This window comes from Engystomops pustulosus, chromosome 4 (genome assembly GCF_040894005.1).
Source record: "Engystomops pustulosus chromosome 4, aEngPut4.maternal, whole genome shotgun sequence".
Classification (NCBI taxonomy): Eukaryota; Metazoa; Chordata; class Amphibia; order Anura; family Leptodactylidae; genus Engystomops; species Engystomops pustulosus.
The window spans coordinates 224,145,791-224,217,879 of record NC_092414.1 but is presented as its reverse complement, the minus strand read 5'-3'; the positions used below and the strand labels follow the sequence as shown (position 1 = coordinate 224,217,879).

General features: G+C 47.3%; 4 protein-coding genes across 4 annotated transcripts; 3 read left to right on the top strand and 1 right to left on the bottom strand.

Moving 5' to 3' along the window:
* The first annotated feature begins 6,862 nt into the window (after positions 1 to 6,862).
* On the top strand, positions 6,863 to 7,792 carry LOC140128815 (olfactory receptor 5B12-like). Its single transcript, XM_072150516.1, has one exon. It carries the CDS (start codon positions 6,863 to 6,865, stop codon positions 7,790 to 7,792), a length of 930 nt encoding a protein of 309 aa, XP_072006617.1.
* Positions 7,793 to 34,966: 27,174 nt separating this feature from the next.
* LOC140128814 (olfactory receptor 5AR1-like) lies at positions 34,967 to 44,338 on the top strand. Its single transcript, XM_072150515.1, has 4 exons — positions 34,967 to 35,970; positions 36,702 to 36,822; positions 43,063 to 43,109; positions 44,212 to 44,338. The coding sequence occupies exons 1-4, from the start codon at positions 34,967 to 34,969 to the stop codon at positions 44,336 to 44,338; spliced, it is 1,299 nt and encodes a 432-aa protein (XP_072006616.1).
* Positions 44,339 to 46,236: 1,898 nt separating this feature from the next.
* On the top strand, positions 46,237 to 47,196 carry LOC140128813 (olfactory receptor 5B21-like). Its single transcript, XM_072150514.1, has one exon. The coding sequence runs from the start codon at positions 46,237 to 46,239 to the stop codon at positions 47,194 to 47,196; it is 960 nt and encodes a 319-aa protein (XP_072006615.1).
* A 9,966-nt stretch (positions 47,197 to 57,162) lies between these two features.
* On the bottom strand, positions 57,163 to 58,563 carry LOC140128810 (olfactory receptor 5B21-like). The gene is made up of 2 exons (XM_072150513.1): positions 58,536 to 58,563; positions 57,163 to 58,118 (listed from the first exon to the last, which is right to left on the bottom strand). Exons 1-2 carry the CDS (start codon positions 58,561 to 58,563, stop codon positions 57,163 to 57,165), a joined length of 984 nt encoding a protein of 327 aa, XP_072006614.1.
* Between the last annotated feature and the right edge of the window lie 13,526 nt (positions 58,564 to 72,089).

Here is a 72,089-nt window from a genome sequence, read left to right as displayed (position 1 = left end):
GGTCAGTAAGTGGCACAATGACAGAGTGTGGAGGTGGGTGACAATTCCAGTCCCTGGTAAAGATGGTAGGAGGCAGATGGAGCAACTGGCAGCAGATGTGTGGCATCAGGCAGGTGGCAGCATCAGAATAGTAGCTGAGGCAGGTAGTTAGAACCCAGACTCATTTCTCAACGTTTGGAGAAGCGTCATGGCTGATCTAATCTGATGCATTAGGCATTGGTGTGTTGAAATCCTGGCCGATTGTTCAGTAATGATGGTCCCCACCGCACTGAACACCCGCTCTGATTCCACTCTACTGGCTGGGCAGGGCAGGGCAGCTTCTCTACTACAAATTCCACAAGTTGCGGCCACACATCAAGTTTGGCTGCCCAGTAGTCCAGGGGGACCCTCTACCTGGGCTGGTAGAGTGCTGTCCAAGTAGGCCACCACCTGCTGGTGCAGGGCCTGCTCCATGTCCTGCTGCTAGTGGTGGCGGCTACCCTCCTCACTAGGCGGGTGAAGAAAGCTGCTCATTAAGGACTCCAGACTTAAGCTGCTGCTGATGGAGCTGCTACTGCTCCTACCCCCCCAGGCTCCGCACTGCAGCCGTGGCAGAAGTATGTGAGCGATGACTGCCAGGAATCCCCTGGTCAGACCTGACAAAGGATGGACAATGGCACACATAGGCAGCAGCCAACTTCTCCAGTGCCCTGACCAGACAGATTTTGCAGCATCTGTTCCAGGACATGAAGCAGTGGAATAACGTTATTCATTCCTTAGTCCTGGCGACTGACAAATATTGTGGCATCTTCAAAGGGCCTGAGCAAATGTCAGTGTGTCACGGATGAGCTGCCAGCGGCTGACATCAAAGTTACACAAGCGAGTACTACGGTCTACCAAACATTGCATATCAGACTATGTTGGGGTAGGCCGTTCTGCCGCTGCAACCCGAGAAGGGTGTTCTTGGCTTTGTAAGGATGGCTGAAGTGCGTGCACAGTTTACCCCACGGCCATTTGGCTCCCTTCCTCGCACTGCTGCCATCCTGCTGACTCACGGCCACAGTAGCGACTTGCTGCCTGCTTCGCTGCCTGATGCGCAAGCTAACACTCTATTCTCCCAATGATCGATTTGTGTTTCCCTGTCACTGCTATTCTCCTCAACGGTCTTGGTATGCACAGTCCGACTACTTGCAAGTGCAGCATAACCTACCGTGCCACTTTCCACATCTCTACTTTCCCACTTACTGCACAAAGCAGCAGATGTCTGCCCCACCTCTTCACTGCCAAGCAGCTGCTGACTGTCCTCAAAGATTTTGTCCTTGCTGTATAGTGTAGATCTCTGGCTGAGGGAAAGTAACAGGACAGAGCCTGGTTCAGGACAGGTGAGGGCCGCTGACTTGCTCCTGGGCCATGCCAACTAATTGTTGTATCTGAGGAACCCACGTACTCTTGGCTGGGGTTATGAGATGTCATTTGGGAGGAAGTGGATGACCTAGTCAACCAATCAAGAACCTTTGGTTTATTGATTAACAGACTGCCACTAGATGACACCGGCAGTTCTGGCCTCACAGAGTCACCCCTGCTGCGATGTCCCCTTACTGTGCTGCCACCTCTGCCTGCTCCACCTGCCATCTCTCTGTCTGACACATTTTGCTAATAAAGGGGGAAAAAAACTTTGATCTTACGAATCACCGTAAACTTCTGGTTCATGCCGAATCCAAGTTTTCCTGAAATTCGGAACAAATTCCACTTTGTTCGAACTGAATCTCTAATCTCAGGCCGTTCTCAACTAGTTACAAGCTGAAGCGCGTTTCCTGTTACTTTGATGTGGCTGTTTTGATGCGCAAATAAATCTACATACTTGAGAAGACAACGAGTGTCAGGACTTCTATATTTTGACTTGTATATCTTCTTGGTCCGGACCTGGAGCACCGTTGGAAGAGCGGAGTGCTGTTCACCTATACTAAGTTAAGGACATCCAAAGGCCAGGCCTTATTATGGGACAACATTCTACAATGTACTGAAGTTCCTCAACAGAATCTTGTGACACAATGAGGACACATCTATAAGAGGAACTTTGCTACACCAGGCAGTAGACCTGAATGAAAAACCGGAGCCCACATCTTCTATCCATATGGTAACGTTTGGATTCACCTCCTTATTTTATTCCTAGGATATTTTTGCCTTTCTTTAGTATCAGATAATTGCACCCCAGTCATTACGAGCTCCTCGTGTGGGTCTCCTCAGGGCCCGGTGCCAGATGAGATGTTCTCAGAGGAGTCTAGGATTTCTGATAAAAATATCAGGATCAGAGGAGAAACCACGTGAGGTTCTGATGGTCCAGCGTCACGGCATGAGGAGCCAGACATCTCCAGGTATCACCGAAATATCTCCCCACCGATCCACAGATATCAGGTAAGGGAGAGCTAGAAGTGTATCGGGCATGAAAATAACATTGTATGAGAAATATCAAACACACCACGGGACATGATTTTTTTTATTTTTACCTTTATTATTGACTTTTTTCCACATCAGGGGATACAGATACATTATATCACATCATAATATATCATATACATACATAATATACAATCACACATCAATACCAGATTAGATACATATACTGAACATATATTAATCTGCATCCCTACTCCATATAATCCCCTTCGATACTTATCACCTTATTCCACCGACCCAACCCACCCCTTCCCCAACTAACCCTACCAACAACCAAATAATAAAAACAAAACAAACAAAGATAGATGGATGTCCAAAATTGCCCTCTCCATACAGATTCGGAAAAAAGGCCTCTCTACCAACATAAACATTTTTTGAGGTATATACAATGGGGAGGCGGAGAGACTGTATAAAATTTTTTTGCGCTAATAGCATCTTTATCAAGGCTGTTCTTCACATCATATTTCGGGGAAGCTTTTTCCATATTCTGAGTTTTTTCCTCAGACCGTTAATTACGGGGGTCATATTTAGGTCGTCATATCTGACGAGATATTTATCCCTAAATATTTTACCCTCTCTCCTTCTTCCAATATCTTCATTTTATCTAAGGGAAGGCAAACTGATTTATGACCAATTTATACTTAATCCTGAAAACTGACCATACTGCCCAAATATTTCCAAAACCCGATGAATAGAAGTGTAAGACCCTGTATATATAATAACATGTCGTCCGCGTACATAGAGATTATTTCATGTTCGCTTCCTTGCCTAAATCCTATGACCTGTCCATCCTGCCTGATTCTGCAAATAATACAGGGGATAAAGGACGACCCTGACGAGAGCCTCTGCCCAGGGGTTCGGATGTCATGTCGTTTACCAGAACCCTTTCATATTTTATCCAGGAGATATATCACGGGCCAAAGCCCATCTTTTCTTATGTCCCCACTAAAAATTCCATTCTAATGTGTCAAAAGCCCTGGATCCTCTGGACCACTGCAGACGAGGACACAAGCCACTACCTGGGACCGGAGTCTAAGTGGTACCCTGTATTCAGCAGAGCCGCCGCAAAGCGGGTTAGACAAAGCTGCGGCGTGGTACCACCAGGTCGTTCCTCATGCTGCACTGTGCCCCTCTATACATTACATAGGACTGCTGCACTGTACCCATCTATACATTACATAGGACTGCTGCACTGCGCTGTACCCCTCTATACATTACATAGGACTGCTGCACTGCACTGTGCCCCTCTATACATTACATAGGACTGCTGCACTGCACTGTGCCCCTCTATACATTACATAGGACTGCTGCACTGCGCTGTACCCCTCTATACATTACATAGGACTGCTGCTCTGCACTGTGCCCCTCTATACATTACATAGGACTGCTGCACTGCACTGTGCCCCTCTATACATTACATAGGACTACTGCACTGTACCCCTCTATACATTACATAGGACTGCTGCACTGCACTGTGCCCCTCTATACATTACATAGGACAGCTGCACTGCACTGTGCCCCTCTATACATTACATAGGACTGCTGCACTGCGCTGTACCCCTCTATACATTACATAGGACTGCTGCACTGCACTGTGCCCCTCTATACATTACATAGGACTGCTGCACTGCACTGTGCCCCTCTATACATTACATAGGACTACTGCACTGTACCCCTCTATACATTACATAGGACTGCTGCACTGTACCCCTCTATACATTACATAGGACTGCTGCACTGTACCCCTCTATACATTAGATAGGACTACTGCACTGTGCCCCTCTATACATTACATAGGACTGCTACACTGCACCCCTCTATACATTACATAGGACTGCTGCACTGCACCCCTCTATACAATACATAGGACTACTGCACTGTGCCCCTCTATACATTACATAGGACTGCTGCACTGCACTGTGCCCCTCTATACATTACATAGGACTGCTGCACTGCGCTGTACCCCTCTATACATTACATAGGACTGCTGCACTGCACCCCTCTATACATTACATAGGACTGCTGCACTGTGCCCCTCTATACATTACATAGGACTGCTGCACTGCGCTGTACCCCTCTATACATTACATAGGACTGCTGCACTGCACCCCTCTATACATTACATAGGACTACTGCACTGTGCCCCTCTATACATTACATAGGACTGCTGCACTGCACTGTACCCCTCTATACATTACATAGGACTGCTGCACTGCGCTGTACCCCTCTATACATTACATAGGACTGCTGCACTGTGCCCCTTTATACATTACATAGGACTGCTGCATTTCCCCCCGCTATACATTACATGGGACTGCTACACTGCACCCCTCTATACATTACATAGGACTGCTGCACTGCACCCCTCTATACATTACATAGGACTGCTGCACTGCACCCCTCTATACATTACATAGGACTGCTACACTGCACCCTTCTATACATTACATAGGACTGCTGCATTTCCCCCCGCTATACATTACATAGGACTGCTGCACTGCACCCCTCTATACATTACATAGGACTGCTACACTGCACCCCTCTATACATTACATAGGACTGCTGCATTTCCCCCCGCTATACATTACATAGGACTGCTGCACCCCACTATACATTACATAGGACTGCTGCATTGCACCCATTTATATAAAACATATGACATTATATTAGTCCTAGTGTACACAATTTTTTTCCCTGGACCTGACCCTGGATCTTCTACGATATTCTAGGGTCGGCAGCCATCTTGTTCTCCTGTCTGATGCTGCACTGAGCTGCTCTCTGCCTGCAGCCCCTCCCCCTGCATTTCAGGATGAGCTCACATACATATACATATACACATACATGTACATATACATATATATATATATACACATATACACACAGACTTCCGGCCGGCAGCTTGTGAGGAGAGTAAAGCTACAGACTGATAAGATCTTCATCCAGGGGAGGGGGAGGCACAGCAGATCTGACAGTACATTCTATAGGTGAGATATAGCAGTGCTGTGTTTGTTATGGCTGTGATAGTAGAGCTGAGAATGTCATTGTATGTAATATACATCTCATGGATCTGTATATAGATATTTACATGTATACATTATAGAATAGAAAGGTAAAGACATAAGGGTCAGAGGTAGAAACAAATTACATATAAGAGAAAGGATGAAGATACAAATCAGGTAGAAAGAGAAAGAGAGAGGAATAGACTTAATATAAGGGATCTCAGAGAGAGTTACTGACATAAGATACGAAGGAGCAGGAGGAAAACCAAGAGAGGAAAGGGCTAAACTGAGGAGGAGACTCAGGGGCAGCGAGTGTGCGGAGGCCATGAAGACCTGGATGATCAAGGAGATGCTCACATGTATGAAGAGATCATTGTGGATACGATGAGGTGGAGTGTATCCTATTTATACCCAGGGCATGTGTTGCATGTACACGATCCAACGTCCTGCCCACCCACCAGAAAGGACAGCAGAGGAAGTAAGCCGGCGCACCTCCCCGACACAACTAGGCCCGGAAGTTCTAAAGCTGGATTGGATAAAGCTGTAGAATCCTACATGTGCACCACCAAGTATCAATGAGTGTGCATCAGGTTTGTTGGTGACCTGTGATCCCCCACCTTTTGCCTAAGAAATACCACCTGTGGGTGCCCTCATGGCAATGCCTGATGTTTATCTAGATTACATGGGTGAGAGGGGTGCAGCTGCCTTTTATGGTGTTGAGGCCGATTCGTTGATGACCATTGGTCCATCTCTCGAGCCTCAGGAGCCTGGACAGGTATCACCTAGGACCTGAGGAGGAAACTCGAGCCTCTACTGGAGGTAGTTGTGAGGACATCTCCAGAGGCTTTAGGAGGAGTCAGACAATAGACACAGATTTAACTATTGAGAGGGATTATGGGATGTACATAAAATGAAAGATGTCAGAATGAATACATTGATATCAGTTGCACATACAGCAATAAACAAATAAGTGAACCCTTTGGCATGCGTTGACCACTCAGTTGTCTTCTTATAGTCTACGTATTGTCTAAGTCGGCCTCACCTCCTTCTGCATCCTGGAGTGAATCTTCTGATCATTCTTCTTTCCCTGATATCTCTTCTTCCTAATTTCCTAATGTTTTGATGAAACCCCCATCATGTTACCCTTAATGGGGTCCAGGATTGCAGGATAAGTCATTTACTGTATGTGGTCCTATTTCTAGATGTTAAGATTTATGATCCTTATGTCTACAGAATGAAGACAGACAATTAACCATCTGTACATGTTGAGGGCCTGAAGTAGATGCAGCAATGGCTTATTTTTAGGTTTTCTGGTGAAATCCTTTAGATGTTCATATCAATTGTCCAACTCTACTTGTGGCCCTTATAGCCTTACACCCATCACCTTTGCTGGGGCTTGTTACTTTTGGCACTTATCTTGAGACTCCATGGACCTCGGGAATGGGACACCAGTGACCATGTTTGTCTTCTCTGGACTGACGGATAATGAGAAGGTCATTCCTCTTCTTTTTGTCTTCTTCTCGCTTGTCTATGCTATGGCTCTGATCGGTAACATTGGGATCATAGCTCTGATCTATGACACCTCCAGGCTTCATTCACCCATGTATTACTTTTTGGGGATCCTCGCTCTGATAGACGTCTTCTATTCTTCCATCATTACTCCAAAACTGATTTGTGATCTTCTCTCTGTGGAGAAGGTCATCTCGTTCAATGGCTGTGCTCTCCAGTTCTTCTTCTACGCTGCTTTGGCAGGAAGTGAAAATTTCCTCCTGTCTTCCATGTCCTATGACCGCTATGTCGCCATCTGCCACCCGCTCCATTACATGACTATAATGACCACAAAGAAATGCTTCCTTCTGGTTTTTCTGGTTTTCTTTGTTGGCTTCTTACAGTCCTCGGTGCAGACCAGCTGTGCATTCACTCTCCAGTTTTGTGGCTCCAACCTCATAGACCACTTCTTCTGTGATGTCCCACAACTCCTCAAACTGTCCTGCTCTGATAACATCTACTGTAACATGATCACGGTGTATATTGTGGGTGTAGGTACTATCATACCATTCCTGACCATCTTATTCTCATACATACTCATCCTGTCTTCTGTGTTACGCATGACCTCTCCTGAGGCCCACAAGAAGGCCTTCAGCACGTGCTCCTCACATCTCATGTGCGCCTCAGTCTTTTATATAACCCTTTTCTTCAACTACTTAGTTCCTCCATCGAGTACATTTACGAGCAACGACAAGGTGGCTTCAGTCTTCTTTGCAGTGGTGACCCCAATGCTGAATCCACTTGTCTACACTCTGAGGAACCAGGAGATAAAAAGGACCATCGAGCGAATCATGTGTAATCCTACGTGACTGGAGAAGAAACCATCATGACTTAACGACATGGAACATTCAGCCACGACACATCCCTGTAAAGACTGTATGAAGAGCTTCACAGGCTGAGCCCTCCTCATACAAGGGGGTGTTTGCTGCATAATGCAACAAACACCAACCACCAACACCCACGACCCCAGTGCCTGTCATTTCTGCCGATCTGTAACGGTGTCGAGGGCCACAGAAGTCTCAATCTATCAAAACATAAAAATGCTTATTCCAGGCAGTGAACTCCGTAAAGGAAAATGGTTTCCAAATGTCCGAATCCGCGATTTCCCAACACAACAAAAATCTTTAACAAAAGGTGATCAAAAGGTCCCACAGCCCCCAAAATGCTAACAATGAAAAGGTCATCTCCTCCCACAAAAAACAAGACCTTACAGAGCTCCGTACTTCAAAGTATGGAAAAGATATTGGATAATTTATCTCCCTCGTACAAAAGTTATAATTTATTCAATTCTAGTAAAACCTTATAAATTAATATACATGTAGCATCTCCGTGATTGTACCGACCTAAAGAAAAAAAAAGGGAGGAGTTATCCTGAACGCTCAATAAAAAATTGTGTGAATGCGTTTTCTTGTTACTCATTGCATTTGGAATTTTTTTTCCAGCTTCCTTGGTACGTATCACGGAATATGAAATACCATCACTAGGAAGTATAATAAGTATAATAACTATAATAAGTATAATACCTAGAAGCCTCATACAGTGCTTGACACAGAAAAATAAAAAAGTTACAGATTTTTCAAGTTTGGGGGGAGCAAAAAATATGAATGCAAAATGGAAAAAGGGCAAAAGCGGGAAAGGGTTAATAGACCTGAGTGAGATTGCCCCCCCCCCCCCACATTGTTCAACGTTCGTGCTGGTTTGTACAACAGAAATTTTCGTTTGTGCCGCTATCGTTTTTAAGATATTAATGAAAGTTTCAACTCTGCTACGTTTGTGCTGGTTTTGTTTTGAATATATGAACAAAAATGAAAGATCAAAGGTTCAACCAGCCCCCCCCCCCCACATTAACCGAATTAAACAAAACTGGTCTCAAATGTTAGTGCTACGTTTGTGCAGCAAAATTTTTTGTTTGTGTCGCTATTATTTTTAAGGTATGTTCAGGTGTTCACATAGGTTAAGGTGTTTGAGATAAACTGGTAAAAAAGAAACCTTGTGGCACCTTGTGATCACCAGGGGAAGCTAGCATGAATATATTAAAAATTATAGCGGCAAAAACGAAAACTAGCACTAACGTTTGGCACTAGTTTTGTTTGATTCTGTTAATGTGTCATAGTATCATAGTATATATAAAGCTGGAAAAAGACACAAGTCCTTCAAGTCCAACCTTTAAAAATTAAATAAATGTTTTTTCCCCATAATCCGTGATATTTTTTCTCTCCAGAAAGTCATCCAGGCCTCTCCTGCACATGTCCTCCATAACAACCTCCTGTGGCAGAGAGTTCCATAGTCTTACTGCTCTCACAGTAAAGAACCTTTGTCTATGGTGATGGTAGAACCTCCTCTCCTCTAGGTGTAGAGGATGCCCCCTGTCTATGGTGATGGTAGAACCCCCTCTCCTCTAGGTGTAGAGGATGCCCCCTGTCTATGGTGATGATAGATCCTCCTCTCCTCTAGGTGTAGAGGATGCCCCCTTTCTATGGTGATGATAGATCCACCTCTCCTCTAGGTGTAGAGGATGCCCCCTGTCTATGGTGATGATAGAACTTTCTCTCCTCTAGGTGTAGAGGATGCCCCCTGTCTATGGTGATGGTAGAACCTCCTCTCCTGTAGGTGTAGAGGATGCCCCCTGTCTATGGTGATGGTAGAACCACCTCTCCTCTAGGTGTAGAGGATGCCCCCTGTCTATGGTGATGGTAGAACTTTCTCTCCTCTAGGTGTAGAGGATGCCCCCTGTCTATGGTGATGGTAGAACCTCCTCTCCTCTAGGTGTAGAGGATGCCCCCTGTCTATGGTGATGGTAGAACCACCTCTCCTCTAGGTGTAGAGGATGCCCCCTATCTATGGTGATGGTAGAACTTTCTCTCCTCTAGGTGTAGAGAATGCCCCCTGTCTATGGTGATGGTAGAACCTCCTCTCCTGTAGGTATAGAGGATGCCCCCTGTCTATGGTGATGGTAAAATCGCCTCTCCTCTAGGTGTAGAGGATGCCCCCTTTCTATGGTGATGGTAGAACCTCCTCTCCTCTAGGAGTAGAGGATGCCCCCTGTCTATGGTGATGGTAGAACCATCTCTCCTCTAGGTGTAGAGGATGCCCCCTGTCTATGGTGGTGATAGAACCTTCTCTCCTCTAGGTGTAGAGGATGCCCCCTGTCTATGGTGGTGATAGAACCGCCTCTCCTCTAGGTGTAGAGGATGCCCCCTGTCTATGGAGATGGTAGAACCTTCTCTCCTCTAGGTGTAGAGGATGCCCCCTGTCTATGGTGGTGATAGAACCTTCTCTCCTCTAGGTGTAGAGGATGCCCCCTGTCTATGGTGATGGGAGAAGCTCATCTCCTCTAGGTGTAGAGGATGTCCCCTGTCTATGGTGATGGTAGAGGATGCCCCCTGTCTATGGTGATGGTAGAACATCCTCTCCTCTAGGCCTAGAGGATGCCCCCTGTCTATGGTGATGGCAGAACCTCCTCCCCTCTAGGAGTAGAGGATGCCTCCTGTCTATGGTGATGGTAGAACCTCCTCTCCTCTAGGTGTAGAGGATGCCCCCTGTCTATGGTGATGATAGATCCTCCTCTCCTCTAGGTGTAGAGGATGCCCCCTGTCTATGGTGATGGTAGAACCACCTCTCCTCTAGGTGTAGAGGATGCCCCCTGTCTATGGTGATGATAGAACTTTCTCTCCTCTAGGTGTAGAGGATGCCCCCTGTCTATGGTGATGGTAGAACCTCCTCTCCTGTAGGTGTAGAGGATGCCCCCTGTCTATGGTGATGGTAGAACCACCTCTCCTCTAGGTGTAGAGGATGCCCCCTGTCTATGGTGATGGTAGAACTTTCTCTCCTCTAGGTGTAGAGGATGCCCCCTGTCTATGGTGATGGTAGAACCTCCTCTCCTCTAGGTGTAGAGGATGCCCCCTGTCTATGGTGATGGTAGAACCACCTCTCCTCTAGGTGTAGAGGATGCCCCCTGTCTATGGTGATGGTAGAACTTTCTCTCCTCTAGGTGTAGAGAATGCCCCCTGTCTATGGTGATGGTAGAACCTCCTCTCCTGTAGGTATAGAGGATGCCCCCTGTCTATGGTGATGGTAAAATCGCCTCTCCTCTAGGTGTAGAGGATGCCCCCTGTCTATGGTGATGGTAGAACCTCCTTTCCTCTAAGAGTAGAGGATGCCCCCTGTCTATGGTGATGGTAGAACCATCTCTCCTCTAGGTGTAGAGGATGCCCCCTGTCTATGGAGATGGTAGAACCTTCTCTCCTCTAGGTGTAGGGGATGCCCCCTGTCTATGGTGGTGATAGAACCTTCTCTCCTCTAGGTGTAGAGGATGCCCCCTGTCTATGGTGGTGATAGAACCGCCTCTCCTCTAGGTGTAGAGGATGCCCCCTGTCTATGGAGATGGTAGAACCTTCTCTCCTCTAGGTGTAGAGGATGCCCCCTGTCTATGGTGGTGATAGAACCTTCTCTCCTCTAGGTGTAGAGGATGCCCCCTGTCTATGGTGATGGGAGAAGCTCCTCTCCTCTAGGTGTAGAGGATGTCCCCTGTCTATGGTGATGGTAGAGGATGCCCCCTGTCTATGGTGATGGTAGAACATCCTCTCCTCTAGGCCTAGAGGATGCCCCCTGTCTATGGTGATGGCAGAACCTCCTCCCCTCTAGGAGTAGAGGATGCCCCCTGTCTATGGTGATGGTAGAACCTCCTCCCCTCTAGGTGTAGAGGATGCCCCCTGTCTATGGTGATGATAGAACCTCCTCTCCTCTAGGTGTAGAGGATGCCCCCCGTCTATGTTGATGGTAGAACATCCTCTCCTCTAGGCCTAGAGGATGCCCCCTGTCTACGGTGATGGCAGAACCTCCTCCACTCTAGGTGTAGAGGATGCCCCCCGTCTATGGTGATGGTAGAACCTCCTCCCCTCTAGGTGTAGAGGATGCCCCCTTTCTATGGTGATGGTAGAACCTCCTCTCCTCTAGGTGTAGAGGATGTCCCCTGTCTATGGTGATGGTAGAACCTCCTCTCCTCTAGGTGTAGAGGATGCCCCCTGTCTATGGTGATGGTAGAACCTCCTCTCCTCTAGGTGTAGAGGATCCCCCCGCCTATGGTGATGGTAGTACCTCCTCTCCTCTAGGTGTAGAGGATGCCCCCCGTCTATGGTGATGGTAGAAGATCCTCCCCTCTAGGTTTAGAGGATATCCCCTGTCTATGGTGATGGTAGAACCTCCTCTCCTCTAGGTGTAGAGGATGCCCCCTGTCTATGGTGATGGTAGAACCTCCTCTCCTCTAGGTGTAGAGGATCCCCCCGCCTATGGTGATGGTAGTACCTCCTCTCCTCTAGGTGTAGAGGATGCCTCCTGTCTATGGTGATGGTAGAACCTTCTCCCCTCTAGGTGTAGAGGATGCCCCCTTTCGATGGTGATGGTAGAACCTCCTCTCCTCTAGGTGTAGAGGATGCCTCCTGTCTATGGTGATGATAGAACCCCCTCTCCTCTAGGTGTAGAGGATGCCCCCTGTCTATGGTGATGGTAGAACCTCCTCTCCTCTAGGTGTAGTGGATGCCCCCTATCTATGGTGATGGTAGAACCTCCTCTCCTCTAGGCATAGAGGATGTCCCCTGTCTATGGTGAGGGTAGAACCTCCTCTCCTCTAGGTGTAGAGGATGCCTCCTGTCTATGGTGATGGTAGAACCTCCTCTCCTCTAGGCCTAGAGGATGCCCCCTTTCTATGGTGATGGCAGAACCTCCTCCCCTCTAGGTGTAGAGGATGCCCCCTGTCTATGGTGATGGTAGAACCTCCTCCCCTCTAGGTGTAGAGGATGCCCCCTGTCTATGGTGATGATAGAACCTCCTCTCCTCTAGGTGTAAAGGATGCCCCCCGTCTATGGTGTTGGTAGAACATCCTCTCCTCTAGGCCTAGAGGATGCCCCCTGTCTATGGTGATGGTAGAACCTCCTCTCCTCTAGGTGTAGAGGATGTCCCCTGTCTATGGTGATGGCAGAACCTCCTCCCCTCTAGGTGTAGAGGATCCCCCCGCCTATGGTGATGGTAGAACATCCTCTCCTCTAGGTGTAAAGGATGCCCCCTGTCTATGGTGATGGTAGAACCTCCTCTCCTCTAGGTGTAGAGGATGCCCCCTGTCTATGGTGATGGTAGAACCTCCTCTTCTCTAGGTGTAGAGGATGCCCCCTGTCTATGGTGATGGTAGAACATCCTCTCCTCTAGGCCTAGAGGATGCCCCCTGTCTATGGTGATGGCAGAACCTCCTCCCCTCTAGGTGTAGGGGATGCCCCCCGTCTATGGTGATGGTAGAACCTTCTCCCCTCTAGGTGTAGAGGATGTCCCCTGTCTATGGTGATGGTAGAACCTCCTCTCCTCTAGGTGTAGAGGATGCCTCCTGTCTATGGTGATGGTAGAACCTCCTCTCCTCTAGGTGTAGAGGATGCCCCCTGTCTATGGTGATGGTAGAACCTCTTCTCCTCTAGGTGTAGAGGATGCCCCCTTTCTATGGTGCTGGTAGAACCTCCTCTCCTCTAGGTGTAGAGGATGTCCCCTTTCTATGGTGATGGTAGAACCTCCTCTCCTCTAGGTGTAGAGGATGCCTCCTGTCTATGGTGATGGTAGTACCTCCTCTCCTCTAGGTGTAGTGGATGCCCCCTGTCTATGGTGATGGTAGAATCTCCTCTCCTCTAGGCATAGAGGATGTCCCCTGTCTATGGTGATGGCAGAACCTCCTCCCCTCTAGGTGTAGAGGATGCCCCCTGTCAATGGTGATGGTAGAACATCCTCTCCTCTAGGCCTAGAGGATGCCCCCTGTCTATGGTGATGGCAGAACCTCCTCCCCTCTAGGTGTAGAGGATGCCCCCCATCTATGGTGATGGTAGAACCTCCTACCCTCTAGGTGTAGAGGATGCCCCTGTCTATGGTGATGGTAGATCCTCCTCTCCTCTAGGTGTGAAGGATGTCCCCTGTCTATGGTGATGGTAGAACCTCCTCTCCTCTAGGTGTAGAGGATGCCCCCTGACTATGGTGAGGGTAGAATCTCCTCTCCTCTAGGTGTAGAGGATCCTTCCGCCTATGGTGATGGTAGAACATCCTCTCCTCTAGGTGTAAAGGATGCCCCCTGTCTATGGTGATGGTAGAACCTCCTCTCCTCTAGGTGTAGAGGATGCCCCCTGTCTATGGTGATGGTAGAACCTCCTCTACTCTAGGTGTAGAGGATCCCCCCGCCTATAATGATGGTAGAACCTCCTCTCCTCTAGGTGTAGAGGATGCCCCCCGTCTATGGTGATGGTAGAACCTCCTCTCCTCTAGGTGTAGAGGATCCCCCCGCCTATGGTGATGGTAGAACATCCTCTCCTCTAGGTGTAAAGGATGCCCCCTGTCTATGGTGATGGTAGAACCTCCTCTCCTCTAGGTGTAGAGGATGCCCCCTGTCTATGGTGATGGTAGAACCTCCTCTGCTCTAGGTGTAGAGGATCCCCCCGCCTATGGTGATGGTAGAACCTCCTCTCCTCTAGGTGTAGAGGATATCCCCTGTCTATGGTGATGGTAGAACCTCCTCTCCTCTAGGTGTAGAGGATGCCCCCTGTCTATGGTGATGGTAGAACCTCCTCTCCTCTAGGTGTAGAGGATCCCCCCGCCTATGGTGATGGTAGTACCTCCTCTCCTCTAGGTGTAGAGGATGCCCCCCGTCTATGGTGATGGTAGAACCTTCTCCCCTCTAGGTGTAGAGGATGCCCCCTTTCGATGGTGATGGTAGAACCTCCTCTCCTCTAGGTGTAGAGGATGCCTCCTGTCTATGGTGATGATAGAACCCCCTCTCCTCTAGGTGTAGAGGATGCCCCCTGTCTATGGTGATGGTAGAACCTCCTCTCCTCTAGGTGTAGAGGATGCCCCCTGTCTATGGTGATGGTAGAACCTCCTCTCCTCTAGGCATAGAGGATGTCCCCTGTCTATGGTGAGGGTAGAACCTCCTCTCCTCTAGGTGTAGAGGATGCCTCCTGTCTATGGTGATGGTAGAACCTCCTCTCCTCTAGGCCTAGAGGATGCCCCCTTTCTATGGTGATGGCAGAACCTCCTCCCCTCTAGGTGTAGAGGATGCCCCCTGTCTATGGTGATGGTAGAACCTCCTCCCCTCTAGGTGTAGAGGATGCCCCCTGTCTATGGTGATGATAGAACCTCCTCTCCTCTAGGTGTAGAGGATGCCCCCCGTCTATGGTGTTGGTAGAACATCCTCTCCTCTAGGCCTAGAGGATGCCCCCTGTCTATGGTGATGGCAGAACCTCCTCCCATCTAGGTGTAGAGGATGCCCCCTGTCTATGGTGATGGTAGAACATCCTCTCCTCTAGGCCTAGAGGATGCCCCCTGTCTATGGTGATGGCAGAACCTCCTCCCCTCTAGGTGTAGAGGATGCCCCCCATCTATGGTGATGGTAGAACCTCTTCCCCTCTAGGTGTAGAGGATGCCCCTGTCTATGGTGATGGTAGAACCTCCTCTCCTCTAGGTGTAGAGGATGCCCCCTGACTATGGTGATGGTAGAACCTCCTCTTCTCTAGGTGTAGAGGATCCCCCCATCTATGGTGATGGTAGAACCTCTTCCCCTCTAGGTGTAGAGGATGCCCCCTGTCTATGGTGATGGTAGAACCTCCTCTCCTCTAGGTGTAGAGGATCCCCCCGCCTATGGTGATGGTAGTACCTCCTCTCCTCTAGGTGTAGAGGATGCCCCCCGTCTATGGTGATGGTAGAACCTTCTCCCCTCTAGGTGTAGAGGATGCCCCCTTTCGATGGTGATGGTAGAACCTCCTCTCCTCTAGGTGTAGAGGATGCCTCCTGTCTATGGTGATGATAGAACCCCCTCTCCTCTAGGTGTAGAGGATGCCCCCTGTCTATGGTGATGGTAGAACCTCCTCTCCTCTAGGTGTAGAGGATGCCCCCTGTCTATGGTGATGGTAGAACCTCCTCTCCTCTAGGCATAGAGGATGTCCCCTGTCTATGGTGAGGGTAGAACCTCCTCTCCTCTAGGTGTAGAGGATGCCTCCTGTCTATGGTGATGGTAGAACCTCCTCTCCTCTAGGCCTAGAGGATGCCCCCTTTCTATGGTGATGGCAGAACCTCCTCCCCTCTAGGTGTAGAGGATGCCCCCTGTCTATGGTGATGGTAGAACCTCCTCCCCTCTAGGTGTAGAGGATGCCCCCTGTCTATGGTGATGATAGAACCTCCTCTCCTCTAGGTGTAGAGGATGCCCCCCGTCTATGGTGTTGGTAGAACATCCTCTCCTCTAGGCCTAGAGGATGCCCCCTGTCTATGGTGATGGCAGAACCTCCTCCCCTCTAGGTGTAGAGGATGCCCCCTGTCTATGGTGATGGTAGAACATCCTCTCCTCTAGGCCTAGAGGATGCCCCCTGTCTATGGTGATGGCAGAACCTCCTCCCCTCCAGGTGTAGAGGATGCCCCCCATCTATGGTGATGGTAGAACCTCTTCCCCTCTAGGTGTAGAGGATGCCCCTGTCTATGGTGATGGTAGAACCTCCTCTCCTCTAGGTGTAGAGGATGCCCCCTGACTATGGTGATGGTAGAACCTCCTCTTCTCTAGGTGTAGAGGATCCCCCCGCCTATGGTGATGGTAGAACATCCTCTCCTCTAGGTGTAGAGGATGTCCCCTGTCTATGGTGATGGTAGAACCTCCTCTCCTCTAGGTTTAGAGGATGCCCCCTGACTATGGTGATGGTAGAACCTCCTCTTCTCTAGGTGTAGAGGATCCCCCCGCCTATGGTGATGGTAGAACATCCTCTCCTCTAGGTGTAAAGGATGCCCCCTGTCTATGGTGATGGTAGAACCTCCTCTCCTCTAGGTGTAGAGGATGCCCCCTGTCTATGGTGATGGTAGAACCTCCTCTTCTCTAGGTGTAGAGGATGCCCCCTGTCTATGGTGATGGTAGAACATCCTCTCCTCTAGGCCTAGAGGATGCCCCCTGTCTATGGTGATGGCAGAACCTCCTCCCCTCTAGGTGTAGGGGATGCCCCCCGTCTATGGTGATGGTAGAACCTTCTCCCCTCTAGGTGTAGAGGATGCCCCCTTTCTATGGTGATGGTAGAACCTCCTCTCCTCTAGGTGTAGAGGATGTCCCCTGTCTATGGTGATGGTAGAACCTCCTCTCCTCTAGGTGTAGAGGATGCCTCCTGTCTATGGTGATGGTAGAACCTCCTCTCCTCTAGGTGTAGAGGATGCCCCCTGTCTATGGTGACGGTAGAACCTCCTCTCTTCTAGGTGTAGAGGATGCCCCCTTTCTATGGTGATGGTAGAACCTCCTCTCCTCTAGGTGTAGAGGATGTCCCCTGTCTATGGTGATGGTAGAACCTCCTCTCCTCTAGGTGTAGAGGATGCCTCCTGTCTATGGTGATGGTAGTACCTCCTCTCCTCTAGGTGGAGTGGATGCCCCCTGTCTATGGTGATGGTAGAACCTCCTCTCCTCTAGGCATAGAGGATGTCCCCTGTCTATGGTGAGGGTAGAACCTCCTCTCCTCTAGGTGTAGAGGATGCCTCCTGTCTATGGTGATGGTAGAACCTCCTCACCTCTAGGCCTAGAGGATGCCCCCTGTCTATGGTGATGGCAGAACCTCCTCCCCTCTAGGTGTAGAGGATGCCCCCTGTCTATGGTGATGGTAGAACCTCCTCCCCTCTAGGTGTAGAGGATGCCCCCTGTCTATGGTGATGATAGAACCTCCTCTCCTCTAGGTGTAGAGGATGCCCCCCGTCTATGGTGTTGGTAGAACATCCTCTCCTCTAGGCCTAGAGGATGCCCCCTGTCTATGGTGATGGCAGAACCTCCTCCCCTCTAGGTGTAGAGGATGCCCCCTGTCTATGGTGATGGTAGAACATCCTCTCCTCTAGGCCTAGAGGATGCCCCCTGTCTATGGTGATGGCAGAACCTCCTCCCCTCTAGGTGTAGAGGATGCCCCCCATCTATGGTGATGGTAGAACCTCCTCCCCTCTAGGTGTAGAGGATGCCCCTGTCTATGGTGATCGTAGATCCTCCTCTCCTCTAGGTGTAGAGGATGTCCCCTGTCTATGGTGATGGTAGAACCTCCTCTCCTCTAGGTGTAGAGGATGCCCCCTGACTATGGTGAGGGTAGAATCTCCTCTCCTCTAGGTGTAGAGGATCCTTCCGCCTATGGTGATGGTAGAACATCCTCTCCTCTAGGTGTAAAGGATGCCCCCTGTCTATGGTGATGGTAGAACCTCCTCTCCTCTAGGTGTAGAGGATGCCCCCTGTCTATGGTGATGGTAGAACCTCCTCTACTCTAGGTGTAGAGGATCCCCCCGCCTATAATGATGGTAGAACCTCCTCTCCTCTAGGTGTAGAGGATGCCCCCCGTCTATGGTGATGGTAGAACCTCCTCTCCTCTAGGTGTAGAGGATCCCCCCGCCTATGGTGATGGTAGAACATCCTCTCCTCTAGGTGTAAAGGATGCCCCCTGTCTATGGTGATGGTAGAACCTCCTCTCCTCTAGGTGTAGAGGATGCCCCCTGTCTATGGTGATGGTAGAACCTCCTCTGCTCTAGGTGTAGAGGATCCCCCCGCCTATGGTGATGGTAGAACCTCCTCTCCTCTAGGTGTAGAGGATGCCCCCCGTCTATGGTGATGGTAGAACCTCCTCTCCTCTAGGTGTAGAGGATATCCCCTGTCTATGGTGATGGTAGAACCTCCTCTCCTCTAGGTGTAAAGGATGCCCCCTGTCTATGGTGATGGTAGAACCTCCTCTCCTCTAGGTGTAGAGGATCCCCCCGCCTATGGTGATGGTAGTACCTCCTCTCCTCTAGGTGTAGAGGATGCCTCCTGTCTATGGTGATGGTAGTACCTCCTCTCCTCTAGGTGTAGAGGATGCTCCCTGTCTATGGTGATGATAGAACCTCCTCTAGGTGTAGAGGATGCCCCCTGTCTATGGCGATGATAGAACCTCCACTAGGTGTAGAGGATGTCCCCCGTCTATGTAGATGGTAGAACCACCTCCCCTCTAGGTGTAGAGGATATCCCCTGTCTATGGTGATGGAAGAACCTCCTCTCCTCTAGGTGTAGAGGATGCCCCCTGTCTATGGTGATGGTAGAACCTCCTCTCCTCTAGGTGTAGAGGATCCCCCTGCCTATGGTGATGGTAGTACCTCCTCTCCTCTAGGTGTAGAGGATGCCTCCTGTCTATGGTGATGGTAGTACCTCCTCTCCTCTAGGTGTAGAGGATGCCTCCTGTCTATGGTGATGGTAGTACCTCCTCTCCTCTAGGTGGAGTGGATGCCCCCTGTCTATGGTGATGGTAGAACCTCCTCTCCTCTAGGCATAGAGGATGTCCCCTGTCTATGGTGAGGGTAGAACCTCCTCTCCTCTAGGTGTAGAGGATGCCTCCTGTCTATGGTGATGGTAGAACCTCCTCTCCTCTAGGTGTAGAGGATCCCCCTGCCTATGGTGATGGTAGTACCTCCTCTCCTCTAGGTGTAGAGGATTCCCCCCTGTCTATGGTGATGGTAGAACCTCCTCTCCTCTAGGTGTAGAGGATGCCCCCTGTCTATGGTGATGGTAGAACCTCCTCTCCTATAGGTGTAGAGGATGCCCCCTGTCTATGGTGATGGAAATCCTCCTCTCCTCTAGGTGTAGTGGATGCCCCCTGTCTATGGTGATGGTAGAACCTTCTCTCCTCTAGGTGTAGAGGATGCCTCCTGTCTATGGTAATGGTAGAACCTCCTCTCCTCTAGGTGTAGAGGATGCCTCCTGTCTATGGTGATGGTAGAACCTCCTGTCCTCTAGGTGTAGTGGATGCCCCCTGTCTATGGTGATGGTAGAACCTCCTCTCCTCTAGGCATAGAGGATGTCCCCTGTCTATGGTGATGGTAGAACCTCCTCTCCTCTAGGCGTAGAGGATGCCTTCTGTCTATGGTGATGGTAGAACCTCCTCTCCTCTAGGTGTAGTGGATGCCCTCTGTCTTTGGTGATGGTAGAACCCCCTCTCCTTTAGGCATAGAGGATGTCCCCTGTCTATGGTGATGGTAGAACCTCCTCTCCTCTAGGTGTAGAGGATGCCCCCTGTCTATGGTGATGGTAGAACCTCCTTTACTCTAGGTGTCGAGGATGTCCCCTGTCTATGGTGATGATAGAACCTCCTCTCCTCTAGGTGTAGAGGATGCCCCCTGTCTATGGTGATGGTAGAACCTCCTCTCCTCTAGGTGTAGAGTATGCCTCCTGTCTATGGTGATGGTAGAACCTCCTCTCCTCTAGGAGTAGAGGATGCCCCCTTTCTATGGTGATGGTAGAACCTCCTCTCCTCTACGTGTAGAGGATGCCCCCTGTCTATGGTGATGGTAGAACCTCCTCTCCTCTAGGTGTAGAGGATGCCCCTGTCTATGGTGATGGTAGAGCTGCCCCTCCTCTAGGTGTAGAGGATGCCCCCCGTCTATGGTGATGGTAGAACCTCCTCTCCTCTAGGTGTAGAGGATGCCCCCTGTCTATGGTGATGGTAGAACCCCCTCTCTTCTAGGTGTAGAGGATGCCCCCTGTTTATGGTGATGGTAGAACCTCCTCTCCTCTAGGTGTAGAGGAAGCCCCTGTCTATGGTGATGGTAGAACCTCCTCTCCTCTAGGTGTAGAGGATGCCCCCTGTCTATGGTGATGGTAGAACCTCCTCTTCTCTAGGTGTAGAGGAAGCCCCTGTCTATGGTGATGGTAGAACCTCCTCTCCTCTAGGTGTAGAGGATGCCCCCTGTCTATGGTGATGGTAGAACCTCCTCTCCTTTAGGAGTAGAGGATGCCCCCTGTCTATGGTGATGGTAGAACCTCCTCTCCTCTAGGTGTAGAGGATGTCCCTTGTCTATGGTGATGGTAGAACCTCCTCTCCTCTAGGTGTAGAGGATGTCCCCTGTCTATGGAGATGGTAGAACCTCCTCTCCTCTAGGTGTAGAGGATGCCTCCTGTCTATGGTGATGGTAGAACCTCCTCTCCTCTAGGTGTAGAGGATGCCCCCTGTCTATGGTGATGATATATCCTCCTCTCCTCTAGGTGTAGAGGATGCCCCCTGTTTATGGTGATGGTAGAACCTCCTCTCCTCTAGGTGTAGAGGTTGCCCCCTGTCTATGGTGATGGTAGAGCCCCCTCTCCTCTAGGTGTAGAGGATGCCCCCCGTCTATGGTGATGGTAGAACCTCCTCTCCTCTAGGTGTAGAGGATTCCCCTTGTCTATGATGATGGTAGAACCTCCTCTCCTCTAGGTGTAGAGGAGGCCCCTGTCTATGGTGATGGTAGAACCTCCTCTCCTCTAGGTGTAGAGGTTGCCCCCTGTCTATGGTGATGGTAGAGCCTCCTCTCCTCTAGGTGTAGAGGATGCCCCTGTCTATGGTGATGGTAGAACCTCCTCTCCTCTAGGTGTATAGGATGCCCCCTGTCTATGGTGATGGTAGAACCTCCCCTCCTCTAGGTGTAGAGGATGCCCCCCGTTTATGGTGATGGTAGAACCTCCTCTGCTCTAGGTGTAGAGGATGCCCCCTGTCTATGGTGATGATAGAACCTCCTCTCCCCTAGGTGTAGAGGATGCCCCCTGTCTATGGTGATGGTAGAACCCCCTTTCCTCTAGGTGTAGAGGATGCCCCCTGTCTATGGTGCTGGTAGAACCTCCTTTCCTCTAGGTGTAGAGGATGCCCCCTGTCTATGGTGATGGTAGAACCTCCTCTCGTCTAGGCGCAGAGGATGCCCCCTGTCTATGGTGATGGTAGAATCGCCTCTCCTCTAGGTGTAGAGGATGCCCCCTTGCCCTGGTCACAGGCCGAGGTATAAAAAGATCTTTGGAGAGATCCTTGTACTGTCCGTTCAGGTATTTGTACATTGTAATGAGGTCTCCCCTCAGTCATCTTTTTTCTAAACTGAATAATCCCAAATTTTGTAATCTGTCAGTGTATTCTAATTCTCCGATTCCCCTAATAATCCTGGTTGCTCTCCTCTGCATCCGTTCCAGCTGTACTATATCCTTTTTATACACTGGTGCCCAAAACTGTCCCTAATATTTCATGTGTGGTCTGACCAGGGATTTGTATAAGGGCAAAACTATGTCTTTATCATGAGAATCTATTCCTCTATTGATACATCCCATAATTTTATGTGCTTTTGCAGCAGCCGCCTGGCTCTGGTCACTAAAATTAAGTTTACCATCCACCAATACTGTGGCCTCCACTGGTAACGTCAACCCAATCTGAGAATGTGCCATTAATGACCACCCTCTGTTTTCTATCACTGAGCCAATTACTTACCCAAATACACAGATTTTCTCCTATTCCCAGCAGTCTCATTTTATGTACCAACCTTTTATGTGGCACGGTGGGTGTCAAATGCCTTTGAAAAGTCCAGATATACAACATCCACAGCGTCCCCCAGATCCAGTCTGGAACTTACCTCCTCGTAGAAACCAATCAGATTAGTCTGACAGGACCGATCTCTCATAAACCCATGCTGACGCTGTGTTATAAGGTTGTGCACAGTGAGATACTCCAGGATAGCATCTCTAATAAACCCCTCAAATATTTTCCCCACCACAGCAGTTAGACTCACAGGTCTGTAGTTTCCAGGATCGCTATTTGATCCTTTTTTGTATATTGGTACCACATTTGCTATGCGCCAGTCCTGTGGAACATAACCAGTCCTCAGTGAATCTTCAAATATTAGAAATAACGGTTTGTCTATCACCGTACATAATTCATGCAGAACCCGGGGGTGTATGCCATCTGACCCCGGTGATTTATCTATCTTAGTGGTTGCGAGGCGGCGCCGTACCTCTTCCTGGGTTAAACTGTTGACATTATAAAAAGAATTAACATTATTCCTCATTGTGTCTTCCACCAGGGGATTTTCCTGGGTAAAGACAGTTGAGAAGGCGACATTCAGTAGATTGGCCCTTTCCTCATCTCCTTCCACCATGACCCCCCATGTTATTTCTAAGGGGACCCACACTCTCTGTTTTTAGTTTCTTATCATTTATATACTTGAAAAATAATTTGGGATTATTTTTGCTCTCCCTGGCAATATTTCTCTCAGTCTCGATTTTTGCGGCCTTTATCTGCTTTTTACAGGATTTATTTTTCTCTTTATAATCCTGTAACGCCTCATCGCTACCTTCACGTTTTAGCACCTTAAACGCCTTATCTTTCTGGCTTATTGCTGTCCTTACTTGCCACATTGGGGCTCATTTACTAAGGGGCTGAATCGCCGGGTTTCCCGAATATTACCGTTTTCCGTTTTGGCGCATGCGATCGGATTGTGTTGCATCGCTGCCGGCTTGCAACGGAAATCGGGGGGTTTGGCCATCGGAAAACCAGACGCATTCGGAAAAACCGTGGTATTTAAAAAAAAATTGTCGGAAGATCAGCACTTACATGCACCGAGGTAATACAAAATCAATGATATTATGATCACTATTCCCCAGGTTCCCCCCAACCTGTAGTTTTGATACCCTATCAGGTCTGTTGGTAAGGATAAGGTCCAGCAGTGCCCCCCCTCTTGTTGGCTCCAGGACTAGTTGCGACAGGTAATTGTCTTTTGTTGTTGACAAGAACCTGCTGCCTTTGAAGGACCTGCAGGTTTCTGCCCCCCAGTCAATATCTGGGTAATTGAAGTCCCCCATGATAAGTACTTCCCTGTGCTTTGAAGCCGCATCCATTTCACTTATCAGCATTTCCTCTTCTGCCTCCATTATATTTGGAGCCTTATAACAAACCACTAGTAATATTTTATTATTCTTTTTCCCTCCCCTTATCTCCACCCATAGGGACTCCACATTTGCATTTGCGTTACTGATGTCATCTCGCAGGACAGGCTGAGGCAAGAATTCACATATAAACAAACCCCTCCCCCTTGTCTATTTATACGATCCTTTCTAAAAAGACTATAACCATCTATAGTAACAGCCCAGTCATAGCTACTGTCCAGCCATGTCTCGCTGATACCCACTATATCAGATTTCCCTCCAACATCAAGAGTTCCAGTTCCTCCATTGTGTTTGTGAGGCTTCTGGCATTTGTGTACATGCACTTTATATGGTTTTCCCTGTCCGTATTCCTTTTGTCCTTATTCCCCAATCTCATTCCAGCCCCCCTTCCTCCCCCATGGACTATGACTCTTCCCAGATCTCTATGTACACTGTCTATTTGCCCTGCACAAGTGTAGTTGCCCTCCCCCCAGGTCTCTAGTTTAAACACTCCTCCAACCTTCTAGCCATTTTTCCCCCAAAACAGCTGCACCCTCCCCATTGAGGTGCAGCCCATCCCTACTGTAGAGCCTGTAGCCGACAGAAAAGTCAGTCCAGTTCTCCATGAACCCAAAACCCTCCTTCCTACACCAACTTTTGAGCCACTTATTTACCTCCCTGATCTCCCGCTGCCTTTCTGGTGTGGCACGTGGTACAGGCAGTATTTTGGAGAAAATAACCTTTGAGGTCCTTGCCTTGAGCTTATGGCCTAAATCCCTGAAATCATTTTTAAGGACCTTCCACCTACCTGTTACTTTGTCATTAGTGCCAATGTGGACTTTGACTGCTGGTTCCTCACCAGCCCCTCCCAGTAATCTGTCAGCCCGATCTGCAACATGCCGAACCCGAGCACCCGGCAAACAACTCACTGTTCGGTATGGACGGTGGGGGGTGGGGGGCAGGTTGAACTTTTGACCTTTTACTTTTTGTTCATATATTCAAAACAAAAGCAGCACAAGCAAAAATTTGAGCAGCACAAACATAGCAGAATTGTTTGTTTGGCACCAGTTTTGTTTGATTTTGGTAATGGGGGGGGGGGTGGTTAACCTCTGATGACCTCTGGAAACTTTCAATATCTTAAAAACTATAGGGCACAAACGAAAACTTGCTGCACAAACCAGCACAAAAGTTTGACACCATTTTTGTTTGATTTGAACAAGGTGGGGGGCAACTTCACTCAGGTGGTTAATAGAGCTTCTGGGTTCTGAGTTCATTATTGGGTTAATAAGATGATAAAACGAATTGTTGGTGACGGTTTTATATTCTGTGGAACTGACCGTAACCTAAATAACCTGAATCTTCTCTTCCGGCAGCGATCCTGTCACACTTTATTCATCTCTAAATTCGGAGAGGAACTCAGGTTTCCATTGGTAGAGCTGCAGCAGTGATCCCTCCATCGCCCTCTAAATCCGGCACATTTTGGGCCCTCGGCTCTACATACTTTTCCTCAGGCATTTAGGGAGAAATTAAGGGACACAAGTCCTGGCAGGGTCAACACATTTTTCTAGAATATTTCCAAAGGCAAATACGAATCATCCCATTTCCGAGTACTTGATAAAACATAACTTTATAATGTATCGTTAATAAAATAATTTTTAATGCGTAAATAAAGATTTAAAAACCCCAATATTTGTGTGCAGTTGATTCAGTTGTAACTAGAAGGGTTTCATTTATGATATAGACCTATATTAGGGTCTATTCCTGTTGGTTTATACTGGTACCTGGGTTTAGTTTTTACTTTTACACACATACAAGAGCCGCAGTGACCGTATGTAGTCACTAGGTGTCAGTATGAAGACGTGAACGATCGTTTGGCCACTGTTGCTAACATCCTGAGGTTGATACAATAATGGGGCAGATTTATCAAGTGTCTGAAAGTCAGAATATTTCTAGTTGCCCATGGCAACCAATCACAGCTCCCCTATTCTGACTTTCAGACACTTGATAAACTGGGCCCCATTAATGTGTCACACGTATCCACTGTCTTGTGTAACCAACTGATTGTCACTAATAGATTATGCTCTATCTAGTACACACAGCTGTTGTGTCGCTATAATGCCTTATATGCAACTAACTCCAAGGAGGCATCTGTAATATCCTCTCAGCTTCTCCTGAAGTGGGCGGGACTTCCTGGTGGTGACATCAGCTCAGGGCAGTGAGGCCAGAGCACGGAGGGCATTCACATGAATGTGCACAAACAGCTCAGCCAATCAGGACACAGAATCAGTGTTACTGCTTGTACAGAGATCTAGTGCAAGAGCAAGACAGGGGAGACACAGAGCACCGGATCCATGCATCACACAGAAACAAAGAAGAAGAAATATTGAAACATGTCCCCCTACACTATAAAACCCCTACATAGGAATAAGAAGATGAACACATGGCAGCATCACAGTATGTGTACATATATATACATATAGTCGCAGTATAATCTCTCCAGAAGACCACCAATCACAGATTTTTTTTATTTTTTTGCCGTTATACTCTATGGAAGCTGCCCCCTACCTGCAGACCACCCCTTACCTGTACAAAGAGGTGTCACCATATATACCCTGTGCTGCAGGATCGAATACACTCATTAGAGTTGATGGGAGCCTGAGCTCTGTTTTTTTTTTGTGCCCTCACACTTTCATACATACACAATTCTACTATATTCAAACTTTTAAACACAAACAGCTCTGCTACATCCCATTCCTGATATGTAATTGGATGACCTGAAGCATGTGATCAGTCACATGGTTTTGACATCACTGCAGGTCCTGTAGTTTTTTACATGACAGAACTGATGTTATCCTGCACCAAGCAGTTACTGATCACGAGCGTGTATGTGCCCCCTCCCAACAATACCCTCCTCTCCTCTGTCTAGCTACGGATTCCCAAGGCAACCAACCAAGCAAAGACAACCAGAGGGAGTAGGTAACTACTAGCTTCCGTCTGTTAGTGTAAATTACAGAATTGCTTTATTTGATTTAGTGCAGAGTTAGACAAAAGTTTTGAATACTTTACAGTTGTACTTTAAGCTGAGATCCCCCAGTGTCTAGGACAAATAGCTAAATATAGGATGTCGTCCTCCACTTATGGCTGTTGCTTTGGGTGTTTCATTGATCCTTTTGACCGAGAAAAGGGGCCACAACACAGGATTGACTCCATCTAATTCATTTGTGGAGATCTAAGGAAAGTAAAGGACCCTCCTCCAGGAAAGATCTTTGTCCCTGCACTCAAGAGTGTATGAGTTGTTAGGCTTAGAGGTTGTGGATCCTCTGGACCACTACAGAAGATGGCACAAGCCACCACCTGGGACCGGAGTCTAAGTAGCACCCGGTTTTCACCAGAGCCCGCTGCAAAGCAGGATGGTCTTGCTGCAGTGTGGTACCACCAGGTCGTTCCACAGGTGTGACTCGTCCGTGGTGGCTGCCGAGGTCGAGGTACTGAAACGGAAGGCAATCTCGTAGTCGGGGACAGACAGGAGCTCAGGACGGGCAGCACAGGATTGGAGTCGGAAACGTAGCAACAGGTCAGGGCAGGCGGCAAAGAAGCGAAGTCAGAAATGGAACCGGGGTCACAACAGGAAATCACAGAAATAGCACAAGGCATCAAACACAGAATTCTCTAAGGCTCGAAGCACGAAGATCCGTCAGGGCACCAATTAAAGGCACGCTGGCCCTTTAAATCTTTTTAAGCTGGCGCGTGCACGCCCTAGGAGTCGGAAGTGCACGGCCGAAAAGGACCACAGTCACAATGCCTGGATCTACGAGTCCCTGATTTATCATGATGGTAGATTTCGTTGAAAGAGATACTTACCTGTTGGCCGCCCTGCAATGAGGTTCAGATCCCTATACATGGGGTAAAAGGGTGAATATCAGAGCACACCATATACAATGGGGCTCATTTACCAAGGATCCGTGGAGCGCATTTTCCGTGCTGTGCTGCCACAGGGTTTTTTGGAACACACAATCGGATTTTGGGGCATTGGTACCAGCTTTCACACTACACAAATCGGGGGGGGGGGCTGCGGGCAGTAGGACGATCCGACGGATTCGGACAACCCGCGGAATTTAACATTGCAAATTGTGTCGCAAGACACGCAATTACATGCACCGGGAAGAAGAAGGTGAACTCCGGCGGACCACAACGGGGAAGCGACACATGCAGGATATCGGGGAACGATGTTGGTGAATCGCGACGGATTTCATCTCCGTCAGGCCGTCCGGATCGGGGATCGCAACAGGACCAGATAAGTAAATGTGCCCCAATACGCTTAGAAGTAATGTCAAATCAAATTCATTCTATAACACAGCGGGTGCACACACTAACCCCTTATTCAAACTCCAGATTACAAATATTAACAAAAAACAAATCTAAAAAATGAACAAACAAATAAAAATCCTCAACACTAAAATAAAAAGAATGATCCAACGTGAAACGAAACCGTATGTCCCAGTCACCTATTTTTTTGCTATTTTGACACACACAAAAACAAGTAGTAAAAAGATCCTACAAATCCCAAAATAGTCAAAAACAACGCCTTTCAATTGGTACATTGTGGTACAAATCATTTAATTTGGTATTAAGGTATTAAAACATAGCAACATTTTGTATCTCCATAATCGCACTGACCCAAACCATAAAAGGGATGAGTCATGTACACTCACCGGCCACTTTATTAGGTACACCATGCTAGTAACGGGCTGGACCCCCTTTTGCCTTCAGAACTGCCTCAATTCTTCATGGCATAGATTCAACAAGGTGCTGGAAGCTGCTCAGAGATTTTGGTCCATATTGACATGATGGCATCACACAGTTGCCGCAGATTTGTCGGCTGCACATCCATGATGCGAATCTCCCGTTCCACCACATCCCAAAGATGCTCTATTGGATTGAGATCTGGTGACTGTGGAGCCATTTGTGTCCAGTGACCTCATTGTCATGTTCAAGAAACCAGTCTGAGATGATTCCAGCTTTATGACATGGCGCATTATCCTGCTGAAAGTAGCCATCAGATGTTACAGGGTACATTGTGGTCATAAAGGGATGGACATAGTCAGCAACAATACTCAGGTAGGCTGTGGCGTTGCAACAATGCTCAATTGGTACCAAGGGGCCCAAAGAGTGCCAAGAAAATATTCCCTACACCATGACACCACCACCACCAGCCTGAACCGTTGATACAAGGCAGGATGGATCCATACTTTCATGTTGTTGACGCCAAATTCTGACCCTACCATCCGAATGTTGCAGCAGAAATCGAGACTCATCAGACCAGGCAACGTTTTTCCAATCTTCTACTGTCCAATTTCGATGAGCTTGTGCAAATTGTAGCCTCAGTTTCCTGTTCTTAGCTGAAAGGAGTGGCACCTGGTGTGGTCTTCTGCTGCTGTAGCCCATCTGCCTCAAAGTTCGACGTACTGTGCGTTCAGAGATGCTCTTCTGCCTACCTTGGTTGTAACGGGTGATGATTTGAGTCACTGTTGCCTTTCTATCAGCTCGAACCAGTCTGCCCATTCTCCTCTGACCTCTGGCATCAACAAGGCATTTCCGCCCACAGAACTGCCGCTCACTGGATGTTTTTTCTTTTTTGGACCATTCTCTGTAAACCCTAGAGATGGTTGTGCGTGAAAATCCCAGTAGATCAGCAGTTTCTGAAATACTCAGACCAGCCCATCTGGCACCAACAACCATGCCACGTTCAAAGGCCACAAATCACCTTTCCTCCCCATACTGATGCTCGGTTTGAATTGCAGGAGATTGTCTTGACCATGTCTACATGCCTAAATGCACTGAGTTGTCGCCATGTGATTGGCTGATTAAAAATTAAGTGTTAACAAGCAGTTGGACAGGTGTACCTAATAAAGTGGCCGGTGAGTGTAGACTACACAGTGAAACAGCACGGCCAATGGCCAATTTTTGCAAATTCCATCACATTTAGAATTTTTTTCCAGCTTCCCAGCACATTGTACATAATATTAAATATCTCCACTTGGAAATACAATGGGGCTCATTTACTAAAGGTCCGCAGAGCGTATTTTCGTTGCGTTTCCCGACGATTTCCGTTTTGCGTCGCATTTAACAGGGGATTTTTGGCAGAAATTGGGGGGCGGGCCGGCGCACAATCCATCGGATTCAGACAACGCACAATATTTAACATTTAGAATTGTGTCGCAAGACATGCACTTACATGCACCAGGAAGAAGAAGGTGAACTCCGGCGGACCTCAGCGGGGAAGCAACACATGCAGGAACTCGGGCGCACGATCTTCATGAATCGCGCCGGACCGTCCGAATCGGGGATCGCGACTGGACCAGGTAAGTAAATGAGCCCCAATGTGTCGCACAGAACACAAGCCCTCGCATATCTCTGTGGATGGAATAATAGAAGACTTATGGCTTTTCGAGGGCGTCTCTAACCTTGTCTGATGGCTAAGATTGGCGAATGTTCCACCATCTCTGGTAAAAACCTTTGGAAATCCAGAACATGAGATCATGAATAGTTTGCCTGATATTTCTGATAATAATTTGAATGTGAGGAGTTAATCTTACAATGATTCCCCCGCTGGGCCCTGAGCGGCGTCTCGCAGACATCCTGGCTCTTGGGGATGATACTCGGAGGTAAATGCTGAGGATGATTATAAAGCTCAGGAAGACGTTCAGGATGAGAAGACCTGGTGCTCCCGTGTGTCCCGGTGAGGAGACGGCAGGTAAGAGGCTACCGATGTCAGGAAACATGATCACCGCTCTGTGCTGAGGGTCTGCAGCCTCAGGAGCTCACGCTCTATGTCTTCCTATACACATTCATTCATGCACTAACCATATGAGCAACGTAATGAGCCGCCGTGATGCTCACTTACCTGCCTCCAGGCTGAGCAGCTCTCCACGTCTCCAAGACTCCTTTCAGCACAATTACCAAGGAGAACCTGGCAGTAATGTTACGCTGTTTCCCAGGATCTCACCAGGTTGTGAGGTTAGACGACACGTTTTTGCCAGATGACTGATTCTTGAATTTTGTTTGCTCCAGTCGGATCCTCTGCTGACCCACTGTAGGCACATAGAGTTTTGCACATGGAAGCCCTCATAGCAGTTTTTAGAGGCACTACATGAATCCGTGGTGGAGTGCTGGAGGACCTGACTGGAGGACAACGTAAGAACCAGACCCAAGACTAGAGCAGAGAACCATAATGGAGGACCAGACCAGAGGACCAGACTGGAGGACAAGCAGAGAACCGGACCAGACTGGAGGACGAGCAGAGAACCGGACCAGACTGGAGGACGAGCAGAGAACCGGACCAGACTGGAGGACGAGCAGAGAACCGGACCAGACTGGAGGACGAGCAGAGAACCGGACCAGACTGGAGGACGAGCAGAGAACCGGACCAGACTGGAGGAAGAGCAGAGAACCGGACCAGACTGGAGGACGAGCAGAGAACCGGACCAGACTGGAGGACGAGCAGAGAACCGGACCAGACTGGAGGACCAGACCAGAGGACTAGACTGGATGACGAGCAGAGAACCAGACCAGACTAGAGGACGAGCAGAGAACCAGACTGGAGGACAAGCAGAGAACCAGACTAGAGGACAAGCAGAGAACCAGACTGGAGGATGACCAGAGGACTGGACCAGGCTGGAGGATGACCACAGAATCGCACAGAATCGCACCATATAATTCAAGAATAAACTAGCTACACTACACAGTAATGCTTTGCTTGTTTGCTATCCTTGCTTTGGCTTTTTGCTAGAGAGACATTTCTCAACCCATTACTTTTTCATTTTTGGGACTTGTCTTTTGTGGGTCTAGTGTTATATTTTCAATGGCTCCATTTTGGACGATCTATAAGTTGTCAATAATTTATTTTATGCGAGGAAGTGATGGGGCCTGAATGTTGTGACCGTGTCTCATAATCGACATGGGGTTGATACTATCACTGCCCTATTTATAAACACAAGAAAAACACCATATTTTTATTTTGTAAGTGTCTTTACATGATAGTTTTTTGGATTTTTGTCAGAGGCAGAAAGTACAGACAGTGTTTTTGGCTTTATTATTGTGTATATATATTTTTTAAAGTGATCACCAAATAAGTTCTTTCCCATGAAAGAAAGTTCTCAAATGGTAACCCCTTAGCAATGTTTTCACAATAAAGCTCATTTTTAACCCCTTACTTTTGCAAATTTTTATTGGTGCTTCAGCTATTTTAGCCAGCACCAATCACGGGTGTTACCAGTAGTGGTGAATGCTCGGGTTCGATACCAAAAAACAATCCTTAAGGTTTGGGTTTGGAAAAACTCAGCTGAACCTGAACCTTAACTCTTCCCTAAATAAAATATATTATAAATGAGGTAAAATAAGATAAAATAAGGTAATGGCATGAAAATAATATCACAATAAATGCAATATCACAAAAATAAGATGAAATATAAAAATATAAAAGCTACAGCTACAACAACAGAATCCAAGGTCAGGATAAAAAAAATTGCAAAATTTATTTCAGTAATTTAAAAAAGAGACCTGGTGGTCATCCAAAAGGAATATGTTTTCCAAAACTCGTAGGAGATTTCTGCCTTTTGCCTCTTTTTATCCCATGTGAATTTCTGTATTTTGGATGACCACCAGGTCTCTTTTTTTAAATTGCTGAAATAAATTTTGCAATTTTTTTTATCCTGACCTTGGATTCTGTTTTTAAAGCTGGACTTATTGGCTTTGATTTGTATACCTGGAGCAAAGGTTTTCCGTGCTCACGGATCCACGGTGGGACAAGACACAGCATTTTCAGGTGAGCCAAACTATGTACGTTTCTTTCTGAAATATAAAAATAACGGCAACATCCCCCACCGGGGCCTTTTCTTGGGGCCTCGAGGTAGCTGGAGCCCAGAATACCGGAGTGGCTGGCGGTTATGGCCTAGGGCAGTGATGGCGAACCTTTTAGAGGCCGAGTGCCCAAACTACAACCAAAATCCACTTATTTACTGTGAAGTGCCAACATGGCATTTTAAGCAGTAACTTATAGCTACCTGTTCTTCCACGTCTTTCAATCGTATCGGCCCCGATAAGCCACCAATACAGTTGAAAGGAGGAGGTCAAATTCATACTATCATAGTTGCTTCTCTCCAGTGTCTCTCTCTGTACAGGAAGAATGGCGGCTCTAACAGGAGGACCTCCAAATATGTTGCAATTCAGTCCACACCTTCTAATATTACCTGCAGTTCCAAATAGCCAATGAAGTGTTGCTTTAAAGTAGCGCTGAGAGCAGCTTCTCTTAAGTTGCCTGGGGCAGCAGGAAGATTTGGTGGATTTGGTCCTGTTTGGTGAATTCTGTCCTGAGTGCCCACAGAAATGGCTCTGAGTGCCACCTCTGGCACCCGTGCCATAGGTTCGCCGCCACTAGCCTAGGGCGTGCTGATGTCACGGTGCTTGGTATGGCGACCGGAGAGCTGTCCTACAGCCTGGCAGCTCTCCAGCAGGTGGTGTGTGCAAGAAATATGGAGGGAGAGGCTGATGTACTGGTTCTCCCTGGCGCAGCCCTGAGTGTCTGTAAGATAGGTCACTGGGTGATGGATGGGGAGCTCGTGGTGGTAACAGCCGTATCCAGGGATCAGACAGAGGCAACGTTGTGTAAATCAACTCAGGGTTCTTTATTGAACAACAGGTACCAGGCAACAGGTTAAAATGGTCAAACAGCAGATCTGGATTCTGGTACTGGAGTGGTCATGTAGAGGGTCACCAGGAATAGTGCACCAGCCCGGTAGTAGATGCTGGCTGGAATGGAGCTGTGTCCAAGCTGTGGAAGCTGCAGCTCTGGATTTAAGTCTCCTGACTCTGGTCCTGGGATTGGGTTCTGTGTCAGTACTGAAGGTGGACTGTGCACTCTCTTCACTGTCTCTACAGACTGGACTGCTTCTCCGTAGAAAGACCATGAGGTCCAGAGCTTGTGGTAAAGAGAATGTGCTCAAAAAACCTTGTGCTCCACCCTGGACAGGGGTTTTATACTCCCCCTGGTCAGGTGGTAGCACCTCTCCAATCACACTCCAGTTTATAATACAGCCACATAATCGGAAAACATTGATTTTTTTATGTATGTAGTTAAATATTTTTCTCTACGTCTCCAACTGTCTATTACACAATGTATATTTCTGTAGGACCCTCTCATCCCTTGTCACCTTCTAGTAGACTCTACACATTCTTGATCTCTCACCTCACTGGTTTCCTTCTGTTTCTCATGTGTTTGCTCCCCCATACGTTACGGCACTGGTTTTTCCTCTTCATTTTGTGTCCATTCATCATAGAGAACATTGTCCAAGTATAAGACATTGAGGTCCTCTCGTAGCTGTTGGCCATAAGGGTTTTTAAGTATCTGTACTGAATGTTGATTAAAATTCTAAACCTTCATATATGGACGCTCTCCATGGCTGCATTAAAAAACCCAAATCCTTTTACTCACCTGGGTCTGATGTATTAGTCAAATGTCTGGTATTTGTGCCGTGAAGCCAAGATGTACCACCTGAACTTCATTAAGAGCGCCACACAGGTACCGGGTGGATCAGAGATGAGTCCGAAGTGGCTCATTAGACACATTAGGGGTCTTTTACTAAGGGCCCGAGTGTTTTTTTTTCGTCGGGTTTCCAAAATTTTTCCGATTTTCGACAAATTGCCCCGGGTTTTTGGCACACGCGATTGGATTGTGGCGCATCGGCGCCGCCATGCATGCGATGGAAATCGAGGGGCGTGGCCGTCAGAAAACCCGACGGATTCGGAAAAATTGTGGTATTTAAAAAACAAAAAGTGTCGCTTGACACGCACTTACCTGCACCAAGAAATAGAAGGTGAACTCCGGTGAACTCCAGCGTACCTTGGCGCAGCAGCGACACCTGGTGGACATCGGGCGCATGGGCCTTAGTGAATCCCGGCCGGACCCGAATCAGCATCGGAGAACCCGCTGCTGGATCGCGACTTGACCGGGTAAGTAAATCTGCCCCATTGCTTTCTTAAGGACCAGGAAAGGTTCCCTCTGAGGTAAAGTCTAGGCGTGCCCCTCTTCTTGGTTCCTTGACTAATTGTGACAGGCAAAGTAATTGTCACCAAAATTGATTTCCCTTGTTGTACCTACAGGTTTCGGCCTTCATGAAATTCATATTCTGACAATCATGGACATCTTGGTGGACCATTTCCTCAAAACGTTTCTAGTTGAAGAAGAAGAATGAACGTTGCATATTAAGCTTTTTAACCTCTACAGAACAATAACCCAATGGATAATATCATAAACAGAACCCAAGTGACTCAGTTTGTGTTTTCGGGCCTAACAGACAATGTGACACTCATCCCGTTCCTCTTCCTCGTCTTCTTACTTGTTTACATTGTGTCTGTCATAGGTAACACTGGAATGATAGTGATTGTCCACAAAAGTGCCAAGCTCAACACTCCCATGTACTTCTTCCTCAGCTTCCTCTCCCTGGTGGACCTCTTCTATTCCACCATCATCACGCCGAGAATGCTCTCCGACCTCATCTCTCTGCGGAGGATCATCTCCTTCAATGAATGTGCCATACAGTTCTTTTCCTTTGCTGGTTTGGCGGGGACTGAAATCTTTATTCTGGCAAACATGGCCTATGACCGCTACATTGCCATCTGCCACCCTCTCCTGTACGTCTCGGTCATGACCAGGAGTAGATGCTTCTGCCTGGTTCTTCTTGCTTTCTTCATTGGTTTCTTACAGTCTTCCTTACAGACAAATTGTGTATTCAGGCTCCGATTCTGCAGATCCAACCTGATTGACCACTTCTACTGTGACGTTCCTCCGTTGCTGAAGCTCTCCTGCTCCGATACCTTGTACTGTGATTTGGTGACTGTTTACAGTGTTGCGACTTGCACCATTGGGTCCCTGTCAGCCATCCTCGTCTCTTACATGTTGATATCTTTTGCAATTATTCGGATGAAGTCGGCTGAAGGCAAACAGAAGGCTTTCAGCACGTGCTCCGCTCACCTCATATGCACCTCCTTGTTTTATGTCACCGTCTTCTTCACCTACCTACGTCCTCCTTCCAATGTCTTTGATAGTCAAGACAAAGCAGCTTGCATTTTCTACACAGTACTTACCCCAATGTTGAACCCACTTGTTTATAGCCTGAGGAACCAAGAGGTGAAGAGGGCCATACAAACAGTATTCAGGTCTAAACTGGTCAAGTCCATCCTGTCCACCATAAGGGATAGGGTCAACCTCTCATCTGTACCGATACGGAAAGGGATCTTTAGGTAATTTGGAGGAGATATTTTGTCACCATACAAGAGTATTTCTACTATTGTAGGTCCTTCCTAGTCCTCCTAGAAAGGTACAAAGAGAAGAAAAAAACAGAAAAACACAGGACGGCGCCTCGGGTGATACCTTCCTACAAAGAAGAGATGTAACCAACCCCTATTAGGGGTGCTCACCTGTCGGTGTCTTGTCTTATGGCATTCTGGAAATGGACGGTATTCCTCCTGTATGGAATCATAGGATCCTGGTGAAGTGATGGGGATTTCCCAAAAGGTCCCAAAAATTAGGAACTTGGGGCTAATGTGTAGATAAGTAGAATGTTAGCAATTTAGCAATTGTGGCGCTTATAGCCAGGAATATTGACCAACTACCCAAAATAATAGTAGTAATAGACCCAAAGTATAATGAATTAGGTTTATTTGTAAGTAAAAAACAAAAATTATAAAAAAGTTAACAAAGTCCTTACTGACGCATTTCGGGTATGACCTCTTCTCAAAGTGCAGGACAGAAGTAAGACAGAAATGTCCTGCAATTTACAAAAGGGTCAGACCCGAAATGCGTCAGTAACGACTTAGTTAACTTTTTATAATTTTTGTTTCTTACTTACAAATAAACCTAATTCATTATACTTTGGGTCTACCATTATTTTGGAAAGCTGGTCAATATTCCTGGCTATTAGCGCCACACTTTTTGCCAAAATTTTCTTTTTTCTACTTATCTACTCATTTAGGAAGGACTTCTACCAGATTTTGGAGGTGGACTTTAGGAATTTGTTACCATTCATCTATAAGAGCATGTGTAAGATCGGACATGTTTGTGGAGGGTACCTGATTCTAGTTCATCTAAAAAGGGTGCGATGAGTAAAGATGAGGTCAGAACCTTCTCAGCCGGTCAGGTACTTCCACAGCAGACTGCCCTCAATTATGCCTTTATGGACCCCACCACAATCTCCCAACCATACGGTTATGGACAGACTCCCTCGACCTACTGCTTGTTGAGGAGTTTTTGATTCCTTCATTTCCCTTTTTAGCATCTTTACCCTCACACACCACTACAGAACCTCAGAGAACCGATGCCTGAAATCATACCGATCCCTAAAATATTGGACATGACCGGAACTGGATAAACATGGAGGTCACTGGGACAAATCAAGGGTGCTACCTACTGGTTCAAAGGGAAAAACACTGCGATACTAAAATATGTCATGTACTATTCTATGACTGTCATGATGAGGCTGTAATATTATGGTATGGTCCATGTGGCACCTACCACACAATGTGGCATCGCTGACGTGCTATATGTCATGGGGGCTCGGGTTGGGGTGGTGCCGGAGGTCACTAAGTAAGTAGCGGCAGAGTTGAAGATAAATCTCTCTTCTTGTTGATAATAAACTCTCTTGAGTTGCAATCTTTGGGGTGATATATGAGTGTGGGGAAGGGGGTCCTCTAGTAAGGGGGAAGGGGGTCCTCTAGTAGGGGGAAGGGGGTTCCCAGTAAGGACATTGGGGCAGATCTATTATGCGCTCTCCACCAGAAGCCATGTAAAAAGCTCCATCTCTCTCCATCTAGTTTTCAATTTCTGGCACTTACATTTTGGGGTGACAATGGAGAATGGGGCAGGGACCTGAATGTCCTGGCCACCATATTTACTAAAATCTCTGCCAGAAAACAGGCGGAGCCTATGGATGAAATTTCCGTCATGTAAAACTTGGTCTACACACTCAGGACCTGTCTGAGTTTGTGATCCGATCAACTAAGAGACCAGAACCGGTCTGGCGGGGGGAGTAAAATATTAAAAAAGTCTTAATAGATTCCCCCCCAATGGGTATTATGGGGATCATTACACAAAGGATACAAAACGTTAGGTGTTATTTGTGCTCAGCCTCCACCAGGGAGAACCTACCCCATGCACCACGAGTAGTGTGACACCAGGGGGGCATTATACAGGGCACATCATGGTCAGTATATCAGTGGTCTGGTCTCCCTTCTCCGTCACTTAGAGGGTTCGGGTTAGATGGAGGGTACACTATCTCCCCTGCTCCTGTATCTGCCCCAATTTTTACAGTTTGGAATTTTTTTTATTGCAGCTTCCTGTTACATTGTATCAAATTTTTATTAATATTGTTGTAATTTGTCCATTGTCCAACGCGACAGTCTATAAAGGGAACCTGTCACCTTATTAGTCACTACTACAACTAGTGACAGGTTCCCCTGGAGCCCCAGTAACTAACTTACACAATAATAATAATTCCTTTATGTATATAGCGCACACAGATTCCACAGCGCTGCACAAAGCATGTCACATCATTCCTGTAACCCACCAACCAGTATGTATGGAGTGTGGGAGGAAACCGGAGGAAACCCACGCAAACATGGAGAGAACATACAAACTCTTTGCAGATGTTGACCTGGGTAGGATTTGAACCCAGGACCCCAGCGCTGCAAGGCTGTAGTGCTAACCACTTAGCCACCGTGCCGCGCTACATGCTTATTTTAGCTAAAAATTGTTCCCCCTCAGATTTCCATATAGTCAACTTTTTAATTTTACCTGGTATTCAGGGATATCTATAGTGAGTCAAGGTGGGAGTGGCCTCCTCAGGCAGAATCCAGCAGCTCCTCCCCCATGCTTTTTCTGCATGCAGCAGTAATGTCTTATGACCAGGGTGACATCATCGCAGGTCCTTTAGCCTGTTAACATTAGCAAAATGTACACCAAGCATAAATCACATGAAATCACAGCAGAAGCATGAAGTCCATGCAGGCTGCTGTGATTTACATTTACTAAGGGTCCGAATCGCGCACTTTCGTCGGGTTTCCCGACAGTTTCTGATTTGCGCCGAATTGCCCTGGGATTTTGGCGCACGCAAACGGGTTTTGGTACATCGCCGGTGGCTTTCACGCGACAGAAATTCGGGGGGCGTGGCCGTCAGACAACCCGTCGGATTTGGAAAAACTGCGGAATTTAAAAAAGGATTTGTATCGCAAGATCAGCACTCACATGCACCAGGAAGAAGCAGGTGAACTGGATCGCGACTGGACTGGGTAAGTAAATGTGCCCCTGCGTGTCCCTGCTTCCTGCACTGCTACAAGGCATCCACCAGAGCAATTCCCCAAATACCCGGCCCTTTCGCGATCCAGCGGCGCGTTCTCTGCGGTGGATTCGGGTCTTCTGACGATTCACTAAGGCAGTTCCTCTGATGTCCACCAGATGTCGCTTCTGCCGGAATGCACAAGCCTATACCTGGTGCAGGTAAGCGCGAGTCCCGCGACTCTTTTTTTTTTTTTTTAAATGCGTCGGTTTTTCCGAATTCGTCGGGTTTTCGTTCGGCCACGCCCCCCGATTTCCGTTGCGTGCATGCCAGCGCCGATGCACCACAATCCGATCGCGTGCGCCAAAAACCCGGGGCAATACAGGGAAAATCGGCGCAAATTGGAAATATTCAGGTAACACGTTGGGAAACGCGAATCGGGCCCTTAGTAAATGACCCCCATGTTTATATCAGCCAATCGCTCCAGACAAAAAGTTTTGTCTTCAGACTTAATCTGAGAAATTCCAATAGTTCCATAAAACGATCCAGTACAGATACGGGTAACATCTTATCTCCCGCGTGTTGCATCCGAGCTCTTATTCACAGCTTATTGGAATTTCTCAGTTTTGAAATAATTGGCGCTGGATGAATCTGATATTTTGCTGCTTTTGTTTATGTCCGTGAAGACTTTTTCCCGGCATTTTCTTGCACAATCAGCAGTTTTCGAGCTTTTGGCTGGTCGGAAATGATTTTGAACAATTTTTTACTTGTTCTTTTGTCCAACACTTTTTTGTCAAACACAAATGTGATTCCTTCTTCAGTCAGTGGGGCTCATTTACTAAGGGTCCGCGAACCGCACAAATGTTGGATATTCTGATGTTTTCCAATTTGCGCCACATTTAAAAGGGAATTGTGTCGCACACGATCGGATTTTGGTGCAATGGCGCCGGCTTTCACGCAACACAAATCGGAGGGCGGCCGTCGGACGATCCGACGGATTCGGACAAACCGCGGTATTTAACTTAAGAATTGTGTCGCAATTGTGTCGGGAGGAAGATGATAAACTCCGGTGAAACTGATCAGGAAAGTAACACATTCAGGAAATCGGGCGCACGATCGAAGTGAATCACGGCAGAGTCCATAATCGTCAGACATTCCGGATCAGGGATTGTGCAAGGGAGTAAGTAAATGAGCCCCAATATGTTGTGGGGCTCGAGAAAACCTAAACCACGCCCACCTTACTGAATACATTTCCAAAGTGTTAATGAAGTCGGACGCACAACTATTTTCTGTATAAATCTGTAGGAAAAGATGTAAGAAAGTTTTTCTGACTTACAATTAGACAAGAAACTGAATGGATCGCCCTCATCGCGTCCCACACAATCTGGAGATGGATTGTTCTGGTGCCTGTAGGTAGATGGAGGTAAGTCTGGATCTGGGGTGATTCCGGATGTAACACTTTTACTTACCCGGTCCTGACACACGTGGATTCGGGTTCTGCCGGGATTCACTAAGGTCGTGCGCCCGATATCGCTTCTGCGCCGAGGTCCGCCGGAGTTCACCTGCTTTTTCTCGGTGCATGTGAGTGCTTGATCTTGCGACACATTTCGTTTTTTAAATTCCACGGTTTTTCCAAATCCGTTGGGTTGTCCGACGGCCACGCCCCCCGATTTCTGTCGTGTGAAAGCCGGCGCCAAAATCCGATCGTGTGCCCCAAAACCCAGCGGAATTCGCGCAAAACGGAATAATTCGGGAAACCCGACGAAAGTGCGGCCGCGGAGCCCTTAGTGAATGAGCCCCTTTGTTTTGAGCCTTGGGGACCAGTAGGGATGTGACCACCGGTGGGTCAGAGCTCCGGTGTCCACCACGTCTCCTACTTGTGATGGTTCTATGGGTGTTACGATGGTATTATTCGTCTTGGCTCCTTCCTGAGATACTTCCTCTCCGGTTACGTCTATGGATTCTCGGCTTCCACCGTCACCTGTATCTTAGGTTCCATTTCTGATGTGATGGGCAGAAGAAATGATTGATATTCTGTACCTCCAGGAGAGATTGTAAAATAGGAAGATTTGGGGAATCCCATATATTTGCTGTGTCCTTAGAGGAGGGTGGAGATTTCTGATGAGACTCCATGGAAGATTTTCTGTATTTCTGAGAGTTGTAGTAATAGCGTGTATAATACACCATATGGACAGCCTGCCCCTAGTGGGGTATAATAGGCACATACAGACCTGGGGGCAACATGAGATCACAATGTGGGTAAGGAAAATACTTACATTTGCCATTGTACATCTATGGAGCTGACCCTGTGCTCTTCTCCCCGGCTCCCTACTGAGTAGAAGGCTTCACCTCCAGGAGCCCCGTGTTCTCTATCCGATGCCTCCTCCTGACTGCAGTCACACAATACAAGAGCTGAGAAGAGGAGATTTGACTCATAACATTGCTGTTAACATTTGTGTTTACATGATGTTTACACACGCGGCATCAGTGTGTTAGCACATACATTTTGAAAATGCAAATGTTAACAGTAATGTCATTAGTCAAATCTCCTTTTTTCAGCTCTTGTAATGTGTTTCAAACTGCAATGTAAACGTCAGGAGTGAATGCAGCCTCAGAACTTGCTTGAATTGCTCTGAATAGGATCAGGTTTCAAGCTTTTGCTTGAAAACCAAACCCAGGGCTTCCATTTCAGGATCTTTTCCTTGGGGAAAGCTGGGTGTGAGTTATAGCTTGTGTGCAGCTCTGGCTTGAGTGATGGACGACTGAACCAGTCAGTGCTGGGGGTAGTGTCCATTACTCCCTTCGTATTCTGACCAGTTCACCCAGAGGTTGCAGATTATTGCAGTCCTGCTCTTTGTGTTGCTTGAGTTATTGTTATGTCTTTGCTATTCTATGTATCCGACCTCAGCTATGTTTATTCAACCACCCTCACTATATGATTCTGTGCCATGCCGCCATCTTGGATTTGACCCAGTTCTGTCTGATGCGGCTTATCTGTTGTTTGTCCTTCTGTGTCTTGTTGCTTCCAATTTGACCCCTTTTTTCATGTCTCTGAATTGTGTTTGTTTTTTTCTTGATGTTTTTCTGTGTACTGGTTTGTCTGTGATTTCCTGTTACCTGTGCGCTCCACCATCCAGAAGCTGCCAGGCAAAATCAGTCCCCCTCTCACCCTTTAGGGTCTCTGTTAGGTTCCTAATAGCAGGTTTTACCTTGTCAGGGCGCTCTTATCTGCTGTAGGCAGGACCATAGCCCGCAGGGACATTGCAGGATCAGTTTGCCATCACTTACCCAGTCTGACAGCTTGTGTCAAGCCTTGTTTGTGCTGGACAGGTTGTGATACACTCAAATCTGATCTGATGGTGACTGAGTAGGATTCCGCTCACTTTCAAAGTACAGAAAATAACTTGTCACTCTGAAGTCCTCGCGATTATTGGTGATCTACTGTTTACAATTAGTGGCAATCTGCGACGTTTTGATCTGAGACCTCATGGACACGGACGTACAGCCAGGAGCTCTGCTCACCCCTCCCCTCTCCATTGAGAGCTGAGAATCTGTGGGTACCATATATTATAGGACTCTTGACATTTGGGGACACTTTATAAACTTAATTAAATTTGGTAAAATTTCTATGCGCATAAAGTATATATCCAGGTATATTTGACTGTAAGTGACCCTGATATCTTTAGGGGCGCAGTGTGGAAATGTGATAAAAGAGCTGATGAGATGCAAACACACCTTGGCCCAAATTCTGCAGTGCAGACAGCATCTGTGATACAAGTGCAGCATCATGGGTGGTCCTGTGATATCAAGGTTCTAGTGCCACATTGTTACAGAGACCCTCAGCATACATTTAGGTCCCTAAAGCATTTTTATGAAAACATTTAGGTGGTGTTATTGCCTCTTGGACACTGCTTTGTAACCCTCACTCCCTCGTCTCATTGTCTGGAGCCTCCTTTCCTTCATGACCTTAATCTTCCCACTACCATGACATCATTTGTTGAGTCGCTCATCCCTAGCGTTTGCCCTTAGCATTTGACTAAATTATTAAATTGTCATCTTTTAGGTTTTACAAGTTTTTCTAATAATTCCCATCTCCTTGTTACTCCGCAGGTGACTCTGCCTGCACCATGGACCAGTCTATAGAATAAGAAGAAACATCTATCTCTACTTTAAGGCTCCACATTTTGGTGGTGTCTTCATACAGAAGCTGCTGGCTTGGCCCAAGTTGGAGAGGTCCAATGGATAAGACCTGCCACAGTTCCCCTTAGGTTTTTGTAGTAAATGGCAGATCAGTGGTTCAAGGCAGGAGGATGGGTGTAGCTGTACCCAGGAATAGTACATCCCGTGCCTGAAAATTGTACATGGTGGCCTGAGTCTCAGGTAGTCTTCTCCCAAGCCCAGCAGGATGGTAAATGAGGGACCTCACAGCTGTAACTGGTCTTAGCTTATTTCCATTGGGGCTTCCTCATTGAGAGTAGTCCCTGGACTGCGTCTCATGGATGGTCAGACTGTAGAGGGGACACACGGGACTTTTGAGCAGGATCTTTCTTCATCTTCAAGCCTCATCAGGGAACGGCCGCAAAGGCCAACTGGAAGTCCACAAAGCTGAGGTAGACAAGGGTTTCGCAAAATTATTGTCCCTTCCTGATGTCACGGACCCTAAAGTTAGTGTCCCTTGTCTCAGTGTCTGGCTTCACACAACTACTGCAATCACCAAGAATCATTGACTAGATCCAGAAGTAACATAACTAAAGCTTTACCCTTCCCTAGAATGTTCTATAATTTAGCCAATAGGAAGGGTTTCTACCAGCCCAGGTTGACAACAACATCTAGATCACAACAACATATGACCAGCACCAATGGACTCAATAATCCACCTAACACCTACTGGTCCTGGCAGCTGGGATCATCACGGTGTCCTCAACATCTTCAGTAGCTCCACTGGCCACATTACCTTCTTCTGCAAAGCTTCCATCTCTTGCCCCACGATACAGAGAGCTATCGAGCTCCAGTAATATTTCGGGAAGGTTCACCAAGGGTTGGGCTGATTTTTATAAATTGCCTGTGGGCCTCCTAGATGTTAAATCAATGTGATATGAAGGAGGTTGTTGGCTGTTGGTTGTCCATCTCTGTCTCCAATAGTTGCCCAGGTCACTCTCTCATACATTTGTTACCCTCATCTATCAATGCTTTGCTGTTGATTTGTTATAAGGGTCTTAGACAAGGGCAAGCATCAGGATTATGATTGGACCTCCATAACAGAAGAAGTCATAGACAAGGTCTTGGCAATGGTCTTCTCACCGGTCAACATGACTAAAAGAGTCGGAGTCAAGGGCTAGGAAGCATAAAATTCACAGGGTCCCCATAACAAGGACAGAGGTAAAAATATTACAGAGGGGGTGTTACTGGTGCCCCGGACTGTAGATGCTTTGAGGTTTCTCTCTTATCCTGATGGTCACATCTTTAGGGGCTTCCCGTGAAATAAGAGACCAGAGCAATCCCTGACCACATGAGTATGTACAGGGCCGCAGAGTATCTCAGCAGATAAAACACAAAGTAACAAAATATAATAATAATATTCCACTGACAATAAGCAGAAAATAAGATCTAAATAACAGCTGATAATTGGAGAATAGAATGTATTCACTAGAGACAAGTCCCCTCCGTCTGCCTCACAAGGGCCCCAGGGACCGGCACGATTACCAGCACAGATGATGAGGTGGGATATATAATGACACAGAGGCACCGGCGTAGGGATCATTGCTGCTGTGGGGCCAGATCTACTGTCAGGCAGGTGAGGAGACATCTCACCCACATCACTGTGATCAGGACTATCACCAGGATCTCCATCTATTACTAACATCATTGTCACATCATGACCATTATCTCCAAGTTCACTGATGACTCCAGCGTTGTCCCCATGACCCCATCGTCACTATCTCCACTGTCATCACCATTATTATTATGTCTATGGTCAGAGCCAGGATTATGAACACCACCAATATACCAGTTACTCCCCTGTCCTCATCACCATCTTCATCTTTACTACCTCCTTTGTTCTTAAGACAATCATCGTCACCATCAGCGGCACCTTCTCTACTTTCAACCTTCTTCACCATCGTTATCTTTACAGCCTCCACTGTCATCACTGCCTCTACTTACCTTATCACCATATTCATCTTCAGAATCTTATCTGTCCATGAGACTATCATCACCACCTTCTCTACCTCCATTGTCCTCATCCCTACCTCCACTGTATCCATTACTGTCTTCTCCTTTACTACCTCCTTTATTATTATTGTGTTTATTGCCACATTGTCCTCACGACCATCACCACCACCTTCTCTACCTCCACTGTCCTCATAACTGTCTTAATTACCATCTTCACTCCCTTCACTATTCTCATCCCTATATCCTTCATCTTCACTACATCCATTGTTCTCAAAGCCACCACCACCTCTTGAGAACTGCATGTTCCTCAGCTCTGCATAAAAAGACACAAGTTCATTAAGTTCAATTAACTTATTTAGTGATTATCCAGACAAAGTCAAGATTATTATGCTCCCTCCTGACCCTGCCCCACGTGTCAGCCATGAGATCAATCTGTGGCTGCGAGGTCCATGCTGTCATTGCTCCTATACTAAAGAATCCTGTCTATGATGATGGCCATACGTCTCTTCTAAGTGACAACCCTTGTTGTGCTTACAGGACTAGATGTAAGGAGATCATTGGACAGATCCAATAACCTATCCGTACATTGTGACTAGCTTGCACTGTAGCCATTATCCTCTTCCAGGTCTGATAACCCGTCCTTGTACTGTAATCCACCCACTTCCCTAATCATTTGCCTGTCCTCCTCTGCACTTGATGTAGCTCACTATATGATGCCCTCACTATAAACAGGTTCTCCGTGCTGCACACAATATCCCATGTTTGGATTTGACCAGTGAATTGCAGGGGACCAATGTGATGTCCTTTTATTGATGTGTCCTATCAACTTATTGGCTTTGGGGTTATGTTTTAACCTTTTTAACCTTGTCTTTTTGTTCAATAGGGTAGGATTAGATGTTGGACATGATGATCCTTCATCTGTATAAAATGTAAACTACTACGTTATGTTTTGGGGCCACCTTTCCCAGCCTCAGTCAGCACAATCCATCTGTGCTGGAAGACCACTCTTACCCCTCCAATCTTCTCCAGGTAACTGTTGTTTCATCCTGACATATTAAGAGTCAACATGACTGACATGAACACGACCCAAGTTAACATGTTTGAGTTTTCTGGATTGACCAGTAATCCAAAGATCTCCATATATCTCTTTATATTCTTCCTCTTGGTTTATATCATCACCCTGGTGGGTAACGTTGGGTTGTTCATTATCGTTACTAAGACTCCTGCACTCCACACCCCCATGTACTACTTCCTGGGGTACCTCTCGGTGGTGGACCTCCTCTACTCCTCTTCAGTTACCCCTAAAATGATTGCTGACCTGAAGTCACTGAAGAAGGACATCACATTCAATGGCTGCGCCCTCCAGTTCTTCTTCTTTGCGACGTTTGCAGCTACAGATGTTCTTCTCCTTTCCAATATGTCCTATGACCGTTATGTGGCCATCTGCCACCCTCTGCATTACATCTCCATAATGACCAGAAAGAAGTGCACGCTTTTGGGTCTCTTTACTTTTGCGTTTGGAGTGTTGCCATCTTCAGTGCAGACCATTTGTATATTCAGTCTTCACTACTGCGGTCCAAACCTCATTGACCACTTCTACTGTGACATCCCGTCCGTGCTCAAGCTGTCCTGCTCCAGGACCTTCACTTGTGAGATGATTACTCTTTTCTTTGTAGGATCGTACAGTGTAGGTTCACTGATTACCATCCTGGTCTCCTACATCTACATCCTGGTGGCCATCCTACAGATCAAATCTACTAAGGGCAGACAGAAGGCCTTCAACACCTGCTCGGCACATGTCATATGCGCTTCTATCTTCTATGTGTCGGTGTTCCTCACTTACTTGCGTCCTCCTTCTGAGCACTTTGAGAAACAAGACAAGGTGGCTTCTGTCTTCTACTCCGTCATAACACCCATGGTCAATCCTCTCATTTACAGCTTAAGGAATCAAGAGGTGAAGAGGGTCATCATCAGTTTGCTTGTCAAGGCTTCACGCAGTCTTAGACGGGTTATGATAGGTTTATGAAATTTTACAGATTTGGTTGGAGACCAACCAGGAGAAAGTCATCATCAAGACGAAATGTTGGGAGTTATAATTCCATAAAATCACCTTCTTGGTTGTTAACCCTTAATTAAGCGATTATGATGTATTTGTAAGGCTGTTTGTATCCAAGAAGACCCAGACCTCCAGGTGTTTACTGTGTGTGGACCATGTACGGCCACCGTGTCAGTCAGTACGGGACATGGGCATGGTCTCATCACGATGATAGCAACACTTCACAAAGGTCCGATATCACACAATGAAATGAATATGTGTAATTTTGGCCTCCTTGATGGGTCCTCATGTAGGAGCAGATATCTTGACTCTATAAAACCTTGTTGTGGCTTCTGTGTATATTAAAGCTGGTGTCACGATTTAAACAAATGTGTCTTAATCTATCGTGATTTCCGTCTATACCTATAATTTCTGCTGGATCTGTATTTGCTCTGTGTAGCTGCTTATAGAGGAAGATCAGCAAAGAGCCCAATGATCGTATTACAGCCGGGAAACGTCCAGGAAGGAGAAAATCCGGTAACACCGCATATAGTATAGACCAGAATTAGGCCCAACGTCCAGTAGATGCATTAGGTTCTGCACAGTAGGGAGAATGTTCCTAGCATTAGATGTTTAATTATAAATACATTTATGCTGCTTGTAGTTGTCTCCCGGTGTCAAGCATGTGGTACATTTCCCCTAGTTACACGTGGGTCACCGGTGCCTCCCCTAGTTACACGTGGGTCACCGGGCCCTTCCCTAGTTACACGTGGGTCACCGGGCCCTTCCCTAGTTACACGTGGGTCACCGGGCCCTTCCCTAGTTACACGTGGGTCACCGGGCCCTTCCCTAGTTACACGTGGGTCACCGGGCCCTTCCCTAGTTACACGTGGGTCACCGGGCCCTTCCCTAGTTACACATGGGCCCTTCCCTCAGGGGCGTCAATAGGAGATGTTGGGTCCCATATTAGATTCCTGCATGGGCCTCTCAATAAAAAATATAAACATATTTCTATATACACATACAGCATACACAGCAGATACACACACATATACACCGTATACACACATACATTTATATACTTATCCACACATGTACTGTATATACTCACTGTCAGACAGTCTAATCCCAGGGACCTGTAGCTGCAGACCACATGGGGGAAGAAGACGGCAGATAGTAGGGATGAAAGCTTCCTAGTCCTCCGTACTGCTGTCCTGCCGTCCACTCTCCCTCCCCTGACATTTCTCATGTGACTTGCCGGATCAGCTTTGTGCTATGGAAGATGTGGACTGTTATATGTATGTTATGCACAATGATCAGCATAATGGGGCAGATTTACTTACCCGGTCCATTCGCGATCCAGCGGCACGTTCTCTGCGGTGGATTCGGGTCTTCCGGGGATTCATTAAGGCAGTTCCTCCGCCGTCCACCAGGTGGCGCTGCTGCGCTGAAGTTCCCCGAAAATGCAGTCAACTACACCGGCCTATTCCTAGTGAAGGTAAGTGCAAGTTTTTAAATGCGGCGTTGTTTTCCGAATCCGTCGGGTTTTCGTTCGGCCACGCTCCCCGATTTCCATCGCGTGCATGCCAGTGCCGATGCGCCACAATCCGATAGCGTGCGCCAAAATCCCAGGGCAATTCAGGGGAAATCGGTGCAAAACGGAAATATTTGGGTAACACGTCGGGAAAATGAGAATCGGGCCCTTAGTAAATGAAAATGATTCCAAAAAAAATGATCCAGCGCGTTGTGTTGGGAAGAAGCACTCCAGACTTTTTATTTAACTTCCATAAAAGAGATGAACATCACATATATCCTAGCACTGCGTCCGTGTGGTGGACTACAATGTCCAGCCTACGCGTTTCGCGCGTATACACACGCTCTTTGTCAAGGCTCACACATATCTGAGAGGGAGCACCGTTATATTAAGAGGAGGATGAGACGTCACGAAGGTCCACCTTCATCCATGACGACAGATTCGTTTGGGAGCGCCTCTCTCAGGTGTGTGCTTTAGTATAATAAAACCATGTTTATTTCTATTCTGTTAAAATGAAAAACATTTAAAAACAACATGAAAATAAAATATTATACAAAATATGTAGTTTGCACCACAAGGAAACTGGCAGAAAGCACCCATGATATACAGTTACAGTATTCTTCTTTATGTGTCCAGTATAGTTAGCACATGTTACATTATGTTGGCTCAGTTTGCCACATTGTAGCGAGCTGCCAATTATAATAAAAAATTGGTGATACAAAGGCTGCGGGCTCATAGTAGATAAATATGAGTGGCTAAACAGAATATTCGGAGATTAGTATTTAGAATGTCTGCTGACCACAGTGCACAATCTGAACAGTATATCTTCGTTATGGACAGAGCTGATCTGGCAGTACATAGGACTTTGTTCAGACTGATATTACTGTGTGTATGGAATCAAAGGGAGACAACTGGGGGAAGGGGCATTTAACTCTTTAAGGGGCGTAATCTTATAAATGATTTAGTAATGAAACATAAATTCTTGCTTGTTATTCATTCCCCTAGGAAATCTGGTCTCCAATTGGAGTATCCAGAAGGCTTCTTTATCTCGGTCTCCCCCCCTGCTGTTATAATTGATCCGATCGATGGCATAGGCTCTAAATCCTGTGGGGTTTCCCTTATGTTGTTCACTAAAATGTCTTGAGGCTCCCGAGATGGTTTTTTTGGTGTAAGTGACACTGTTGGATTGTCCTCTTTTTATATCCCCTAGGTGCTCTAATATTCTTTTCTTAAATTTGCGAGTGGTTGCACCTACATATTTAAGTTTGCATAAAGTGCATTCAATGATATATACACAACATGATCGCTATTACAGTTCACATATAAGTATCAAAAAATACAAATTGGTACTATGCTCACAAACAATTGTAAATATTAAATACATTTTATTAGTTATGCAAAAAATTATTAATAACAGCAAATTTACATAGCATGGTAGTTGTACAATGGGAATACATGATTAAAAACAGTGCATAGCCACATATAGAACAAGCAAAGTGCCATAGGGAATAAAATGAATCCGTATGGAGTAGGAGACCTAGTAACTAGAGGTAGAAAACAGCTATATACAAGCCTTAGCTTGCTAACATGAACGGCTCTAAAACAATACTAGAAAGTCATTACCATACCAGGATATCGGGTGTGCACTGTGTAGCCCCAACACGTGTTTCGCCCACTGGCTTTCTCAAGGGGAGTGTCAGATTCAGGTGAGTCATGGGTTATATATCACTCTGAACCAATAGGAAGATAGAGAGCAATTAGGATACAGGTGTCCTGCAGACATGACGACACACAAAGGGAAGTGAAGATAAAATAGCTGGCGACTGATTAGCCCCCAGAAATGTCTGTCGCACTGGCATATAAAATATGTGCGCATGCGTCAAACGGTAAATAAAAACTGCCTAAAGATCGCGGGAGCTCGAAATAGAGCTTCACCGCGTATGCGCAGATCAAAGTCAGAAAAAACTGGCGCACGCGCCTGATGCCCAAAAAGAAAGAGTCGCGGCTATCGCGTGAGTTCTGTCGCGATGCCGAAAGTAAGGGGCAAGTGTGCCTGTGCAGAATAGATAGCGTAGCTGGGGAAGGTTGAATGTACAATACTGAATCCACGTGCAGAGGAGCCAATAACTAGACTAATATAAAAAGTCCCTCATGACATAAAAAAATGATTGGTCCCAGATTGTGTAATAAGGTGTGCAAAGGTAGTATGCAAAAGATATGCAATATAATAAAAACCTCATAAGTGTAAACATAATGTAAACAAAGTGTAAACAATGTACACAATCGTAAAAAACACTGAAGTGTACAATAATATTAAATTACAGTCATAAAAGGTGAATGCTAACATCATACATGACTAAATACCTAAAAATTGAAGAAGAGCCACTGATAGTGGCACGAATGCTACAAGCGCTAGACAAGGTGAGAGGTGAAAAACAAAAGTGAATGGTGGCACACGTGCAAACATGCAGTGAGGTGAAGGTGAGGTATAACAAAATACTAATATTGTTAGGAAGGACAGATATGCCGGCCAAAAGAGGTCCCTAATGATTTAGAATGGATGAGGATGTCCGCAAAATATGAAATCCAAGGTCTTGAATAAAGTTGCTCGTTCCTAAGAAAATGATTACTGTGGAGATAAAAAACAAACAGAAAAATAGAAAAATAGAGAATAAATGAGTAAAAATTATTTACAGCAAAATGAACATTTCATCTACATCAAATCCCAAACACTCATACTGAACATATATAGTAGTAAAAGAGAACAGCAGTTAAAACGGTAGATAATTTCAAAGAAATGGGGTGAAACTCAAATTTTCGTTTAACCCTTGTGGGGATACCGTATCCAACAGGTAGATCCATCGAGTCTCCTTCTGTGCTAAAGCCCGTTTCCAGTCGCCCCCCCGTTCACATACAGTTCACATATGTTTTAATGTCAAAGAATTGGGAGTTAGTCGTATTGGAAAATTGTTTTCTTACTTCCACTATTCTACATGTTTGGCATCTTTGTGCCCCACAGTGATAGAATCCCTTATGTGTGAGCCAAGTATTTTTATTCTTACTGTTAAATGACCCCCAATGTATGTAACAGTGCACCTCCTCCATTCTTTAGTGTGGCAGGTCGTATGGCCGGGCCCCCTGACACTGCGGGCCCTGTAGCAGCTGCTGTGGCTGCCACCCCTGTTGTTACACCTCTGCCTGTACTGCCTGGGCTTTGGGACACCTCTGATGTGTTTGCTGCCTCTCTCTCCTGTCCTGCACTTCACCCTCATGACGCACTTCTGTATCAGCAGGACGAGCACAGAGGAGATGTCCAAATAGTGATCCAATCCTAGGGGACCTCCACCATGATCATTTTTATCTCTCTACTGTCAGATGGGAGGAGCCAGACTGAGTGCTTTAGACCAGGACCATCCATCTGAGAGCAGGTAAGATAATCACTATATAGAGTTGTAGATGCCGCGCTGCCTCCGATATATCTGACCAATGGTCTTTATATCGGTTCTAGATTTTTATTACTTCGCTCCATAGATGTACTGGAACGACACATTTTGGGGCTGAACTAAAACCTTCTCCGAACTGTATAAATATTACAATGACTGGAATTTAAAAGGTTTCTGAGTTTTACATAGTTTATACCAGTGATGGCGAACCTTTTAGCGGTCGAGTGCCCAAAGAGACTCCCCAAACCCCCCTTATTTATTGCGAGGTGCCAACCAAAAATTAAAGCAGTAACTTACTGCTCCCTGTTCTTCAACAATCATATTGGCCTCCCAAGGACAGCAACACAGTAGAAAGATGGAAAATTTGCATAATTTTAGCTTCTTTCTAGTGTTCCTCTGTAGAACTGTAGGGGCCAGCAGGGGGTCCTCCAAAGATAATTCGGCCCTGTCTATTCATTCTCCCTCTTCCTACAGTCCCAAGTAGCAAAGTAAGTATCAAAATATGACTGAAAGCAGCATCTTTTAAGTTGCTTGGAACTGCAGGAAGATTGGTTCGAGTCTTGTCTGATGTGCTGGGGCGGTGGCCTGGGTGCCCACAGAAAGGGCTCTGAGTGCCACCTCTGGCACCCGTGCCATAGGTTCGCCACCACTGGTTTATACAGTTGTAAAAAGACACCTGTACATTAAATTCAACTAAATTCAACCAAGGAAGGGAAGGGATTGGATGAGGAAGGGATTTACGGGAAACAATTCTATATAACATAACCATCAATGTTATTTAGGTGTAAAAAGGCATCTAGACCCTTCTTGAAGCTCTCTGCTGTCCCTGCTGTGACCAGCGCCTGAGCTCTCTGCTGTCCCTGCTGTGACCAGCGCCTGAGCTCTCTGCTGTCCCTGCTGTGACCAGCGCCTGAGCTCTCTGCTGTCCCTGCTGTGCTCTGCGCCTGAGCTCTCTGCTGTCCCTGCTGTGACCAGCGCCTGAGCTTTCTGCTGTCCCTGCTGTGACCAGCGCCTGAGCTCTCTGCTGTCCCTGCTGTGACCAGCGCCTGAGCTCTCTGCTGTCCCTGCTGTGACCAGCGCCTGAGCTCTCTGCTGTCCCTGCTGTGCTCTGCTCCTGAGCTCTCTGCTGTCCCTGCTGTGACCTGCACCTGAGCTCTCTGCTGTCCCTGCTGTGACCAGCGCCTGAGCTCTCTGCTGTCCCTGCTGTGACCAGCGCCTGAGCTCTCTGCTGTCCCTGCTGTGACCAGCGCCTGAGCTCTCTGCTGTCCCTGCTGTGACCAGCGCCTGAGCTCTCTGCTGTCCCTGCTGTGACCAGCGCCTGAGCTCTCTGCTGTCCCTGCTGTGCTCTGCTCCTGAGCTCTCTGCTGTCCCTGCTGTGACCAGCGCCTGAGCTCTCTGCTGTCCCTGCTGTGACCAGCGCCTGAGCTCTCTGCTGTCCCTGCTCTGACTAGCACCTGAGCTCTCTGCTGTCCCTGCTGTGACCAGCGCCTGAGCTCTTTGCTGTCCCTGCTGTGACCAGCGCCTGAGCTCTCTGCTGTCCCTGCTGTGACCAGCACCTGAGCTCTCTGCTGTCTCCGCTGTGACCAGCGCCTGAGCTCTCTGCTGTCCCTGCTGTGACCAGCGCCTGAGCTTTCTGCTGTCCCTGCTGTGACCAGCGCCTGAGCTCTCTGCTGTCCCTGCTGTGACCAGCGCCTGAGCTCTCTGCTGTCCCTGCTGTGCTCTGCTCCTGAGCTCTCTGCTGTCCCTGCTGTGACCAGCGCCTGAGCTCTCTGCTGTCCCTGCTGTGACCAGCGCCTGAGCTCTCTGCTGTCCCTGCTGTGACCAGCACCTGAGGCAGGCTATTCCACAGATTGACCGTTCTCATAGTAAGACGCCCTGTGTCGCCTCTGGTGATTAAACTTTGTTGTCTCTAGCGCAGACTCCGCCCCCTTGTCTTTTGATTTAATTTAATATGAAACAACTTACCACCATATTTTTTGTATGGACCATTCATATATTTATATAAATGAATCATGTCCCCTCATAGTCGTCTCTTTTCCAGACTAAATAAATCCAGTTGTTTTAATCTTTCCTCATAACTGAGACCCTCCATACCCCTTATCATTTCTGTGGCTCTACGTTGAACCCTCTCCAGCTCCAGGGCCTCCTTTTTATGGACCGGTGCCCAGAACTGAACGGCATATTCCAGGTGAGGCCGAACCAATGCCTTGTACAGTGTAATATTACATCCCTATCCCGGGAGTCCAGACCTCTGATACATGAGGTTACAATAGTCCGTGATGCTGCTGCAAGAGAACAGCCTGAATGTCCCTGGTGTCTTCCTGGATATTCCGGTAGGTGAACAATGGTCAACATTCCCTTTGCAACAAAGTGCAAACAGAGAAAAAGACAGGACAATACAAAGGCCAAAGAGCAGAAACTAAGAGGACAACGCAGCACAGAATTGATAAGCAAATGCATAGTCAGAAAAAAGGCAAAGGGTCAAGATAAATGCCAGAAAGTTCCACATAAGACATATAGCGAGCACTGGGGACATAGCAGGCGACTCTTTTATGAGAGTCCTGGTCCATGTCTCAGGGCAGATGAACAGGGGAGGAGTGTGAGTGGAGGAAGATTCTGTCCATCTCATTTAACTGTTTATAACCCAGAGCATAATTCACAGGAGTCAGCAGGGTGCGGTGGAAATAATTTAGGACATCAGGGAATGTCATGGCATGAAAGTCGCCCAAAGCTTCAGAAATCTCTTAATGTGATGCTTTGAAAAAGAACAAATATGGGAAACCCAAAATGGAAAGAACATTATACCAACACAAAAATTAACGCAAATTTAAAACCAAATGCTAGAAAAACGGATTAAAAATTACAGCAAGATCCCCTTCCATTTACATAACAGCGCTGACCCTTAGCTAAAGCTACTTATCTACTAAATGGTTCACAAGAAAATAAAAAAATTCAAAAATCAATTACACAGTTTTTGCACAAACCAAAACAACTTGATACAATGTAATCAATGGGGATTTCCACTTACGATTGTGTTGCTGTAGAATTTACCCTCCCAGAGGTCAGTGGTTCTCAGCAGATGCCAAATGAATTTTATGCCCAATGTGAAGCAAACACCAGGAACCTAAAGGTGACCACAAACCCTAAACCCATGAACATATACAGCGCCCTCCACCAGTGGTGTGAGGGGGGAGATCCAGAGGGGGTAACTACATTGGTTTCCATGTTTTTACAGCCCCCCCTCCAGCGCTCTGCCTCCCCCTAGACAACCCCTTTAATTGTGAAGGCCAAATGTGTATATATACACCTGCATAAAGAAATATATTAATCATGAAGCCACAGTATAGGTCATAATGAAGACATAAGGGCGTGCCACACAATTCTAAAAGTTAAATCCCACAATCAGTCCGTATCAATCAGACTGTCCGACAGAAGCCTCTAAGTTGTGGTTCATTGATGCCAGCGCAGCTGCGTCACAATCTCAGCGCGGGCACTTTTTACATACCTGTGCAAGCTGTTTTAGCCTAGAAGAACATGCCCCGTCTGACAAAAGTGCAATGTGTGACCCTTAGTGAATGTGCCCCAGTGTGTTCTCCCTATGCTCATCACACTGCTGCTGATTGGACAGTGTCAGAGAAGCTGCTCTATACATGCACCGTGTGTTCTCTCTATGCTCATCACACTGCTGCTGATTGGACAGTGTCAGAGAAGCTGCTCTATACATGCACCGTGTGTTCTCCCTATGCTCATCACACTGCTGCTGATTGGACAGTGTCAGAGAAGCTGCTCTATACATGCACCGTGTGTTCTCCCTATGCTCATCACACTGCTGCTGATTGGACAGTGTCAGAGAAGCTGCTCTATACATGCACCGTGTGTTCTCTCTATGCTCATCACACTACTGCTGATTGGACAGTGTCAGAGAAGCTGCTCTATACATGCACTGGGTGTTCTCTCTATGCTCATCACACTGCTGCTGATTGGACAGTGTCAGAGAAGCTGCTCTATACATGCACCGTGTGTTCTCCCTATGCTCATCACACTGCTGCTGATTGGACAGTGTCAGAGAAGCTGCTCTATACATGCACTGTGTGTTCTCCCTATGCTCATCACACTGCTGCTGATTGGACAGTGTCAGAGAAGCTGCTCTATACATGCACCGTGTGTTCTCCCTATGCTCATCACACTGCTGCTGATTGGACAGTGTCAGAGAAGCTGCTCTATACATGCACCGTATGTTCTCTCTATGCTCATCACACTGCTGCTGATTGGACAGTGTCAGAGAAGCTGCTCTATACATGCACCGGGTGTTCTCTCTATGCTCATCCCACTGTCTACCGCCTGCACCTGTCTATAATGAGCACACAAGACACAAGTGACAGAATAAAAAGAAGAGCAGGAGGTAAACACCAACAATGAGAGACTAAAGAGCTGCAGGTAAGTATAGCAATTCCTATATAACAATCAAATTAGAATAGCAGTGTAATAGATCAGCATAGGGAGAACACACTGTGCACGTACACAGCAGCTTCCCTGACACTGCCTACTCCTGATTTTACAGAATCAGCTTTAAACATGCCCCCTCCTCCGCTGCTCCAGTACCTCCTCTATGTCCTTTTCTGCACATGGTTACTTTTTATTTTATTCTTTTACTTTTTGTTTACAAAAATTACAGTGAATTCTTTTTAGGGAATAAAAATGCAATAAAAAAGAAAAACAAATAAATGACTGGAAATCCAAACAAACTAAGGCACCGGGTTCCTGCAATGACTCAATTGCGGATGGGTCTGGGTCAGCCTGATGCTGACCCGGGTTCTTCTAGACTTGACTTTAATAGCCCAGTCCTGGATCTTGCGATGTTCTAAAGGAGGATATGATAGTAAATGGTTCAATCTGTTCTATGATAAAACAAATAATAATAATTCTTCAATCCATGTTCAATCCACAATATCCTGACCCCACGGATCCTCAATTTACAATTTATTTTCTGAGCTTAATCTGGTTGGATAACGGGTTTAGCTTTGGAACTGACAAGATAATGGCCTTTTTCACGTCTTGGTTCCTAAGACTATAAATCAGGGGGTTCAGCATTGGAGTCACTGCCGTGTAGAAGACCGAGGCCACCTTGTCTTGTAAGGTGAACGCCCTGGAAGGAGGCTGCAGGTAGGTGAAGAATATGGTTCCATAGAAGATGGAGATGCATGTGAGATGGGATGAGCAGGTGCTGAAAGCTTTCTTCTTGACCTCTGCAGATTTCATCCGTAAAATTGAGAAGATGATTAGGAAGTAGGACAGTAAGATCGTGAGCAATGGGCCCATGGCCATGGCACTGACTAGGTAGACCGTAACCAATTCACAAGGAACGGTGTCGGAGCAGGACAGTCTGAGAACCAGAGGAGCATCACAATAGAAGTGGTCAATGAGGTTTGGTCCACAGTATTGAAGACTGAAGGCACAGCTGGTCTGTACCGAGGACTGTAAGAAGCCAACGGAGAAGCAAAGGAGAACGAGACGTAGACATTTCTTCTTAGTCATGATGGACATATAATGGAGCGGGTGGCAGATGGCTACATAGCGGTCATAGGACATGGTGGAGAGCAGAAGAGAGTCAATGGAGGCTAGAGCCCCATAGAAGAAGAACTGAAGAGCACAACCTTCAAAGGAGATGGTCCTTGTCATGGACATAAGGTCAGAAAGCATCTTAGGAGTTATGGTTGATGAGTAGAAGACGTCCACCAGTGAGAGGTAACTCAGGAAGTAGTACATGGGGCTCTGGAGGTTGGAGGTGTTACTGACAATAACCACCAGACCAAGATTCGCTACTATGGTGACAATGTAGACGTGGAGGAAGAAGATGAAGAGGAAGGTCTCCAGACTCTTATCATTGGTCAGCCCCGATAATACAAACATGGACACTTGTGTCTTGTTGGAGACATCTGCAGTGACACAAGCATCACAATATACAAAGTATTGCCAAAAGCCAAAATCTACACCTAAGAGACAAGTTATATTTCCCAAAAGCTGGTACAGAAGATCAAATGTTCCTGTTTTCATCCTGGGGGTCTATAGCGTATATGTTTTTTATGATAGGTGATGTTTTTCTTTTTATGTATATTGATGTTTTATCTATAGGTTAGACTCCCAACTCACGACTATCTCTGGGGCGAGAGAGAACAAAGCTCCGAACAGTCAGTGGTCTGATGTTTTTTAGGACCTGGGTATGTTAGGGCATCAATGACAAGACCCATCACAGAAGCCCCATCTACCATGTGTTTCCATATGTGGGAGTGGTGCTCCGGGATCCCTTTAAGGCAGAGGGCCTGGTGCTATTTCAGGGAAATATCTGCCCTTACCTTTTTCATCTGGTAGATTTTTCTTCATACTTATGGCCCAAATTATTCACCACACATGAAAAATCAGAACCTGGGCCGGACATGGGTCAAATCCATGAAGTTTTGATGATGTGAAAATAACATCAGGGCAATATTCCAGAGCAACATATTCCAGAGCCCAAAACTCATGACACCTTGTTCCTGGCGGCTCCAGTGTTCAGTGACATCTCCGTCCTCAGCTTTTTATATTCCTCCGACTTCCCGGGAGGATGATCCCACCTGGGCGATCCCTGTGCTCACTACCAGGGCACAGACACAGGACTGGGTGGGTTCATATCTGGAGGGAACTCATCAAGGCAAATCATTCACAATCCACATTTCTATTAATTAGGATTGAGGAAATATTCCCCTGTACCTCAAAGGAGTATTCCCATGAAGACAAGATTCTTAAATACTCAGGATAACAAATAACATATTCTCTTATTAATATAAATCCAGGATTTCACAGATATAATTCCAACCTGTCTCTATCAGTCCTGCTGTACACAATTTCGGTTGCTCGGGGATACGACCATGAATCAGAAGTTTACAGTCGGGCAGGACAGGACAGAGCTCCTCTCTGCCTCCAGCCCCCACCCCTGCATTACAGGACCAGCTCACACACTCAGAGTAGTGATGTGTCGTTCATGAACAGGTCGGCTCTAAGAGCCGGCTCTTGTTCATGAATGACGTGAGCTGGCTCACCTCAGTGGCTCACTTAACCCCGCCCCTAACAGGCTCACCGAGCCCCCTTTAACCCGATACAATCGGGTTAAATGTGGAGTGGCATAGGGTGATTGACCGGACTGCAGCTCCCTATTATCTATTTAATAGGGAGCTGTTCAGGCGCCAGAAGAGGCGTCTCTTATTGGTGAGCAGAGCCCAATGAGCCAGACTTCCCATCACTGGCACATAGAGACTCCCTGCCGGCAAACAGCAGCATGAAGAGAGTAAAGTTACAATCTATAGGCAGATAATGTCTTTATCCAGGGGAGGGAGGCACAGCAGAGCTAGAGCTGACAATGTATGTTATGGTTGTTATAGCAGAGCTGAGTATGTAATTGTGTGTAATATCCATCTCATGGATATCCTCATCTCATTCCTCATCTGTCTCATCTCTCTTCCTATGTGTCAGATAGTAGTGAATGTTCAAAGCTAAGCAAAAGTGTATATAACCCTGCACCCTGGTAATCTAAGCAAATTGTCAGCACACAGCATGTCACAGCACAGATGGATAAGCAGGGTGCAGGGATATGCAGGAGTAGGGTGCAGGGATATGCAGGAGTAGGGTGCAGGGATATGCAGGAGTAGGGTGCAGGGATATGCAGCAGTAGGGTGCAGCCATATGCAGGAGTAGGGTGCAGGGGTATGCAGGAGTAGGGTGCAGGGATATGCAGGAGCAGGGCAGGGTACAGGGATATGCAGAAGTAGGGTGCAGGGATATGCAGGAGTAGGGTGCAGAGATATGCAGGAGCAGGGTGCAGGGATATGCAGGAGTAGGGTGCAGGGATATGTAGGAGTAGGGTGCAGGGATATGCAGGAGTAGGGTGCAGGGATATGTAGGAGTAGGGTGCAGGGATATGCAGGAGTAGGGTGCAGGGATATGTAGGAGTAGGGTGCAGGGATATGCAGGAGTAGGGTGCAGGGATATGCAGGAGCAGGGCAGGGTACAGGGATATGCAGGAGTAGGGTGCAGGGATATGCAGGAGTAGGGTGCAGGGATATGCAGGAGTAGGGTGCAGGGATATGCAGGAGCAGGGCAGGGTACAGGGATATGCAGGAGTAGGGTGCAGGGATATGCAGGAGTAGGGTGCAGGGATATGCAGGAGTAGGGTGCAGGGATATGCAGGAGCAGGGCAGGGTACAGGGATATGCACCCTGATAATCTAAGCACATTGTCAGCACACAGCATGTCACAGCACAGATGGATATGCAGGGTGCAGGGGTATGCAGGAGTAGGGTGCAGGGATATGCAGGAGTAGGGTGCAGGGATATGCAGGAGTAGGGTGCAGGGATATGCAGCAGTTGGGTGCAGCCATATGCAGGAGTAGGGTGCAGGGGTATGCAGGAGTAGGGTGCAGGGATATGCAGGAGCAGGGTGCAGGGATATGCAGGAGTAGGGTGCAGGGATATGCAGGAGTAGGGTGCAGGGATATGCAGGAGTAGGGTGCAGGGATATGCAGGAGCAGGGCAGGGTACAGGGATATGCAGGAGTTGGGTGCAGGGATATGCAGGAGTAGGGTGCAGGGATATGCAGGAGTAGGGTGCAGGGATATGCAGGAGCAGGGCAGGGTACAGGGATATGCACCCTGATAATCTAAGCACATTGTCAGCACACAGCATGTCACAGCACAGATGGATATGCAGGGTGCAGGGATATGCAGGAGTAGGGTGCAGGGATATGCAGGAGTAGGGTGCAGGGATATGCAGGAGTAGGGTGCAGGGATATGCAGCAGTAGGGTGCAGCCATATGCAGGAGTAGGGTGCAGGGGTATGCAGGAGTAGGGTGCAGGGATATGCAGGAGCAGGGTGCAGGGATATGCAGGAGTAGGGTGCAGGGATATGCAGGAGTAGGGTGCAGAGATATGCAGGAGCAGGGTGCAGGGATATGCAGGAGTAGGGTGCAGGGATATGTAGGAGTAGGGTGCAGGGATATGCAGGAGTAGGGTGCAGGGATATGTAGGAGTAGGGTGCAGGGATATGCAGGAGTAGGGTGCAGGGATATGCAGGAGCAGGGCAGGGTACAGGGATATGCAGGAGTAGGGTGCAGGGATATGCAGGAGTAGGGTGCAGGGATATGCAGGAGTAGGGTGCAGGGATATGCAGGAGTAGGGTGCAGGGATATGCAGGAGTAGGGTGCAGGGATATGCAGGAGCAGGGCAGGGTACAGGGATATGCACCCTGATAATCTAAGCACATTGTCAGCACACAGCATGTCACAGCACAGATGGATATGCAGGGTGCAGGGATATGCAGGAGTAGGGTGCAGGGATATGCAGGAGTAGGGTGCAGGGATATGCAGCAGTAGGGTGCAGCCATATGCAGGAGTAGGGTGCAGGGGTATGCAGGAGTAGGGTGCAGGGATATGCAGGAGCAGGGCAGGGTACAGGGATATGCAGGAGTAGGGTGCAGGGATATGCAGGAGTAGGGTGCAGGGATATGCAGGAGTAGGGTGCAGAGATATGCAGGAGCAGGGTGCAGGGATATGCAGGAGTAGGGTGCAGGGATATGTAGGAGTAGGGTGCAGGGATATGCAGGAGTAGGGTGCAGGGATATGCAGGAGTAGGGTGCAGGGATATGCAGGAGTAGGGTGCAGGGATATGCAGCAGTAGGGTGCAGCCATATGCAGGAGTAGGGTGCAGGGGTATGCAGGAGTAGGGTGCATGGATATGCAGGAGCAGGGTGCAGGGATATGCAGGAGTAGGGTGCAGGGATATGCAGGAGTAGGGTGCAGGGATATGCAGGAGTAGGGTGCAGGGATATGCAGGAGTAGGGTGCAGGGATATGCAGGAGTAGGGTGCAGCCATATGCAGGAGTAGGGTGCAGGGGTATGCAGGAGTAGGGTGCATGGATATGCAGGAGCAGGGTGCAGGGATATGCAGGAGTAGGGTGCAGGGATATGCAGGAGTAGGGTGCAGGGATATGCAGGAGTAGGGTGCAGGGATATGCAGGAGCAGGGCAGGGTACAGGGATATGCAGGAGTAGGGTGCAGGGATATGCAGGAGTAGGGTGCAGGGATATGCAGGAGTAGGATGCAGGGATATGCAGGAGCAGGGCAGGGTACAGGGATATGCACCCTGATAATCTAAGCACATTGTCAGCACACAGCATGTCACAGCACAGATGGATATGCAGGGTGCAGGGATATGCAGGAGTAGGGTGGAGGGATATGCAGGAGTAGGGTGCAGGGATATGCAGGAGTAGGGTGCAGGGATATGCAGCAGTAGGGTGCAGCCATATGCAGGAGTAGGGTGCAGGGGTATGCAGGAGTAGGGTGCAGGGATATGCAGCAGCAGGGTGCAGGGATATGCAGGAGTAGGGTGCAGGGATATGCAGGAGTAGGGTGCAGGGATATGCAGGAGTAGGGTGCAGGGATATGCAGGAGCAGGGCAGGGTACAGGGATATGCAGGAGTAGGGTGCAGGGATATGCAGGAGTAGGGTGCAGGGATATGCAGGAGTAGGGTGCAGGGATATGCAGGAGCAGGGCAGGGTACAGGGATATGCACCCTGTTAATCTAAGCACATTGTCAGCACACAGCATGTCACAGCACAGATGGATATGCAGGGTGCAGGGATATGCAGGAGTAGGGTGCAGGGATATGCAGGAGTAGGGTGCAGGGATATGCAGCAGTAGGGTGCAGCCATATGCAGGAGTAGGGTGCAGGGGTATGCAGGAGTAGGGTGCAGGGATATGCAGGAGCAGGGCAGGGTACAGGGATATGCAGGAGTAGGGTGCAGGGATATGCAGGAGTAGGGTGCAGAGATATGCAGGAGCAGGGTGCAGGGATATGCAGGAGTAGGGTGCAGGGATATGTAGGAGTAGGGTGCAGGGATATGCAGGAGTAGGGTGCAGGGATATGTAGGAGTAGGGTGCAGGGATATGCAGGAGTAGGGTGCAGGGATATGCAGGAGCAGGGCAGGGTACAGGGATATGCAGGAGTAGGGTGCAGGGATATGCAGGAGTAGGGTGCAGGGATATGCAGGAGTAGGGTGCAGGGATATGCAGGAGTAGGGTGCAGGGATATGCAGGAGTAGGGTGCAGGGATATGCAGGAGTAGGGTGCAGGGATATGCAGGAGTAGGGTGCAGGGATATGCAGGAGTAGGGTGCAGGGATATGCAGGAGCAGGGCAGGGTACAGGGATATGCAGGAGTAGGGTGCAGGGATATGCAGGAGTAGGGTGCAGGGATATGCAGGAGCAGGGTGCAGGGATATGCAGGAGCAGGGTGCAGGGATATGCAGGAGTAGGGTGCAGGGATATGCAGGAGCAGGGTGCAGGGATATGCAGGAGTAGGGTGCAGGGATATGCAGGAGCAGGGTGCAGGGATATGCAGGAGCAGGGTGCAGGGATATGCAGGAGCAGGGTGCAGGGATATGCAGGAGTAGGGTGCAGGGCTGTTATCTTCTCCTGACTGCTGGTCACCTGGGCTGCTCCCCCCGTACTCTTCCCTCTATGGGTTGGTGAGAAAGTTTCAGTCTATTGGTGGTACATCTCACGATGAGTGGTCTATGTGGCTCTTCCCAGTGTTTTCCGATATGTGCTGATGTTTTATGGTGTGTAGACTCGTATGCTGGTCTATTGATTCACTAGTAAAGGTTCTTCACCCCTGGTTTAACCCCTTTTGCTTTGTTTTCTTCAAGACCGACTTGCACCCTCCAGGGACCCGTCTACTGACTTTCACGTCTTCGCTCCAAATCACCAATTTCCGATCTTTTATCGTCCACTTTTCATACTTTTTTCCTACAAACTGGAGCTGATATGGACCGGACCTGGTATTGAGTGTTGCCCGATGCCAGCATGGACGCCTCCGATCTGTGTCTATGAAGCCTACGAGCCAACACCACAGCCGTGTTTGTCACACCAGATATTGTCCTCCAATGTCCACCTCAATCGTCTTTGGTGAAGGATCGGTGAGCTGGGCGATAACGATGGCTGAAGATAAACCTGTCTACACACTGAGATATTAGGGAACATGAGATCAGGTTATCATTTGTACCAAACAAGAAGAAAAGGATTGGTCCACCACCAGGAGCAGAGCAATAACAATGGATATACAGGGCGGGAATCTGTATAACCGGTCATCTGGACCATAGATGAAGGACACTTCTGTCTTCTGGATGCACCTCGTGTGTCTCACAGGTTTTCTGAATAATCTCTGAATTAATAATGAGCTATGGATGAGCAGATGATATGCGTGAAATCCGGAGGTGTTCCCTCATGCCTGAGCGTTGAGGTTCATTAGATCTTTTAGCTTCTACTTGTCAGTCTGGTATCTCCATGATCATTCTGTAATGATGACGCCTCGCCCCAGTCAGTCATTTTAATAACCGATTAAGAAATGTAATGTTCTTGTTAGAGAAGAAAAGGAGATGACGAGGAATGAGTTTGTAAGGGTCAATACAACGAGAACCGTCCATTGAGGACATGACCCGACCTGAATGGAGACATCATCAGGCGACTTGTCTATAGAGATGATTCAATCCACAATCTGTGACTCGGGGGTAAAACTGCCCCTTAAACTTCAGTGTTTGGCAGATCCAAAACTTTACGGATTCACACAAACTAAAATAGACGGAGTAAATCTCCGGCCTGGGATAGGGAAACCATAACCTGGTAATACTGGCCCGGGCTGTGGACACATCTCAGGTCTCTTGCCACTGTCCAGACCCGGATCTTCTTTTATACAGTCCTGAAATCTTTTTTGCAGGTTGGACCTTACCCAGGGCCGATTTGAGACATTTTGCTGCCAGAGGTGAAAAGATGCCAAAAGATGCCGCCTTACACACTAGTATCAGTCAGTGACACAGGCATTAGTGACATCTTGTACCTTACAGGTGATGATCAGCTCCATCAGGAAGAGGACTTCTTTACAATTTCTCCCGGCCATGGTTTGTCTCTGCTGAATTCACAGTCAAATGTCAGTTCCATGCAGCACAACTCCACACTGCGCTCCTAAAAAACCCACAGTATAATGGATTGTGTTCCTGAATACATATTATCCATTATTCCCTACATAAAACATAGAGGGGCTCATTTACAAAGGGTCTGAACGTTGCACTTTCGTCAGGTTTCCCGAATATTTCCGTTTTGCGCCGAATTGCCTGGGATTTTGGCGAACATGATCAGATTTTGGCGCATTGGCGCCGGCTTGTAAGCGACAGAAATCGGGAGGCGTGGACATCGGACAACCCAACGGATTCGAACAAACCGCAGGATTTAAAAAAGGATTCGTGTCGCAAGATCAAGCACTCACATATACCGGGAAGAAGAAGGTGAACTCAGCGGACCTCAGCGCAGCAGTGACAGCAGCGACACGCATGATGTTAGTGAATCGCACCGGACCCGAATCCTCGTTGGACAACGCAAAGTGGGATCACGACCGGACCGGGTAAGTAAATCTGCCCCATAGTCCCAACACCTTTATATAGTCCCCCAAATAAATCATAGTATGTACCGCACCCAGTATATTATATATACCACACACCCCGAATTACAGCACCCAGCTAATTTATACACACCCCTGTTTTATTTATATACATTCCCCAGTATGCACAGCCCCCCAGTATGCACAGCCCCCGGATATGCAAAGCCCCCGAGTATGCACAGCCCCCGAGTATGCACAGCCCCCAGTATGCACGGCATATCAGTATACACAGCCCCCCAGTATGCACAGCCCCCCAGTATACAGACCCCCAGTATGCACAGCCCCCCAGTATGCACGGCATATCAGTATACACAGCCCCCCAGTATGCACAGCCCCCCAGTATACACAGCCCCCCAGTATGCACAGCCTCCCAGTATGCACAGCCCCCCAGTATGCACAGCCCCCCAGTATGCACAGCCTCCCAGTATGCACAGCCCCCCAGTATGCACAGCATATCAGTATGCACAGCCCCCTGAGTATGCACAGCCCCTGAGTATGAGCAGCCCCCGAGTATGCACAGCCCCCCAGTATGCACAGCCTCGCAGTATGCACAGCCTCACAGTATGCACAGCCTCCCAGTATGCACAGCCCCCGAGTATGCACAACCCCTCCAGTATGCACTGCCCCCGAGTATGCACAGCCCCACAGAATGCACAGCCCCCCAGTATGCACAGCCCCCGAGTATGCACAACCCCACCAGTATGCACAGCCCCGAGTACGCACAACCCCTCCAGTATGCACATCCCCCGAGTATGCACAGCCCCCAGTATGCACAGCCTCCAAGTATGCACAGCCTCCCAGTATGCACAGCCCCCGAGTATGCACAACCCCTCCAGTATGCACAGCCTTCGAGTATGCACAGCCCCCCAGTATGCACAACCCCTCCAGTATGCACAGCCCTCGAGTATGCACAGCCCCCAGTATGCACAGCCCCCCAGTATGCACGGCATATCAGTATACACAGCCCCCCAGTATGCACAGCCCCCCAGTATGCACAGCCCCCCAGTATGCACAGCCCCTAGTATGCACAGCCCCCCAGTATGCACAGCATATCAGTATGCACAGCCCCCTGAGTATGCACAGCCCCCTGAGTATGCACAGCCCCTGAGTATGAGCAGCCCCCGAGTATGCACAGCCCCCCAGTATGCACAGCCCCCCAGTATGCACAGCCTCGCAGTATGCACAGCCTCGCAGTATGCACAGCCTCGCAGTATGCACAGCCCCGAGTATGCACAACCCCTCCAGTATGCACTGCCCCCGAGTATGCACAGCCCCACAGAATGCACAGCCCCCCAGTATGCACAGCCCCCCAGTATGCACAGCCCCCGAGTATGCACAACCCCACCAGTATGCACAGCCCCGAGTATGCACAACCCCTCCAGTATGCACATCCCCCGAGTATGCACAGCCCCCAGTATGCACAGCCTCCAAGTATGCACAGCCTCCCAGTATGCACAGCCCCCGAGTATGCACAACCCCTCCAGTATGCACAGCCCTCGAGTATGCACAGCCCCCCAGTATGCACAACCCCTCCAGTATGCACAGCCCTCGAGTATGCACAGCCCCCAGTATGCACAGCCCACGAGTATGCACAGCCGCCCAGTATGCACAGCCCCCCAGTATGCACAGCCTCCCAGTATGCACAGCCCCCGAGTATGCACAACCCCCCCAGTATGCACAGCCTCCCAGTATGCACAGCCTACCAGTATGCACAGCCCCCAAATATGCACAGCCCCCCAGTATGCACAGCCCCCGAGTATGCACAGCCCCGAGTATGCACAGCCCCGAGTATGCACAGCCCCCGAGTATACACAGCCTCCCAGTATGCACAGTCCCCCCAGTATGCACAGCCCCCGAGTATGCACAGACCTCCCTTCAACACTTGGGCACACTCCTGATGAGGCTCAGTATGATGTGAGGCCTCCACGTTCTTATGTGACCTCCATACAATGCCTGGGTATGCTCCGGATGAGGTTCAGTAGTGTGTGTGTCCTCCACCTGCCTGTATGACCTCCCCAGTATGCTGCAGCATGCTCCTGAGGAGTCTCAGTACTGTCTGTATTTTCCACATTCAACACTTGGGCATGCTCCTGATAAGGCTCAGTGTTAGGCTTCCAAGTTCCTATATGACCTCCATACAATGCCTAGACATGATCCCGGTGAGGCTTAATAGTGTGTGGCCTCTATGTGCCTATGTGACCTCCCTACAACATCCCTGCATGCTCCTGATGAGGCTCAGTATTGTATGTGGCCTCCACCTGCCTGTATGACCTCCCCAGTATGCTGCAGCATGCTCCTGAGGAGTCTCAGTACTGTCTGTATTTTCCACATTCAACACTTGGGCATGCTCCTGATGAGGCTCAGTGTTGTGTGAGGCTTCCAAGTTCCTATATGACCTCCATACAATGCCTAGACATGATCCTGGTGAGGCTTAATAGTGTGTGGCCTCCATGTGCCTATGTGACTTCCCTACAACATCCCTGCATGCTCCTGATGAGGCTCAGTAGTGTGTGTGGCCACCATGTGCCTATGTGACCTCCCCACAATGCCTCATCATCCTCCTGATTAAGCTTAGTATTGTGTGTGGCCTGCACATGCCTGTAAGACCTCCCCACAATGCCTCAGCATGCACCTGATTAGGCTCAATATTAAGTGAGGTCTCTATGTGCCGATATGACCTTCCTACAATGTCTCTGCATGCTCCTGAAGAGGCTCAGTATTGTGTGTGACCTCCACGTGCCTGCATCACTGCCCTACAATTTCTCTGCATGCTCCTGATGAGGCTCAATAGTGTGTGTGGCCCCCACCTTCCTGTATGACCTACATGTATGTTACTTCCTGTATGTTACTACTATTACTACTGTTGGTGCTCTTATTACTAGTTGTAGGATTACATTACTGGTGGTACTAATATTACTACTGGGATCTTATCACTAGTTATAGGGTTCATATTACTGGTTGTGTTACTACTATTACTACTGGTGGTGTTCCTATAAGTAGTTGTAGGGATTATATTACTGGTGGTGCTCCTATTACTAGTTGTAGGGATTATATTACTGGTGGTGTTACTACTATTACTACTGCTGGTGCTCTTATTACTTGTTGTAGGGTTTATATTACTGGTGGTGTTACTACTATTACTACTGGTGGGGCTCTTATTACTAGTTGTAGGGATTATATTACTGGTGGTGTTACTAATATTACTACTGGTGGGGCTCTTATTGCTAGTTGTAGGGATTATATTACTGGTGGTGTTACTAATTTTACTACTGGTGGGGCTCTTATTACTAGTTGTAGGATTACATTACTGGTGGGGTTACTAATATTACTACTGGGCTCTTATCACTAGTTATAGGGTTTATATTACTGGTTGTGTTACTACTATTACTACTGGTGGTGTTCCTATAAGTAGTTGTAGGGATTATATTACTGGTGGTGCTCCTATTACTAGTTGTAGGGATTATATTACTGGTGGTGTTACTACTATTACTACTGCTGGTGCTCTTATTACTTGTTGTAGGGATTATATTACTGGTGGTGTTACTATTATTACTACTGGTGGGGCTCTTATTACTAGTTGTAGGGATTATATTACTGGTGGTGTTACTAATATTACTACTGGTGGGGCTCTTATTACTAGTTGTAGGATTGCATTACTGGTGGGGTTACTAATATTACTACTGGGCTCTTATCACTAGTTATAGGGTTTATATTACTGGTTGTGTTACTACTATTACTACTGGTGGTGTTCCTATAAGTAGTTGTAGGGATTATATTACTGGTGGTGCTCCTATTACTAGTTGTAGGGATTATATTACTGGTGGTGTTACTACTATTACTACTGCTGGTGCTCTTATTACTTGTTGTAGGGTTTATATTACTGGTGGTGTTACTACTATTACTACTGGTGGGGCTCTTATTACTAGTTGTAGGGATTATATTACTGGTGGTGTTACTAATATTACTACTGGTGGGGCTCTTATTACTAGTTGTAGGGATTATATTACTGGTGGTGTTACTAATTTTACTACTGGTGGGGCACTTATTACTAGTTGTAGGGATTATAATACTGGTGGCGTTACTACTATTACTACTGGTGGTGCTCTTATGACTAGTTGTAGGGATTATATTACTGGTGGTGCTCTTATTACTAGTTGTAGGGATTATATTACTGGTGACACTACTATTACTACAGCTGGTGCTCTTATTACTAGTTGTAGGGATATTACTGGTGTTACTACTATTACTACAGCTGGTGCTCTTATTACTAGTTGTAGGGATTATATTACTGGTGGTGTTACTATTATTACTACTGGTGGTGCTCTTATTACTAGTTGTAGGGATATTACTGGTAGTGTTACTAATATTACTACTGCTGGTGCTCTTATTACTAGTTGTAGGGATTATATTACTGGTATTACTACTATTACTACTGGTGGGGCTCTTATTACTAGTTGTAGGGATTATATTACTGGTGGTGTTACTACTATTACTACTAGTGGTGCTCTTATTACTAGTTGAAGGGATTATATTACTGGTGGTGTTACTACTATTACTACTGCTGGTGCTCTTATTAATAGTTGTAGGGATTATATTACTGGTGGTGTAACTACTATTACTACTGGTGGGGCTCTTATTACTAGTTGTAGGGATTATATTACTGGTGGTGTTACTAATATTACTACTGGTGGTGCTCTTATTACTAGTTGTAGGGATTATATTACTGGTGTTACTACTATTACTACTGGTGGTGCTCTTATTACTAGTTGTAGGGATTATATTACTGGTGGTGTTACTAATATTACTACTGGTGGTGCTCTTATTACTAGTTGTAGGGATTATATTACTGGGGGTGTTACTATTACTACTGGTGGTTCTCTTATTACTAGTTGTAGGGATTATATTACTGGTGGTGTTACTACTATTACTACTGGTGGGGCTCTTATGACTAGTTGCAGGGATTATATTACTGGTGGTGCTCTTATTAATAGTTGTAGGGATTATATTACTGGTGGTGTAACTACTATTACTACTGGTGGGGCTCTTATTACTAGTTGTAGGGATTATATTACTGGTGGTGTTACTACTATTACTACTGGTGGGGCTCTTATTACTAGTTGTAGGGATTATATTACTGGTGTTACTACTATTACTACTGGTGGTGCTCTTATTACTAGTTGTAGGGATTATATTACTGGGGGTGTTACTATTACTACTGGTGGTGCTCTTATTGCTAGTTGTAGGGATTATATTACTGGTGGTGTTACTACTATTACTACTGGTGGTGCTCTTATGACTAGTTGCAGGGATTATATTACTGGTGGTGTTACTACTATTACTACAGGTGGTGCTCTTATTAATAGTTGTAGGGATTATATTACTGGTGGTGTTACTACTATTACTACTGCTGGGGCTCTTATTACTAGTTGTAGGGATTATATTACTGGTGGTGTTACTACTATTACTACTGGTGGGGCTCTTATTACTAGTTGTAGGGATTATATTACTGGTGGTGTTACTATTATTACTACTGCTGGTGCTCTTATTACTAGTTGTAGGGATTATATTACTGGTATTACTACTATTACTACTGGTGGGGCTCTTATTACTAGTTGTAGGGATTATATTACTGGTGGTGTTACTACTATTACTACTAGTGGTGCTCTTATTACTAGTTGAAGGGTTCAAAACACTGGTCGTGTTACTATTATTACTAATGGTGGTGCTCTTATTATTCGTTGTAGTGATAATAATACTGGTGGTGTTACTACTATTACTACTGGTGGTGCTCTTATTACTAGTTGTAGGGATTATATTACTGGGGGTGTTACTATTACTACTGGTGGTTCTCTTATTACTAGTTGTAGGGATTATATTACTGGTGGTGTTACTACTATTACTACTGGTGGGGCTCTTATGACTAGTTGCAGGGATTATATTACTGGTGGTGCTCTTATTAATAGTTGTAGGGATTATATTACTGGTGGTGTAACTACTATTACTACTGGTGGGGCTCTTATTACTAGTTGTAGGGATTATATTACTGGTGGTGTTACTACTATTACTACTGGTGGGGCTCTTATTACTAGTTGTAGGGATTATATTACTGGTGTTACTACTATTACTACTGGTGGTGCTCTTATTACTAGTTGTAGGGATTATATTACTGGGGGTGTTACTATTACTACTGGTGGTGCTCTTATTGCTAGTTGTAGGGATTATATTACTGGTGGTGTTACTACTATTACTACTGGTGGTGCTCTTATGACTAGTTGCAGGGATTATATTACTGGTGGTGTTACTACTATTACTACAGGTGGTGCTCTTATTAATAGTTGTAGGGATTATATTACTGGTGGTGTTACTACTATTACTACTGCTGGGGCTCTTA

Bases quoted from the DNA above. Each gene is read 5' to 3' on its own strand.
- LOC140128814 (XM_072150515.1), top strand. From the start codon at position 34,967: ATGGATAATATCATAAACAGAACCCAAGTGACTCAGTTTGTGTTTTCG. The intron at 35,971-36,701 runs GTAATTTGGAGG...CTACTCATTTAG, and splicing joins ATACGGAAAGGGATCTTTAG to GAAGGACTTCTACCAGATTT. The intron at 36,823-43,062 runs GTGCGATGAGTA...GTCATCTTTTAG, and splicing joins TTCTAGTTCATCTAAAAAGG to GTTTTACAAGTTTTTCTAAT.
- LOC140128815 (XM_072150516.1), top strand. From the start codon at position 6,863: ATGGACCTCGGGAATGGGACACCAGTGACCATGTTTGTCTTCTCTGGA.
- LOC140128813 (XM_072150514.1), top strand. From the start codon at position 46,237: ATGACTGACATGAACACGACCCAAGTTAACATGTTTGAGTTTTCTGGA.
- LOC140128810 (XM_072150513.1), bottom strand. From the start codon at position 58,563: ATGAAGAAAAATCTACCAGATGAAAAAG. The intron at 58,119-58,535 runs GTAAGGGCAGAT...GTGTCACTGCAG, and splicing joins AAATCTACCAGATGAAAAAG to ATGTCTCCAACAAGACACAA.